The sequence below is a fragment of the Lepus europaeus genome, unplaced genomic scaffold, assembly GCF_033115175.1.
Source record: "Lepus europaeus isolate LE1 unplaced genomic scaffold, mLepTim1.pri SCAFFOLD_3_1, whole genome shotgun sequence".
Lineage (NCBI taxonomy): Eukaryota > Metazoa > Chordata > Mammalia > Lagomorpha > Leporidae > Lepus > Lepus europaeus.
Genome location: NW_026909276.1, coordinates 13798037 through 13870125, shown reverse-complemented (window position 1 = coordinate 13870125; position 72089 = coordinate 13798037). Strand labels below are relative to the sequence as shown.

At 41.5% G+C, this 72089-nt stretch overlaps 3 pseudogenes; all 3 read right to left on the bottom strand.

The window, feature by feature from the left end:
• Positions 1-25628: 25628 nt before the first annotated feature.
• On the bottom strand, positions 25629-36803 carry LOC133755230 (protein-L-isoaspartate O-methyltransferase domain-containing protein 1-like; annotated as a pseudogene).
• Positions 36804-48862: 12059 nt separating this feature from the next.
• Positions 48863-50037, bottom strand: LOC133755229 (BRISC complex subunit Abraxas 2-like; annotated as a pseudogene).
• A 17347-nt stretch (positions 50038-67384) lies between these two features.
• LOC133755276 (calcium release-activated calcium channel protein 1-like) lies at positions 67385-68507 on the bottom strand (annotated as a pseudogene).
• Positions 68508-72089: the final 3582 nt, after the last annotated feature.

The window sequence follows — 72089 nt, the reverse complement described above, 5'->3', positions numbered from 1 at the left end:
AATTTATTGGTCACTTAGGTTGTTTTGACATTTTTGTCATCATAAAGCCATTCAATAAATATTAATTGAGTATCTATGTGATAATACTAGGTGCTGGACATCATCTTAGCACTGTGATATAGCTCCCAGGGAAATAGTAAGGCCACATATTACCATGTTTCTACTTTTTCTATTATTCAAGCTTCTTCCTTAAGAGTCTGAATTGATGAATGAGTTCAAGTTGGGAAAAATGAAAATATTTCATTGATGAACAGTATCAAACTTCACTGATGAGCAATAAAGGTATTGGAAGCCATTGAAGGTGATGGCATCATATTCCATCACCAACTACTCCCTCCCTCATGATTTGGACATTTTAGTAGCTGACTTGTCATTCTATTAACTACCACTTCTGTCAATTCTTGGTTTTCTAAAATGTATGTGAAAGGTTGGAGGCAGAGAGAAACAGGCAACACTTGTGTCTGCAGAGGCTGACCTAGAGCATGCAAAAGGCCACAGCCCTAGGGAACAAGACATGCCTACACAAGAGATGGTTTAGGCTACCTGACCCTCAACCCTGACCCATGTAAAGCAAATAAAAGTATATGAACATTGAAAGGCAGGGCTCAGACCTGTGAATCTGCAGTCCCCTGCCCTCACATTTTTTCTACCTGAATGTGCCCCTGAGTAGATTTTTATCTGCCAACACACAGGGGTGGCTGGACCAACCTGGCAATCAGCAGAAATAATTCACTCCCTAAATGCCTGTAGCAGCCAAGGTTACTATGGGCTAAAGCCAATACCCTAGAGCCCAACCTGGGTCTCTTACATTGATGCAGGAATCCAAATGCTTGGCCCATCTTCTGTTGCCCTTCCCATCCCCAACCCGGGGAAGCATATTATCAGGAAACTGGATTGGAAGTGGAGTAGCTGGGAATCAAATCAGTACTCTAATATGGGATGGTAGCATTGCTCACAGAAGCTTGCTTTGCTGCAAAACAACACTGGCTACATCTGTTACTTTTAGATGAAGGCTATTATGAACAGCTTACACTAGCAGTTTGGAATGTTATAACTTCTCCATGAGAGCAGAGTTTACATGTAAATTATACAAACTCTTCTGCATAGGGTTTTTATGCTCTATCATATGTATTTATGCATCCAGTTGTTTCTGTAAGTGTAGATTTATAGATAGCTATTTTATATCTTGGGTATATTCCAATGATATTTCATTTACTTTCTTATGAACATATTCCAACTTTGGTCATCAGGAGGTTTTTCAATTGGTTTCTGTATTCTTGGCCATACTCACAACCATTTCTTTTCAGCACTTCATTACTTCTAGTGCTGCAAGATGTTCCTGGCTTACTTTGTATATTACTTGCCTCATCTTAACTCAGTCATTCATCTGAAGAGTTTGGGTGCCTTTAATTGGAGAATGGCATGAAAACTGAGGATCAGATTATGAGGTATGCATGCTGCTACAGAGAAGAAGTTACTTTTAGGCCCACTCAGCTAATAGCAGGAGTAACCATATTAAGTAACCTATGTGGATACATGTTATTGCCATTGTGTAGAAACAAACAAGACTCTCACTCAAACTTTGTTTGGATATTGAGAACAATGATTCCATGTGTGCACACACACACATAGACTATGAGAATTTGTTATGTATTATTTCACACAAAATGAATTTCTGTAGAGAGAAGAGTGGCTTCTCAGGAGGTTCAAACATATAACTTGAAATAGCAGGGAAAGGAGATTTGTTTCTGGTTTTGTAAGGGTTACAGTTTGGGCTGGGATGAAGGACCATGTGTTTGACTTGAATTTATACTGGTGCAAAGAAGGAACACTTGGGTTTTCTTAACAGCCTCCCTAGATGTAGAAAAGTAGTAGAAGTCACTTGGGTGAGACTTCAAAGATGCCCCAGTTAAAATAAAAAAAAAAAAAGGCCGGTGCCATGGCTCAACAGGCTAATCCTCTGCCTTGCGGCACCGGCACAGCGGGTTCTAGTCCCGGTTGGGGTGCCGGATTCTGTCCCAGTTGCCCCTCTTCCAGGCCAGCTCTCTGCTATGGCCAGGGAGTGCAGTGGAGGATGGCCCAAGTGCTTGGGCCCTGCACCCCATGGGAGACCAGGAGAAGCACCTGACTCCTGCCTTCGGATCAGCTCGGTGCGCCGGCTGCAGTGTGCTGGCCGTGGCGGCCATTGGAGGGTGAACCAATGGCAAAGGAAGACCTTTCTCTCTGTCTCTCACTGTCCACTCTGCCTGTCAAAAATAAATAAATAAAAATAAAAAAAAACAAAATACAGTTTCCTGTGGCCAGTAATTATACATAACTGTTAAAAAAAAAAACAACCAGAATCTTACTCTTCATTATAATACACATAGCAGTAAAGATTTTACATGCAGCATTTTAACTGTGATAGCCCAAATGACTCCATTTTGCTTTGTAAAAACTGTTGTCTTTGTGACTAGACTTATGCTTAAGAAACAAGTTATGCCTGCTTGAGGATTTTAGAATATAGTCTTGAGAAAGTCAGCTGAATTTGCCAAGTAAACAGCCTACCCCAGTCAGCAGGACCAGAGGCTGGGATTTGTGATGACAGACTCAAAGTTAACCTCTTTGACTCTGACCATCCTCCTTATTTTCTGGCCAGAGCCCAACATGCAGCAGGGCCTATCATTGATGCCCCTTAGTCCTGATTCCCCATTCTGGTCTCATCTGAAACAATCCTGCTACCCTGAGATGCTGCGATAGTTTTGGTGACAATCACATCCTCCTTCTCCCAACATTTCTGGCTTCTTGAATTAACCTACTTTTATGCTTCAGTTCTTGACTCTTAAATATTGGTTTGCAAGCAGAGAAAAACTTTACCTTGCTTTTGGTAACATATCTATATTAAGAAAACATGAATTTATACTATGTATTTAGTTCAATGTTACGTGCTTCATTCTTCCCTACTCATCGTCTCTACTCTCTCCTTAACAGTGAAAATCTTGATTCCCATCACATAATAATTCTGCTTCAGAATGTATGTACAGTGATTTAGAATTAACAAGTGCAGCCAACAGTGTAGCCATATCAACTGCAATATAAAATGTAGGCAAACTCCTTTTGTCTTTGGGTTTGAAAATGCCACTCTTTTCCTTCTTAAAATATTTATTTATCTATGTATTTGAAAGGCAAACTTATAGAGTGATAGGGAGACATAGAGAGATAGAAATCTCTCTCAGCTGGTTCACTCCTCAAACGGCCACAATGGCCAGGGCTGGGCCAGATTGAAGCCAGGATCCAGGAGTTTCATCCAGGTCTCACATGTGGGAGCTGGATCAGAAGTAGAGTGACCACAAAGGAGCTAGCACCCATATGGGTCTCTCGCTTTGCAAGCAATGGCTTAACCTGCTATACCACAATGCTGGCCCCAGTAACACTCTTTTCCAATATTTTAACATTAGAAGCTTATACCTTCAGGCTCTTTAGTAAAGTGCTTCATGCTTCTTCTATCCTTTTATTACAATTTATTAGTGATACTTCTATCCTTTTATTGTAATATGCAGATGTTCAGGCTTTGCTCTACTACTGTAGTAGGAATAGGTCCTCAAAAGGTTCATGTATATACATATTATTAAAAATTAATATTTCAAACAATTGTAACTTTAAAAAGCCATGTCTTCTATTAACTTTTTTTTACTCAGATTGTTAAATACTAGAGCATGACAATGTGCTTTGACATTTACTTTTTTTAAGAAATATTTTATTCATTTATTTGAGATTTAGAGTTACAGACAGTGAGAAGGGGAAACAGAGAGAAAGGTCTTCCATCTGCTGGTTCACTCCCCAAATGGATGCCATGGCCGGCGCTGCACCAATCTGAAGCCAGGAGTCAGGTGCTTCCTCCTGGTCTCCCATGCAGGTGCAGGGCCCAAGGACTTGGGCCATACTCCACTGCCTTCCCCAGGCCACAGCAGAGAGTTGGACTGGAAGTGGAGCAGCTGTGTTTTGAACTGGTGCCCATATAGGATGCTGGCGCTTCTGGCCAGGGCATTAACCCACTGCACCACAGTGCCAGCCCTTTGACATTTACTTTAACCTAGTTTTCTTTGTTGCCATTTCAATCTTCATGTACAAACACATAAAAAATTCAAAATAGGGATATTCAATTAGTGTGTAGATTGTTTTTATTGTGAAGTATAACTGCAACAAAATGAGATTTTATAATATATTTTGTCTCTAATATGAACATGAAAGAGTTGAAAATCTGTGTTGGGAAACACTCTCCACTATACTGTGAAACAAGAAATTTTAACAGCTAGCAGGATCGATTAGAGTGGATTGTGCCAAAAATACATATTCAAAAAAATCTCTAAATATGTATGTATATAATTGAAACTATGATTGTTTATCTTATCAATTATCATTGCACTATGGAAGAAAGAATTGGCAGCGTCAAAAACTCTTATTGGAGAGTTGGAAAGTTAAACACAAGCAACACAAACTTCTGACTTAAAGGAGGCTATAACAAACAATTCAGATATTCTTGTCCTATGTCTCTAAACATAATTTTTATTTGGGAATAAATAAATACAGTATATACATACATTGAAGATGATCAGAGAATTACAGAAAGCCATGTGCCCCGAGGGCCTGGTTTCCACCACTCAACCCCAATTGGTATGGCCTGGATACTCACACACCTGGGAGCTATTAACCTCCATTACAGAACTTCTAAGAAAACAGTCACCACGTACCAACGTGACAGTCACTGACAGACTGCATATACAACAGTGGTCATCAGAGGATGGGACTGTTACCGTCCATCATCTAGTGACATTGCAGTGCACGCCATGTCCAGGAGCATGCAGTTCACGCAAAACCATGGCCACCAGGCAGGACATGTCACAGAGGGAACTGAGGGCCCAGGGGAGTGTGCAGCCAACAACCAGGCGTTCCTTCTACAGGACACGTATTAAGATTTCCAGATGCCCTTGAGACTTGTCTGATCTGTTTCTAGCTTATTTCTACCAAGGTGGCCTCTCTAGGAGAGCTCTGACCAGCAGTAAAGTTAGATTCAGTGTGAGTCAAGGCAACTCAACCACATCTATGAAGTAGTAGAAGTTTACTACTTAGAGATGTCAGAAGAGGGCCCTATGCCCCCGGGTCAGTGGGAAGGGAAAAGCTCTCTGAGACAGTCAACTCCATGGAGTCCACGGGACAGGTGAAAGTGAAAGTAGGAGGGGGACAAGTGAGACCAGGAGGAAGGGGCGGGGCCGGGCGTGTGACGCAGCAGGTGCGATATCACCAAGCGGCAGAAGTAGCAACCACGAATTCTGGACGTTGGCGGAGGCTGAGTCCATGAAGAGTGGGAGGCTTCTGTGCAGTGAGGAAGCCTGGGGCTGCCGTGGGGGAGCCTGGGACTTCAGCAGAGGTGGCGGCCACGGCACTGGCCTGAGGAGCTCACTGGTGATTGAGTTTATCTTTGAGGCAGTGACAGATCCGGGGCCTACCTCAGTGGAGTGCACTCGCAGCACCTGCTGGCAGCAGGCCTCTTAGGGTCCCAGCAGCAGAGGGTCAGATGTGAAGAGGAGCAGAGACTGGAGTCGGCCAGGCCCTGGAGGACACGGGGCTGGAGCTGGACCTGAAAGTGATACCGAAGTTCAACAATGACGTGCTCCTCTCCGAGTTTCAGATGCTGCTCGGCATTGGCTTAACCTGGCCGCCTGTGCCTTCCTCCTGGACAGGAACAGCAGGTGAGCCAGTCTGGCCGGACCGATGCTGTCAGCAGCCTGGGGGCACCAAGGTTAAGGGAAAGGACCCCCAAGCCCTGGAGGCAGTGAGGTGGGCCTCTGTCCTGCAGCAGAGAGGGGCCGCAGGTATGGGGAGAAATCTGGGGTCCAAGGGCACCTAGAGGAGAATTAGGGGCCACAGAGACAGGAGGGGAAGAAGGGATATTGGGGACTGAGTTTCTCTGGGGTTCTGCAGGGAATCAGGGGGCCGAGAAGACTTGGCTGTGGCGGCATGGGAGGTAGACCTGGGGGGAAAGTCGTGTGCTGTTGACAAAGAGTAAAACCCCAGCACTTCTGGATTTGAAAGACTGAGAAAAAAGGTCAGGGTTTAGAGTTCAGGACCAAGGTTGACAGAACTGGAGGGAAACTCTGGTTGAGGGTTAGGTGCCTTGAAAGAGCTGGGAGAGGGGAGAACATGTAATTTGTGTGTGTCTCCATCCGAGGATAGATAGGAAAAGGGAAGAATATTATTGCTGAAAGCAGATGACTTTTGCAAGAGCTGTAGCAGGGATTCATGGGATATGTGAGATGGGGCCTGTGGAAAATCCTTAGGAAAAGTGGGGGAAAGGAGAATTTGGGAGGAGGGACCTTTCTGAAAGGACTGGAGCATGAGTGCAGTGTTAATTAGGAAACTTCAAAGAAAGGTCTCCAGGATATTGGGATTCAAGAAGGAGCTTACCTGAAAGAAAACTGGGTTGATAAGGAGTTTGAGAAAATGGAGAATTTGACTTAGGCTGAGAATGAAACATTTTTTGGCTTGTGATCACTTTGTAGGACTGAATTGAGGCAGAACACTCTGGCTCACTAAAGAAGTGTTTCTTGGCTTTGGAAGAGTTATCTGTTATTTGACAGCTTTTTTTTTCTTTTTTTTAATGCATAAACATATATTTTATTATTTTTATTTTTTTTCATTTATTAAACTTTTATTTAATGATATAAATTTCCAAAGTACAGCTTATGGGTTACAATGGCTTCCCCCCTCCCATAACTGCCAGGAGCAACATTATTGTACTTGAAAAAGTTTGTGGGAAGAAAAATTGTATATTTGTTTTGGTATAAAAATTTTTTGATAATCCATGCGTAACTTTGTCATGATACATATTTTCCATAAACATTTTACACATGGTAAGTTCATATTATCTAATATTCTGAAGCTTTTTATCATGTTAGAATTTATGCTCACTTGTGACTAGAGGAAATTTACTCAGGGTATGTTTGTCATGTCTTAACTGAGAAGTAGAGATAACCATAGTTATAGCCCCAGAAAGCTGTGATGAGGATCAAAAAGCTTAAGATGTAGATCCCTCAGCCAAGCACCTGGCATAAGCCTGCAAGAAGTGCTAGTAAGGACCACCCTTTTTACTATAGTCGTGCATTACCAGATTAACCCCTGAAAGAGGTAAATGTTCCTAAATGTAAATTCATGAACTCTTGACATCTTAAATTATATAAAAGGCACTGGACCTACAAGTAACTGTGCTTTCATCAATTATTGAAGTATGTCAGTTCAAAATTGTTTACTAAGCTTTTGTTAGAAATTAAGTTACTTAGAATAAGGAATAATTCTAACAAGTATATGGTAACCAAATTTAAGAGAAAAGGTTACAAAACTGTGATACACAGACATACTTTTAGTGAAGTTATGGAATATAAGAGATATGTTTTAAATAAAGGAAAAGGTAATATTTGCCCTAAAGTACAATGGTGTTTGGCACAGAGAAAGAGGAACAAAACAGGACAATCAGCTGAAGAAAATATAAAGTGTTGTAGATTTGTGGTAGATTGGCTGAGGTTATCATGGAATTGGCCACATGAGTTTCTGGAAATTGAGCATTAATTACAAAAGGCGCATTGACATGAAGATAGAATTTGGTCCTACATGTTAATGTTAAAACAACCAGGTTTTCTGTTAGGAAAAAAGTTGACAAGAAATTTTGATCTTTGATTTTTGAACTCTGCTCTTAGAGTTTTTCAACCCATATTTGATTGTAATTTTCCATGTTGCAACTTTTCTTTTTTTTACAGTTTGCATTTAGTTGGAAACTTCCTCAGTTTGTCAGTCAGCTCCTGTAGCTTAAAATTTTAGAGAGCAGGGTGATTTGATTCTGACCTCTAGCTTTTCTTGAGGTATTTAAATTGTTCTAAGTAGTAGGGTGAATATGAGTCTAATTCTATTCAAGAGTTTCTTCTTTGCTGTTTCAGTAACTGAGCTAGGAAATGAGAACTTCATGCGTAGCATATCTTGGGTTCTCTGTTTTTTTTTTTTAACTTATTTAATAAATATAGATTTCCAAAGTACAGCTTTTGGATTATAGTGGCTCCCCCCCCCATAAATACCCTCCCACCTGCAATCATCCCATCTCCCACTCCCTCTCCCATCCCATTCACATCAAGATTCAGTTTCAATTATCTTTATGTACAGAAGATCAGTTTAGTATATACTAAGTAAAGATTTCAACAATTTGCACTCACACAGAAACACAAAGTATAAAGTACTGTTTGAGTACTAGTTATACCATTAATTCACATAGTACAACATATTAAGGACAGAGATCCTACATGGGGAGTAAGTGCATAATGACTCCTATTGTTGATTTAACAATTGACACTCTTATTTATGACATCAGTAATCACCTGAGGCTCTTGTCATGAGCTGCCAAGGCTATGGATGCCGTTTAGTTCACCAACTCTGATCTTTTTTAGACAAGCTCATAGTTAAAGTGGAAGTTCTCTCCTCCCTTCAGAGAAAGTTACCTCCTTCTTTAATGGCCCATTCTTTCAACTGGGCTCTCACTCACAGAGATCTTTCATTTAGGTTTTTTTTTTTTTTTGACAGAGTGTCTTGGCTTTCCATGCCTAAAATACTCTCATGGGGCTTTTTAGCCAGATCCGAATGCCTTGAGGGCTGATTCTGAGGCCAGAGTGCTGTTTAGGACATCCGCCATTCTATGAGTCTGCTGTGTATTCTGCTTCCCGTGTTGGATCATTCTCTCCTTTTTAATTATATCAGATAGTATTAGCAGACACTAGTCTTGTTTATGTGATCCCTTTGACACTTAATCCTATCATTGTGATTAATTATGAACTAAAGCTGATCAATTTGGCTAGTGACATGGCATTGGTACATGTCACCTTGATGGGATTGAATTGGAATCCCCTAGCACGTTTCTAACTCTACCATTAGGGGTAAGTCCGATTGAGCATGTGCTGAACTGTACATCTCCTCCGTTTCTTATTCCCACTCTTATATTTAACAGGAATCACTTTTCAGTTAAATTTAAACACCTAAGAATAATTGTGTGTTAATTAAAGAGTTCAACCAATGGTATTAAGTAGAACAAAAAAAAATACTAAGAGTAATAAAGTAGTAAGTTGCTCCTCGACAATCAGTACAAGGGCGGATAAAAAAAATGTTTCTCATAGTATCAGTTTCACTTCAACAGGTTTCCTTTAGATGCTCAGTTAGTTGTCACTGATCAGGGAGAACATAAGATATTTGTCCCTTTGGGACTGGCTTATTTCACTCAGCATGATGTTTTCCAGATTCCTCCATTTTGTTGTAAATGACCGGATTTCAATGTTTTTTACTGCTGCATAGTATTCTTTAGAGTACATGTCCCATAATTTCTTTATCCAGTCTACCGGTGATGGACATTTAAATTGGTTCCAGGTCTTAGCTATTGTGAATTGAGCTGCAATAAAAATTGAGATGCAGACAGCTTGTTTACCAATTTAATTTCCTTTGGGTAAATTCCAAGGAGTGGGTTGTATGGTAGAGTTATATTCAGGTTTCTGAGCAATCTCGAAACTGACTTCCGTAATGGCTTTACCAGTTTGCATTCCACCAACAGTGGATTAGTGCCCCTTTTTCCCCACATCCTCTCCAGCATCCGTTGTTGGTAGATTTCTGTATGTGAGCCAATCTACCTGGGGTGAGGTGAAACCTCATTGTGGTTTTGATTTGCATTTCCCTGATTGCTAGTGATCCTGAACATTTTTTCATGTGTCTGTTGGCTATTTGGATTTCCTCTTTTGAAAAATGTCTATTGAGGTCCTTGGCCCATTTCTTAAGTGGGTTGTTTGTTTTGTTGTTGTGGAGTTTCTTGATCTCTTTATAGATTCTGGTTATTAATCCTTTATCTGTTGCATTGTTTGCAAATATTTTTCCCATTCTGTCGGTTGCCTCTTCACTTTCCTGTTACTTTTGCAGTACAGAAACTTCTCAAGTTCATGTAATCCCAATTGTTAATTTGGTTTTGACTGCATGTGCCTCCAGGGTCTTTTCCAAGAAGTCTTTGCTGCTGTCTATATCTTGCAGGGTTTTTCCAATGTTCTCTAATAATTTGATTGTATCAGGTCATAGATTTGGATCTTTTATCCATGTTTGAGTGGATTTTTGTGTAATGTGTAAGGCAGGGGTCTTGCTTCATGCTTCCTCACGTGGAAATCCAGTTTTCCAAGCACCGATTATTGAATAGACTGTCCTTGTTCCAGGAGCTGGTTTTAGATCCTTGATCAAATATAAGTTGGCTGTAGATGTTTGGATTCATTTCTGATGTATCTATTCTGTTCTATTGTCTAATCCATCTGTTTCTGTACCAGTACCATGCTATTTTAATTACAACTGCCCTGTAGTATGTCCTGAAATCTGGTATTGTGATGCCTCCGGCTTTGTTTTTGTTGTACAAGATTACTGTAGCTATTCGAGGTCTCCTGTGCTTCCATATGAATTTCAGCATCATTTTTTCCAGATCTGAGAAGAATGTCTTTGGTATTTTGATTGGTATTGCATTGAATGTATAAATTGCTTTTGATGATATTGATTCTTCCAATCCATGAGCATGGAAGATTTCTCCATTTTTTGGTATCCTCTTCTATTTCTTTCTTTAAGGTTTTGTAATTTTCATCATAGAGATCTTTTAAGTCCTTGGATAAGTTTATTCCAAGGTATTTGATTTTTTTTGTAGCTTGTGAATGGGACTGATCTTAGAAGTTCTTTCTCAGCCATGGCATTGCCTGTGTATACAAAGGCTGTTGATTTTTGTGCATTGATTTTATATCCTGCTACTTTGCCAAACTCCTCTATGAGTTCCAATAGTCTCTTAGTAGAGTTCTTTGGATCCCCTAAATAAAGAATCATATCATCTTCAAAGAGGGATAGTTTGAGTTCTTCCTTCCCAATTTGTATCCCTTTAATTTCTTTTTCTTGTCTAATGGCCCTGGCTCAAAATTCCAGTAATAATTTGAATAGCAGTGGTGAGAATGGGCATCCCTGTCTGGTACCAGATCTCAGAGGAAATGCTTCCAACTTTTCCCCATTCAATAGGATACTGGCCATGGGTTTTTCATAAATTGCTTTGATTGTATTGAGGAATGTTCATTCTATACCCAATTTGCTTAGAGTTTTCATCATGAAAAGGTGTTGCATTTTATCAAATGCTTTTCTGCATCTATTGAGATAATCATATTGTTTTTCTTATGCAGTTTGTTAACGTGGTGTATCATATTGATTTATTTGCAAACGTTGAACCATCCCTGCATACCAGGGATAAATTCCACTTGGTCTGGGTGGATGATCTTTCTGACGTGTTGTTGCATTCTATTGGTCAGAATTTTATTGAGGATTTTTGCATCTATGTTGATCTTGGAAATTTTTTTGTAATTCTCTTTTGATGCTGTATCTTTTTCACGTTTAGGAATTAAGGTGATCCTGGCTTCATAGAAAGAATTTGGGAGGATTCCCTCTTTTCTACTTGTTCTGAATAGTTTGAGAAGAATTGGAGTTAGTTCTTCTTTAAATGTCTGGTAGAATTCAGCAGTGAATCCATCCAATCCTGGGCTTTTCTTTGCTGGGAGGGCCTTTAATACTGATTCAATTTCTGTCTCAGTTATGAGTGTTTAGATTTTCTGTGTCTTCATGGTTCAATTTAGGTAGGTTGTATGTGTCCAGGAATCTATCCATTTCTGATAGATTACCCTGTTTGCTGGCAAGTCCTTGTAGTAATTTCTGATGACTCTTTTTATTTCTGTGGTGTCTGTTGTTACATTCCCTTTTTCATCTCTGATTTTATTGATTTGGGTCTTTTATTTTTTTAGTTAGTTGGGCCAATGGGGTGTCAATTTTCGTTTATTTAAAAAAAACAGCTCTTCATTTTGCTGATAGTTTGTAATGTGTTTTGGGATTCAATTCTGTTGATTCCTTTTCTAATTTTAATTATTTCTCTTCTCCTACTAGTTTTGGGTCTGGTTTGCTGCAGTTTTTCTAGATCTTTGAGAAGCATTGATAGCTCATCCACTTGGTGCCTTTCCAGTTTCTTGATGTAGGCCCCTATTGCTATAAAATTACCTCTTAACACTGCTTTTGCTGTATCCCAGAAGTTTTGATATATTGTGTTGTTATCCTCATTTACTTCCAGAAAGTTTTTGATTTCTCTTTTGATTTCTTCTATGACTCACTGTTCATTCAGGAGCATGTTGTTCAGTCTCCATTTGTTTGCATATGCTCTGGGGATTCCTGAGTTGCTAATTTCCAGCTTCATTCCACTGTGGTCTGAGAATATGCATGGTATGATTTCAGTTTTTTTGAATTTGCTGAGACTTGCTTTATGGCCTAGTATGTGGTCAATCCTAGAGTAGGTTCCATTTACTGCTGAGAAAAATGTGTATTCTTCAAGTGTAGGATGAAAAGTTCTGTAGATATCTGTTAGATCCATTTGGGCAATAGTGTCTATTAAATCTGCTGTTTCCTTGTTGATCTTCTGTCAGGTTGATCTGTCTATTGCTAAAAGTGGAGTATTGAAGTCCCCCACTACTATTGTATTGGAGTCTATGTCTCCCTTTTGAGTCCCTTAACATATATTTTAAATAAACTAGTGCCCTGTAATTAGGTGCATATACATTTATAATAGTTACATCTTCCTGTTGAATTGATCCCTTAATCATTATATAGTGACCCTCTTTATCTCTCTTAACAGTTTTTGAGTTAAAGTTTATTTTGTGTGATATTAATATGGTTATGCCAGCTCTTTTTTTGGTTTATGTTGGCATGGAATATCTTTTTTCCAACCTTTCACTTTCAGTCTGCATGCATCTTTGTTGGAAAGACATGTTTCTTGTAAGCAGAAAATATATGGGTTTTGTTTTTTAATCCATTCAGCCAGTCTGTATCTTTTAACTGGAGAGTAGAGGCCATTACATTCAATGTGACTATGGATAAGTAGTGACTTTGCCCTGCAATTTTTCAAAGATATTTCTAATATGTGCTTTGAACTTCCTGTGATCTTTTATTAATTATTTCTTTCTCCTACTGGTTTTGGGTTTGGTTTGCTGTGTGTTTTTTTTTTTAAATCCTTGAGATGCATTGATAGCTCATTTATTTTTTGTCTTCCCAATTTCTTTATGTAGGCACCATTTGCAATGCCACAATGCTGGCCCTGGAAATGGAATTTTGAAATCCATGTATACAACAAATTTTTGAATTTTGTATGAAATATTTATGCTATTAAAATTATAAATGGATTTCAAAACACATCTTTAATTCCATTCTTCCATGAATTATCCAAAGTACAATCATATATATGTATTATATTTTTTGCCATAATTTCAATATTGCATGCTGATCAGTGATTATAACATGCACAATATTTGTTTTGAGGAACAACAGATTTTTTTCTTAGTACTTGAAGGTTAACTAGTAGAATCTTATTTTATAAAACTTTTTACCATGTTTGATCTGTTCATTCACAGTAAGAACATTCCAAATTTATCTGTCATAGTATTGTTTTTGTAATATCAACTTGTTTTCATCAGATTAGTTCTTGTGAATATGAGACTGCTGTGAAAGTATATAAAAATCACAGCTATTTTATCTTATTTGTGGACTGTAACTTTATGAATAAGGTATCACTCTTTTTTATTAAAGATTTATTTTATTTGTTTGAAAGACAGAGTTACAGAGAGAGGTAGAGACATAGAGAGAGGTCTTCCATCTGCTGGTTCACTCCCTAGATGGCTGCAACTGCTGGAGCTGAGCTGATCCAAAGCTAGGAGCCAGGGACTTCTTCTGGGTCTCCCACATGGGCACAGGGGCCCAAGCACTTGGGCCATCTTCTACTGCTTTCCCAGGCCACAGCAGAGAGCTGGATCAGAAGAGGAGCAGCCGAAACTAGAATTGGCAACCATATGGGATGCCAGCACTTCAGGGCAGGGCTTTAAACTGCTGCACCACAGCGCCAGCCCCAGGTATCACTCTTTATACCTTTTGTCTCAGTTGAATTAAATTATATTTTATTTGAGATTTATAGCAATATAGTAGCATTTTTCTTTTTGTAGTGATCAGCTGACATAATGAATGACACAGTACTATTTGTACCAGGAAGTTCATGACTAACCGACCACTTCAGAGGGAACAAATGGTCATTGACATGCTCCACTCTGGGCAGGCAACTGTTCCACAGAGATTTGGGAAAAACTAGCCAAAATGTGCTAGACAACTCCTGATGTCATCTTTGTATTTGGTTTTAGAACCCATTTTGGCGGTGGCAAGACAATGGACTTTGTTATGATTCCTTGGATTATGTTAAAAAAATGAAATCAAACATTGACTTGCAAGACATAGCCTGTATGAGAAGAAAAAGATCTCAACACAACAGCAACAGGAGTGTTACAACACATTGAAGAAGTTCAGGGGAACTGCCAAATCCAATGTTAGTGCTGGCAAAAAGCTGAAGGAGTAAAGATTTTGTATTGACTTTATGGTGATTTTGTGAATTTTTCATAAGAATTAATAAACTGTACAACTTTAAAAAAATAAATGTATGGAGTGAACTGTGGGGTACTAGTGCTTTACTCAGTTAAATGATGCAGGAGAAACTACAAAGAAGAAATGATGACAGTCTACAGTGACTACTTTGTGCTGCAAATAATTGAGTGTGGGGCAATTATTAGCTCAATCTCAGGCACAGCCATGTTCTAGCTTTTCCTTTTCCTGCACTGTTTATTCTAGCAAATTGCACTTGGATGATGAAGTCCAACCAGTGGTTGGAATACTTTTTTTCTGTAACCCAATCATCCCCTCACAGCAGCTGTGCTTTAAAGAAAGTTTTCCAGGTTCTCTGCCAAGCATACCTTGAAGGATCTCATCAAATAATAAAACTTTTATACATTTCTTGTCAAAGTTGAGTCACTGATACCATTATTCTCATAAAAATATTACTAATCTTATCTTTGAATTTTATTTTGTATTTCTTCTTTTGGCACCACACTTTTTATTTGAATCTTCAAAGAATATAAAGACATGATGACATCTGATGCCAAACCATGCCAGTGATAATAAAGGAACAGCAAAACAATTAACAACAAAAAGAAAATTATTTAAAAAACAAATATTTCACATTTTGCAGTAGTGCTCTGGCAGCATTGGCAAGTATTTCTGGCCAACTTCTTCAAAAATGAGGGATTTGAACAACTCCCTGATCTGAGCAAAGGTACTACCACATTTGCCCCTGAGAGTTTACATTCTGAGTCACTACATGTCACACTGCTCCACTCAGCAGACTTTGTAAACTTGATCTTCATAAGTAACTGTATTGTGCATGATTACAATGAGAACAGACTAAAAACACAACAGATAATGGCAGAAAAGGAAACAAAGCATCCTGTTAGGCATCAGAAGATCACTGCTGGCCAGGTCCTTCATGTTATCAGCTTCAAGAAAAACTCTGATATTCATTTCTCAGCAAACCCAATATTCAGAAGCTTACCCAGCAGGCTCAAGTCAAAGGTTTTAGAGATAGTCTTCCCCATTTTGCCCTATTATTTTTATTTTTTGGTAAATATTTCAGACAAACCATGAAATCAAACTCTGCTTTATATAAAAACTGAATTTTTTTAGACTTTTATTTAATGAATATAAATTTCCAAAGTACAGCTTATGGATTACAATGGCTCCCCCATCCATAACTTCCCTCCCACCCGCAACCCTCCCCTTTCCCACTCCCTTTCCCCTTCCATTCACATCAAGATTCATTTTCAATTCTCTTTATATACAGAAGATCAGTTTAGTATATATTAAGTAAAGATTTCAACAATTTGCTCCCACATAGCAACACAAAGTGAAACATACTGTTGGAGTACTAGTTATAGCATTAAATCACAATGTACAGCACATTAAGGACAGAGATCCTACATGATTTTTTTAAAAAAAATTGATTAATTTTCTATGCAATTTCCAATTTAACACCAAGTTTTTTTATTTCATTTTCAATTATCTTTATATAAAGAAGATTGATTTAGTATATACTAAGTAAAGATTTCATCAGTTTGCACGCACACAGAAACACAAGGTGTAATAATACTGTTTCAGTACTAGTTATAGCATTACTTCACATTGGACAACACATTAAGGACAGATCCCATATGAGACGTAAGTACACAGTGACTCCTGTTGTTGATTTAACAATTTGACACTCTTGTTTATGGCATCAGTAATCTCCCTAGACTCAAGTCATGAGTTGCCAAGGCTATGGAAGCCTTTAGGGTTAGCCAACATCAATCTTATTTCAACAGGGTCATAGTCAAAGTGGAAGTTCTCTCCTCCCTTCAGAGAAAGGTACCTCCTTCTTTGATGGCCCTGTTCTTTCCACTGGGATCTCACTCATAGAGATCTTTCATTTAGGTCTTTTTTTTTTTTCAAAGTGTCTTGGCTTTCCATGCCTGAAATACTCTCATGGGCTCTTGAGCCAGATCCAAATGCCTTAAGGGCTGATTCTGAGGCCAGAGTGCTATTTAGGACATCTGCCATTCTATGAGTCTGCTGTGTCTCCCACTAAATAAACTGAATATTTTTAATAGTAAAACATGTATCTTTAAATTTCTGTTTATAAAGACATATAGTAACAGTACTACAGAAGATTGGATTTAGTCCCTCCACCCACACAAAGATATATTAAGGCAAAGGCTCCAGGAAAGGCATGTCCATCCTGAATGTGGGCTGGAGATCGAGGTGAACACATCTGCTCCTCATGGAGTCAACAGAAGGGTTTCTCCCACACATTCACTTAGCCTCCTGAATCCCAAAGAAGACTGTTTCAGCCATGTTGATGAACAGACCTGTGTCCACCATGCCTGGGATCATTTTGATAGCCATGTTCACTTGTTATGTTTGTGTACACAAACTTCCAGTCCAGGATAAAGTTCCTATTATCTGTCACCATAGGACCTGCCTGTGGACAGCCATTCTTAGTTGAACCTCAACCCAAACTTCTAGGTCACTGCTAGCCTCACATTTATAAATTGTTGAGGTTTAAAGTTATTTTACAGCCATATGCAATTCTACAAATTACATGTCTGATAAGATTATTATATATAGCAATAAACATGTACTATTATAGAACAGTGATATAAACTTGTAGACAAATACATATGAAGGTGTTAAATCTCCCATCTAAGACTACAAAAGTTATCAGTCATTAATTTACATTAAAATATTATTTATGCACACAAAAATCAGAACATTTACAAGTAAAAATTTCTGTTTTATAATAATTTGAGAAATTTAGCACATCTACAACCACTTTCTAATCAAAATTTTATTTTCATTGACTCAATATTTGTTATTTACAGATTTAAAATAACATTTGATGGCAAAATGTTTATTCTGTGTAAAATAAATTGGTACAATACAGTTCTGGCTCAGAAGCTGACAGAAAAATCAATCAGATTGATGATAGAACAGCCTGGTAAGTGTTGTCAAAAAGATCTGCCCAGGGAATCACTGGTACAATGGAGAGAACAAAGGGGTCAATCCACTGAACTCTGGGCAAGGAATCCCTGGTTACATCCTAGCTCAAGGAAGTCACCAAACCATGTTTTAACTGAGTTCATCTGTACACATTGGAACAATGAAATATCGCTCATCATACAATGTCCTTGGGAAAAGCATTCATATCCGCTTCACACTCACTCTGCACCAGGTACTGTATTAAGGGTTCAGAGAAACAAAGCACATCCTATAGGGTTCCAGTGTGGTTTGAGGGTAAAAGGGCTGAGGATTGTTGGATGTATCATCACTTAGCACTGACCTCTCTATCAATACATAATTTCCTAAAAGGATCAAAGATTTTAAAAGTTCCTCAGCTGCATTTCAGAAGGTGAAACATCCAAAGTTTTGCTATCTTTTGTCATGGATGTTTGGAATGAGATCAGTGTGCATCAGAATTACCTGTGATGCTAAGAAGTGCACATGCACTGCCTCACCCAATGCTTACTGCTTTAGAAACCTCTAGGAGCCTGGCAGTTCTGAAGTAACTCCCTAGTCAAACTCTTTCACTTCAAAGACTGCTAACAAAAACTTGGATCATTCTTAACAGGAACACACACATTGCCATACCACTTGTATTTTTTTTTACCATAAAACAATAAGTGTCACAAACCTTTTTAAAGTTCTCATTAAAAAGACTTCTAATCAAAACACAAGAGCAACAACAAATGGCCCACAGCAGTGCTGACTTCAGCTGACACTATGCATAATCTGTGTGCATGCATACATGTGTATCTTCTTCCAGGGAAACAAGAGTTGGGCAAGCAAATAAAGGTTATGAATCCTTGACAATATTTTCAATATTAAACAACTAGTTTTTAAAAGAAAATCTGAACACTGTTACAAATGGGGTAAATTGATACAGCTGTTTGCCTGAACAGACATGTCCAAGGGGTTAGATCACAACCATGTTTTCACTTATTACACCTGTAACATGGGCACATTTCTCATCTGGGTCAGTTGCAGCACCTCAGTAAAATGGAAGTAACAGGACTTCATTCCCAGCTAGTATTGCATGAAAGAAATCAGAAACTTATAAGTAACACAAAAACATTATCTACTTAAAATCTAGTACAGGTGCAGTCTCAAAACCCCCTATTCATATGTAAGTTTTACATTACATCTGGAAGAATTACTTAATATTAAAAACTTAATTCTTTTGAGTAAACAAGCACAATGGAGTGCTGTTTTTAAGGATTCATGATACAAATATTGTGTTACCTTAGGCACCTTGCATATAAATTAGGGAAAACAATCTTACCAGAAAATGATTTGACAGTAACATCTGTTGACTCTCTTCAGTCTCAGGATATATGGTTCACCCTGAAGTTACACAAATCTAGCTTTTTCCCCTACTCTGCAAGGTTAGAAAAAGCAGGAAGAGAAAACAGGTGTGTTTCAAGCATTTCCTATCAAACAGAAATATTATAAGCTTATGGACAGGTTGGGTGGGGAAAGCTGGTAAAAAGCTCCAATGGGAAGTGTTGAAGGAAAAAAAGTTAGTTCATCCATCTTGGAGTCAGTATTTGTTCCTAATGTGGAGGAAAATACAGAGGGGAAATAATCTATTGGTATAGATTCTGTGACATACAAAGCATGAGGATGAAGGCAGGTGCGGCCTGCATGTCTAAGATCAAAACCTGCTGCACCTTTCCAGACAAGAGACAATCATAATGAAGAGGGCAGAGATGTATAAGGAATACCTGTAACACAATCTCGGGTCTTCGAAGATGAAATAAAAACCAGCAGCCAGGAAATGGGGCCAGCCCAGCATTGTGGTATAGTGGGTAAAGCCCCTGCAGTGCCAGCATTCCATATGGGCCCCAGTTCAAGACCCAGCTGCTCCACTTCTGATCCAGCTCTCTGCTATGGCCTGGGAAAGCATAGAAGATGGCCCAGGTCCTTGGGCTGCTGCACCCATATGGGAGACCTGGAAGAAGCTCCTGGCTCCTGGTTTCATGTTGGTGAAGCTCAGGCTGTTTTGCCCAACTGGGGAGTGAATCAGCAGATGGAAGACCTCTCTCTCTCTCTCTCTCTCTCTCTCTCTCTCTGCCTCTCCTTCTCTCTGTGTGTAACTCTTTCAAACAATATAAATAAATCTAAAAAAAAAAACAAAACAAAAAAAAAAAAAACCTCGGCATTCAGGAACTAACAAAAAGTCCCCATACCTACCCAGGACGGCAGCCACTGCCGATCCGATCTCAGGCGTTCTGTTCTGTGGCAAGGCTGCACAAATCAGCACGCGGGCGAGGGTCCCCGCTTCTTTTCTCAAGGCTTCCTTAGCGCTTGAGAAATCCATGTGACGGGAGGCCCAGTAGAGGCTCCTGGCGCCCAGCAGTCCCTCCTCGCTGCCCTCGGCTCAGAGCTTGGATCACAGCCACAGTGTCTGCTAGGCTTTATGACTCTCCGAGGCCTCGGGTTGCGTCACTTCCAGCCCAGGCGTACCAGGGGCCACACCGTCCGAACCCCGGCCCACACTCAGGGGCCCAGATGGACCAAGTCACTCCCATGAGCCAATGGTGTGCTCACCCGCCCTTCTCCGGGGCGACACTGAGCCGGGAAGAGGAACGTTGGCCTCTTCCCTGTTACAGGGGCAGCGATGGCACCAGGGTCAGAGACGCTGACAGTTAACACGCCTCCGTCCCTGTGACTATGGCAGCACTCCGGGGCCACCCTCCTCTCCAGTATCTTCCCTGCACCTGCCTACTACAAGAGCGGGTCCTCGCTGCTTGCTGCTTCCCAGTCATGGACCCTGTCTGAAGGCCGCTTTGGCGCCAAGTAGAAGACAGTGGGCGAGCCTGACACGGAGCCCAGGTAGAGGCTGAACCCGCGCCTTTTTTTTGTGCTATGGGGGCGGCCATGGCAGTGCTGGGTGCTGCACAGTGGGCCGGGCCACTCTCCTCACCACCCGGAGCCTGGGGGAGTGAGGGGCGCCCTCACCGGCAGTGACTGTGTCCTCCTCAGATGCCACCATTCCCTATGCCAGCCCCTCTAGCGTAGCCATTTTTTCTTCTCCGAGGAGACTGTTCGGCTGGGTCGGGCTCCCCTCCTGCTTCTCCACTTTCTCCTTTTGGGCCTCTCCATATTCGCTCTTTCAGTCGCTCCCCAGCTTCTTGCCCCACCAGTTCTTCCTGGCCCAACAGCCACATTGTCTGAAGGGGAGCTTGAAGATAAAGTGTTTGTAACTTCTAATTAGAAGTCTTACAAAAAAAAAATCACTGTAAGTTAAACCAATGATTATTTGTTGTCCTTGTCATTGGTAGCCTTTTTTAGATCATTAGCAAATGTATAATATTATATTATTGATTGTTTTCTATTAGTGTGCATTTTGAATGAACAATAATCGTTTAAACACATTTGACCCAGTAAGAGGGGATAGTTAAGGATAAATAACTTCTGGCACCTTCAATGATAACAAGAAGTAAGAGACATGAAATAAGCCTTCAGCACTCTCTGCTGGTGGGTCCTGGCCCCGCAGCCTGGGAGGAAGTGGGAATACAGACAAGATTTAGTTGCTCCTGTTTCACTCTCAGCTGTGGAGACAAAAGCATATCTGAGGTGTTTCACTCTCCTCACTTTTCTTCTTGTCACCGGTATATTTGCTCAAACCCTGCAGAAGGGACAAGATTTGTCTCCCAGGGACATGCTGCTGTATGGTTTAACCCTCAGTGACCTGGATCAACACCCAGAGAGGCTGCCTGACTCAGGGAAAGATCGTGGCAGGCTATGCCAGTCACTTCATTGTGATCGCTGATTTCAGGGAAGATTCAGAGTGTCAGGGATTAGTGGCATAAGGGAATCCCCATCGAGGTCATCCCAATAATTCCATGGTCTACTTTCTTACCTTAACTAGATTTGATCCTGTTTGGAATTTAAGGTCAAGAATATAGGGCATAGGCACATAATGTGATTTATATGAGAATATGTTATTTTCAAATAAAAATTCTTATGATGTTAAAAACTTAAAAATATTTTTGTGGAGCTGTCATTGTGACATAGTGGATAAAGCTACTACCTGAAATGCCAGAATCTCATATGGGCACTGGTTCATGTCCCAGCTATTATGCTTCCAATACAGCTCCCTGTTACTGACCTGGGAAAAGCAACAGAAGATGGCTGATTTGGCCATGACCCACCCATGTGGGAGACCTAGATGAAGCTCTTAGCTCTTGACTTCAGCCTGGCCTAGTGCTGGCCATAGTGTCTATCTAGGGAGTTAACCAGCAAATGGAAGAACTACCGCTTTGTCTCTCCCTCACTCTCTAACTTTCAAAACAAATAAATCTTTAAATATATATATATATGTGTGTGTGTATGTATGTGTGTGCCTATACATATATATATATATATATATATATATATATATAGTCAGCCTCATTTTCATATCTAAAATGCAAATATCAGAACTTGGAATTATGGTTGAATTGTTTAAAACATTAATTTCTTCATCACAAGATCACTGTCTTTGTTTTACAAAGTCAGTAACTCTTCTTACTCTTTGGTCTCTTTTTTAACTACATGTTTGATCCTCACCAAAATGTAGCACACTGACATAATTCCAGATTGTTTGAGAAGTTTCTGTGTACTCTGCCCATTATGATCATTTTCTTCATCTTTACATCAGATTACCTTGGCATATACTAGCCTTTTGCTCTTTAGAACCAAAATTAAAGTTTCTGTTTAATCCCACACAATGTGCTCATGAGATTTTCTTCCTAATTACCTCTGGTTACTAAAGTCTAGGTGTCCAGTTAATAGAGGAACATTAGGAAGAAAGATCATTCCTAAGTGTTAGAATGAGCAGCACAACCACAACTCTAATGGGAAGTTAACAGTCATTGATGAAATTCCAGCAGAGTAATCTGATTTGGTTTCACATACTTTTTTCTTCTTTCCATTTATTAATTTTATTAATTTTATTAATATTATTAATTTTTATAGATTTTATTTATTTACTTAACAGGTAGAGTTACAGACAGTGCGAGGGAGAGACACAGAGAGAGGTCTTCCATCCACCGGTTAATTCAATGGCAGGAGCTGGGCTAATCAGAAGCCAGGAACCAGGAGCTTCTTCCTGGTCTCTCACACAGGTACAGGGGCATAAGCACTTGGACCATTTGCTGCTTTCCCAGGACATAGCAGAGAGCTGGATTGGAAGAGGAGCAACTGGGACTAGAACTGCCATCCATATGGGATGCCAGCACTACAGGTGGAGAATTAACCTACTGCACCACAGTGCCAGTCCCTTTTAATTTATTTTTTAAGGTAAACAGAATTCATATAACAAATTTGGGCATGCAGGGATACTTCCTACCCATGCTGTCACCCTTCCTCCTCCTTCCTTATGCTATAATTTTCATAATCCATTTTCATAATCTATTACACTCATAAGATTAACCCTAAACTAAGTAAAGAATTCAACAAAGAGTAAGCAGGAAATAGCACTGTTCCTCAAAAGCAGAGACAAGGCTGTAAACAAATATTGAATATCAAAATGTCATTTTTGCTCATATAAAAACTTTTTGTGTATACTATTAGTTACCATAGATCAGGGAAATAATATGGTATTTGTCTTTCTGAGACTGGCATATATCACTAAATATAATGGTTTTCAGTTGCATCCATTTTATTGCAAAATACAGGATTTCTTTTTTCCAGCTGAATAGTATTCCATAGTGTGTGTGTATCACATTTCCTATATCCAGTCATTGGTTGATGGACATCTGTCTTCCACAACGTCTGTACTAGTTTACAACCCCAACAATAGTGGTTAGGGTACCCTTTTCCACACATCCTCATCAGCATTAATTTTTTTATTGATTTCTGTGTGGGGTGAGGTGAAACCTCATTTTGGTATTTATTTGCATTTTCCTGATGGCAAGTGATCCTGAGTATTTTTTCATGTGCTGACCATTTGAATTTCCTCATGTGAAAAACATCTGTTCAAGTTCTTTGCCTGTTTCTTAAGCATATAAATCTGATTTGAATTGCAGTTATTTTATTTTCTGTATGAAAACTTATCTTATAAGGAAATCAAATGCTCTGTAGACCTATTTACCTTACTTTTGTTGCAATTACTATTTCTGAGTTACTGTAAATATATTCCAGGCAATATATGAGTGCAATAATAATGCAACATATGAAGTAATTTGTCTTTTAAAAAAACACGTTTCATGAAATTTTATAGCCCTGCAACTTTTGCTTTTTAATCTGTTGCCAAAAGACCTGTGTGTGTGTGTGGGGGTGTGGATGGGTGGGGATATCTGCTTTCTCAGAGGTTTTTAAGAGCACAGCAAGTGAATATTAGAAAGTATATACTTGGGGCCGGTGCCATGGCTCACTAGGATAATCCTCTGCCTGCGGCACTGGCATTCCATATGGGTGCCAGGTTCTAGTACCGGTTGTTCCTCTTCCAGTCCAGCTCTCTGCTGTGGCCTGGGAAGGCAGTGGAGGATGGCCCAAGTGTGTAGGAGACCAGGAGGAAGCACCTGGATCCTGGCTTCAGATCAGTGTAGTTCCGGCTGTGGCAGCCATTTGAGGAGTGAACCAACGGAAGGAAGATCTTTTTCTCTAACTCTATCTGTTAAAAAAAAAGTATACACTTAATACAACCCTCAGTTTTTATTGCTCCTTTATATTTTCAGTATTTAAAGTTAGTGAGGTTATCTTGACTCTGGCGATTTTCAAGGTCTATTAAGGATCATTTTTCTATAGTTCAGTGTAAAAAGTATTTGGTTTGGCCGGCGCCATGGCTCAATAGGCTAATCCTCCACCTAGCGGTGCTGGCACACCAGGTTCTAGTCCCGGTCGGGGAGCCGGATTCTGTCCCGGTTGCCCCTCTTCCAGGCCAGCTCTCTGCTGTGGCCAGGGAGTGCAGTGGAGGATGGCCCAAGTACTTGGGCCCTGCACCCCATGGGAGACCAGGATGAGCACCTGGCTCCTGCCATCAGACCAGCGCAGCGCGCCGGCCGCGGTGGCCATTGGAGGGTGAACCAATGGCAAAAGGAAGACCTTTCTCTCACTGTCTCTCTCTCTCTCACTGTCCACTCTGCCTGTCAAAAATAAAAAAAAATAAATAAAATAAAAAAAAGTATTTGGTTTAAGAGCTCCAGCATTGTGGGTGACTCTTATACAGCAGCATTTTCCCAAGGTTTAAAAAAAATAGATTTTATAAAAGGGATTCTTTTTAATGTCTCAGTACATTATTTTTGTTACTAACAGAAACAAGTTATACTTTTTCCTCCCTAAAATTCACTCTGATGAAAGAAATAGTTATTTTAACTCCTAACAAATGCTGCATGCTCAAGTCTACAGGAATTATCAGTAGGCATTTTTTATTCTCAATCTGTTTTTTGTCTGTAAAACATGTCAATCAAGCTTTTTTTTTTTTGACAGGCAGAGTGGACAGTGAGAGAGAGAGATAGAGAGAAAGGTCTTCCTTTTCCATTGGTTCACCCCCCAATGGCCGCTGTAGTTCAAAGCACTGCACTGATCCGAAGCCAGGAGCCAGGTGCTTCTCCTGGTCTCCCATGCGGGTGCAGGGCCCAAGCACTTGGGCCATCCTCCACTGCACTCCCAGGCCACAGCAGAGAGCTGGACTGGAAGAGGAGCAACCGGGACAGAGTCCGGTACCCCAACCAGGACTAGAATCTGGGGTGCCGGTGCCACAGGGGGAAGATTAGCCTTGTGAGCCATGGTGCCGGCCCTTTTTTTTTTCTTTTTAAGAAATATTTTAAAATTTATTTGACAGGTAGAGTTATAGACAGTGAGAGAGACAGAGAGAAAAGTCTTCCTTCCATTGGTTCACTCCCTAAATGGTTGCCACGGCTGGCGGGCTGTAGCAATCCGAAACCAGGAGCCAGGTGCTTCCTCCTGGTCTCCTTAACACTTGGGCCATCCTCCACTGCACTCCTGGGCCACAGCTGGACTGAAGAGGAGCAACCGGGACAGAATCCTGTGCCCCGACTAGAACCGGGTGTGCCGGCACTGCAGGCAGAGGATTAGCCTACTGAGCCGCGGTGCCAGCCAATTAAGCTTTTAAAGACTCAGGGAGGGCAGCTGATGATTTTCTTTCTCCATGAATTCTGAGGCAGCTCTTCTGGCTTCATAGCTTCACTGTGATCTTTCTCCTCTTCTTTGGGATCTTCCATTTTCTCATCCTCCTCACTAAGAGGCTGAGGCATAAGCTGATTACCTACAAGGACGTGCCTGTTAATTCTGTTTCACTCTCTTTCTTTTCCTTTTGGGTGGAACCTTTTGGCCTGCATTTCATTGTTTATGAAATTTCTAAGTGGGCTGTGAATATAAATACAAGCCAAGTCCTGCAGGTTCCTGACAGCACAGGGGGGAGTCCCACAGAAGCAGGCTTGCCATAACCATTCTTACTTGGCTGCACAAGTGGAGCAAATGAAACAGCAAGGATATTTTTACTTTCCCAAGTGTTTTGTCCCGGTCACATAATCTGTGTTAACTGATCTTCTATAGGCATGACTAGCATGCCTCCCACATTCAGTAAAATTTTCACATAGTTTTCATGGCCTTTTTGGACCCTAGCACCACAATAAATTCGATCATACTGATAACTGTAAGACATTTCTAGAGGTAGTTACCAACTACAAATGCAGGTTCACAGAACTCAAATTTATCAAAGCTATTATTTTTGACAAAGCTCTCCAGTTTTTCCTTGGCGTATTCTACTACATCTGAATGAAGCTCAATCCCATGATTTATTCTAAAAGGACCTGTGGCACAGCGGTTCAGCCCAGCTCACTGTAGCAATGTGCAGGGCCAGGCTCTTAATAATTGGTGAGCTTCCTGGAAGCCAGCTGCTGCCACAATACCGCCAACTTTTAAAAATGTATTATTTTAAAATTGTGTTCACTGGGGCTGGCATTTGGCATAGCAGATAAAGCTGCTGCCTGCAGTGCTGGCTTCCCATATGGGCTCCAGTTCATGTCCTGGCTGGTCCACTTCTGATCCAGCTGTCGGCTGTGGCCTGGGAAAGCAGTCAAAGATTGCTCAAGTGCTTGGGCCCCTGCACTAGTGCAGGAGACATGGAAGAAGCTCCTGACTCCTGGCTTTGGATTGGCGCAGCTGCAGCAGCTGCAGCCATTTGGGGAATGAACCAGCAGATGGAAGACCTCTCTTTCTTGCCTCTGCATTTCAAATAAAATAAATCTTTTCAAAAAAGTATTCATGCCAGTGCCATGGCTCACTAGGCTAATACTCTGCCTGCAGTGCCAGACCCTGGGTTCTAGTCCTGGTTGGGGGCTGGATTCTGTCCCGGTTGCTCCTCTTCCAGTCTAGCTCTCTGCTGCGGCCCAGGAAGGCAGTGGAGTATGACCCAAGTGCTTGGGACCTGCACCTGCATGGGAGACCAGGAGGAAGCACCTGACTCCTGGCTTCGGATCGCTGCAGTATGCTGGCCATAGCAGCCATTTGGGGGTGAACCAACAGAAGGAAGACCTTTCTCTCTGTCTCTCTCTCTCACTGTCTAACTCTGCCTGTCAAAAAAATATTCATTTATTTATTTATTTTTTGAAATGGTAGAATTGTAGAGATGGAGGGAGGGAGAGAAGGAGAGGGGGAGAGGGAGAGAGGAAGAGAGGGGGAGAGAGGGAGAGGGAGAGAGAGGGAGAGAGGGAGAGAGGGGGACAGAGAGAGAAGAGAATGAATCTTCTGTTTACTTCCATTCCCAAGTGCCCTAAATAGCTTCAGCTTGGCCAGGCCAAAGCCAGGAGGCAGAAACTCAATCCAGGTCTCCTGTGTCTGTGGGAGGAACCCATCTAGTTGAGCCACTATCTGCTTCCTCACAAGTGAATTATCAGGAAGGTGGATTGCTGTGTACACTCTAAGTGTCAGATTAACCTGATGTGCTATGATTACAATTATTTTGTGGATAAAAATAAGTGATAACAAAATGAGCCAGGCATTACTAGCAAGAATTGAATGTGTATAATTAACAGGCAACTATTAGTATGTCCCCAATAGGTATTTATTTAAATTATAATACCTTTTCTTAATTTCTCTAGCTTTCTGACTGCCATCTATTTATTAATTTAAAGGGAAAATTTTAAGAAATGTCTTGAAAATTGCTTTCTCTACACGTTTGCTTATTGTAGGAAAAAACTACAATAATGAAGTCATATTGAAGTAAAAATAATACTGCTGTTTTGATTAAATTAATTATAATCAGCTGTCTCTTTTTTAAATTTTTTTATTTCATAAATGTGGATTTACAAAGTGCAACTTTTGTATTGTTGTGGCTTCCCCCCCAACCTCCCTCCCTCCCGTGGCCCTCCCCTCTCCCTCTCCCATCCCACCCTTTATCGAGTTTCATTTTCAATTACCTTCATATACTGAAGATCAACTTAGTATATATACTAAGCAAGGATTTCAACAGGCTGCATTCACACAACCGCACAAGGTATAGGGTATTGTTCGATTAGTAGTGTTTTAAAGTTTCATAGTAAAACACATTAAGGACAGAGATCCTACATGGGGAGCATGTACCCAGTGAATCCCATTGTTGATTTAACAATTGGCACTCTTATTTGTGATGTCAGCAATCACCCGAGACTCTTGCTATGAGCTGTCTAGGCTATGGAAGTCCCTTGAGTTCACCGACTCTGAACTTGTTTAGTCAAGGCCGTGTCACAGTGGAGGTTCCTTCCTCCCTTCAGAGAAAGGCGCCTCTCTCCTTGATGGCCTGTTCCTTCTGCTGGGGTCTTGTTCACCAGGGTCTTTCATTTAGATTGTTTTTTGCTATGGTGTCATGGCTTTCCATGACTATGAGACTCTCATGGACCTTTTAGCCAGATCTGAATGTCCCAAGGGTTGATTCTGAGGCAGGAGTGCTGTTTTGGGCATTTGCCATTCTATGAGTCTGCTGTGTGTCCTGCTTCCCCAGCTGTCTCTTTTAATAGAAAAGAGGAACAACAAGCATCGTTTTAGACTCTAAAAATAGTATCGTCTACAATATATCTATATGATTTGGTAAATCTTTCACAGTTATGCTCCTGAAGTAATGCTAGGATTGTGTTGAAGCTGAGGGGGACAGACACTGGGAAGTCTTTTCCCTAATACCAGAGGGGCTTCATGCATCATTTGTGGGAGACTAAATTACCATAATGGACAACCTGGGTAAGAGATAAGGAGGGTGATTGATAATGATTATAAATAAATAACTAAATAAAATATTGTTTCCATTCAGTTAAGAATAAACCTGATTGAGTATAATAGATAATTGAACTCATGGGCTTTTCTAAATCATTTGTATTTTTCTAACAAGCTCCCCAAATTATATGATCTGGGGATAATACAGTAGTCTGAGAGTGTAACATTAACATGATCATGACCATGTGGCTTATAGTCTCCATACTCTTATCTCATGGCTACATATATGACCAACACACTGTGTTCTAGGAAGGGATAAAGAAAATGATTTTGCAGGTAAAACTTCCTCCTTTATAATCAACATTCCAACAAAATTATCTCAATGACTTCCACTTTCATCTTAGTTACCAAGAAAATACATCACAACAGATAGTTTTGCTCATGTATTGTGAATTACAGTAGCAGCTATTAAGCAAGATAAGCTAAACAGATTTTATGCAAGTCTTCTTGATACACATGAAAAAATATAGCAAAATGTTCAAAGTTAGCTCTTTGTTCTTTATTCAAAAATAAAATTAAAAAGGCAAAAATGAATTGAAAAATAACAATACAATTTTAATACATTTGAAGGTTTTACATGGAAAATTAACATTAAAAGCATAGGGCCTAAAAATCTGATTATGGGTGGAAAATAAATTATTCAAAAACAGACAAACTGAAACAAAGCAGAAGATCAAAATAAATATTGAAAATAAAAATGATTATCCTATAGTGTGCATATTTTTAGGTAAAATTCATTTTCCTGGCCGGTACCATGGCTCAACAGGCTAATCCTCCGCCTAGCGGCGCCGGCACACCGGGTTCTAGTCCCGGTCGGGGCACCAGATTCTGTCCCGGTTGCCCCTCTTCCAGTCCAGCTCTCTGCTATGGCCCAGGAGTGCAGTGGAGGATGGCCCAAGTCCTTGGGGCTGTACCCCATGGGAGACCAGGAGAAGCACCTGGCTCCTGGCTTCGGATCAGCATGGTGCGCTGGCCGCAGTGTGCTGGCTGCAGCGGCCATTGGAGGGTGAACCAACGGCAAAGGAAGACCTTTCTCTTTGTCTCTCTCTCACTGTCCACTCTGCCTGTCAAAAAAAAAATCATTTTCCTAATATACAGAGATGGTGAATTTGGGAGGTTGACAAGGAGTGTGGTGTGATGGGGTTGATAAGATGCTCTAACTTTAATGAGTTAGACATTTTAATTTGAGACATCAACCTAGTGAAAAACAATCTTCCTTGTTGTTCAGTTACGTGTGTATTCACCCTTAAAGGCAGTGTATGGTATCATTTCAATTTCCACTCTTTCAGAGACATTCCTCCCATCAAATAAATGAGTCTATCTTTATTGTCTGTTTCAGAATCAATAGCAGTAATAAAGTTACTGGTTTCCATTGTGTTACTGTGTCCAAATGATATATATTGATTATAATTCTATAAAAGCGCTTTTGTAACATTTTTAAATGTCATGCAGTGTTACATTCTAGATACCATATTTATTGTTCAAAACATATATTTCCTCTATTTATTTTTCCTGTACTTGGAGTATGAGGTCTCTGCCTGGCCCCTTCCATGGATGGGAGGGAGCAAAATGCTGTCGTGGCAGTAGGGACTGTAGCAAGCCATGTATATGGAGGGAAATGGGCTTAACATTAGCTGTGAGTGAAGAGGATGGGACACCTTCTATGGCAGATATTGATGTTTCTGTGTCTACCCCAAGTGGCCCATGGTGTCTGTCCTTCCCTCCAGGCCACCTGTTCCAGCTCTTAGTGTGCGGTGGGAGAGGAACCTGCAGGCCTGAGAGACAGCATAACAGCAGAAAGCAAGGCCTAAGGGTGGAGGCCTTCTGACAGGTGGGATGGGTTGTACATTCAAATGTGAAGGAAAGTCTGGTTGAGAGGGCCTCCCAGGGCTTGCCTTCAATCTTCCCTGGCTACTCATCAGGGCTACCCCTCACCACTGAGCCTCTGAGTCTAAGGAGAGAAGGGCTTGCTGGCTGAGCCCACCTGGCTGTTTTTTTTTTTTTTCAGGAAGTCTGTCAACTGACACTGGTTCATTTCCAAAAATATATAATTTACTAAAAAGCAGCTTGCCAAACCCATGGTAACCAAGGTGTGGTAGTTGAAATGGAGTTTCCAGCCAGCTGGGCTCATTAGCAGCTGCTCCTCTCCTCCCATCCCACCCAGGTGCAGTTGTCAGGCCAACAGGGCTGTGACTGCAGATGTCAAATCAAGGTCAGGATGATGGTTCCCCTGATGTGATCTTATGTAAAATATGACAATGACATGTGCTGAGGTCCAGGACATGGGCAGCAACTGCTATCCATATGGTATAGAAAGTTCCAAGTTCACAAAGCTGATATGTTCCTGAAAGCATTCCTCTAGCCTTGGCAAATGGTGGTGATTGGAGCAGGTACCAGATCTGGTAACAGTGTGACAGGGGATCTGTCATACCCAGGCATAGCCACATGGTCTTTATGGAGCCAATAAGAGCAACACCAAGCCATCATGCCAATGAGCTTTGACAAATGGACATAACTGTCCTTTATCAAAATCCTTCTCTTATTGACATGTTATTATTAATACCCATTCAGGTTACATTTGGACAATTCCACTTAAAGGAGAATCTACTTGCTATGTCATTGTGTTCAATTTTTTTTAATAAATCAAGCCCAGACATTTGTTTATAAAAATCTATTTGGAGGAAGGATGATGGTATAAACCATTTACATTAGTTTTATCTTGACAAGTAAAGCATTATCCATAATGTAAGATTTGTTACTTATTCAATTAAAGACTGATAATGGGCCCACCTATACCTCTTCTGCATTCAATCATTTTTGTCAATTATAAGATATTATAAGATATCCCATAATCCTGCAGGTCAAGCCATTGTTGAGCACACCCATCATATGCTTAAAACTCTTCTTCAAAAACAAAAGAAAAGGGGGAAACACCCCTGGGGAGATTAATCATAAAATGGCCATTCTTTTATTTACACTTAATCATTTAACTTATTTTTCAAAATTCAATTCTACTTCTCTTGATTCTAAAACCCTAGCACAACAGCATTCCCATCCAGCTCATGAAGAACCATGACTGTTAGTTTATAAGTAGCCCCCCCATCCTAACTCAAAGGGCTCTAAACCACTCAAAACATCGGGAAGAGGGTTTGTTTCTGTTTTATGCCTTTACAGGTCCTGTGTGGATTCCAGCCCACTGTGTCTGACCTACAGACACCATGAGTTGGCACCAGCAGTTACAGGATACAATTCCTCCTTTACAACTAAAGAAGACAAAAAATCAGTGCCACTGTTTCACCCTCTTTCAAAGAATCAAAAACAAAGCCACTTCATTGCAAGTCCCCCAAGACAAATCGACCACCTGGGGAGATATGAAGTCATTGATTGCTGATTGCTTCTGCACAACAGAAACACATTCTAGAAACTCCTGAGACTTTATTTACCACTATTTTTGCTCAACTTACATACAGTTCTACTTTGATCTTGTTAATCATTATGTTATGCTTTTCCCTCCCTGTTGGCTCTTACTGTTTAACAACTGTTACTCCTGAAGTAAAGATACCTGTAGGAAACCCTGTGTTGTTATCCTGTTTTTGGAATTGTTATCACCCATCTTCCTAGAAGAGCTTGCCTATTTAAAAAAAAAACTGCTAAGGCCATCGCTGCATTTAGAGTTAATTCAAATTCATGAAGGTGTTTTACAAAATTATGCTTCAACAGATAGACCAGTCTAAGTTTAAAAGTGATAATATAAATAACATCAAGTACCTGGTTAAAAAAAATAGAATTAAAAAGGAAGGAAGGACCAACATGGGAAGCAGTCCACACAGCAGACTCCTAGAATGACTTTTGCAGTAAATAACATTCTGACCTCAGAATCAACCCTCAAGGCTTCCTGGTCAGGCTGAAAGGCCTGCAAGAGCATTTCAGGCATGGAAAGACAAAACTCTGACAAAAAAAATCCTACATGGAGATCTCTGTGAGACCTCAGAGGAAAGAAAAGGTCATCAAAGGAGACACTGTTCTCTGAAGGAAGAAGAGAACATCCTCTTCGCTTATGGCTGTGTCCAAATACCAATGGTGTCTATGGTCACAAAAGGCTTCCATAGCCCTGGCAGCCCATGACAAGGGCATCAGATGATCACTGACATCATAAAAAGAGTGTTAATTGTTAAAGGAAAAACAGTAATCACTGTGCACTTGCTCCCCAGGTAGGACCTCTGTCCCTATTGAATTGTAATATAAGAATCAACTGCAAATTCTCTCCCTAAACTGTACCCTACATGTTGTGTGTTGGCATGGGGGCAAGTTGTTGAAATCTATGATTAGCATAGAGTTGGTCCTCTGTATATAAAGTCCTACTAAAAATGATCCATAATGAGGAAGGAGATGGGAGAGGGAATGGGAGGTGGGATGGGAGGGGGATGGAGGGTTAGGGGGAAAGAACCACTGTTCTATTAAAGTTGTATCTATGTAAAAATGAATTCATTAAATTAAAAAATTGTGCTGCTATTGATTATTTACCACTTAAACATCAAATTGGATGACAATAATTTCCAGGATTATGTTGTTTCAACATCACAGATAATTCTAATTTAATTCAAAAGGAAATTGATAACATCAAAAATGAAATTTCTCATTTAAATATTAAACCTGAATGGTGGCAATTGGGATTCTGGCTGCATTGGCTGCTGCACTTTGTGGTACCAGTTATTATGGTCCTCATCCTGTGTTTGATACATGCATCATCTCATGCATACCTAATCTAGATCTATGCTTAAAATAAAGAAAAGGGGGAAGTAAAGGATGCTGCCTAAGTGTCTCTCAGGAGAGCACACTCCCCTGAAGTTAGAGGTATAGTCAGTTTCTGATATCCACCAAAAGAGGCTGGGGAATGGGCACACTTACCCTCAAAGGAATGTGGCAGCAGAGACAGCAGGGGGCTAATGGACATTAATTGGTACCTGGGATGTTTTCCAGAATTTGTAGACTTCCAAGTATTTGAATGGACCTGTCTTTGAAGATTTACACCACTGCTCTGTTCTCTGTCATGGATCACCAGACTGGATTCCTTTTCCACCTAAAGTTGTACACCAACTGTGCCTATGTGCTTGCTAGCTTCTAGACTTGCTGGTATCCTCTAATAAAAAGTGCTGGCCAGAGCAATCTGGGGAGCACTCTGTATGTGAAAATGTCTGTGTTCTGTCTCATTCATTTTTGAAACCCCACACCTTAGATGTATTGAAAGTTTGTTTATTTGGTACCTTTCCAAATTTTTGATGTAGGCATTCAATTGTTATAAACTTCCCTCTTACACTACTTTGGCTGTATTCTATAAGTTTTGATGTGTTGTGTTATCTTCATTCATTTCCAGAACTTTTTTTTAATTTCTATTTCTTCTATGACCCACTATTCATTCAGGCACATGTTCTTCAGTCTCCATGTGTTTGCATATGTTTTATAAATTCTTGAGTTGTTAATTTCCTGTTTAATTCCATTATGGTCAGAGAAGATGCATGGCATGATTCAGATTTTTAAGATTTCTAAGACTTGCTTTATGGCCTAGCATATGTTCTATAATATAGAATGTTCCATACAATGATGAAAATAATGTGTCTTACAACTGTGGAATGAAAAGCTCTGTCAATATCATTTAGGTTTACTTAATCCATAATATCAATTAGCTCTGTTGTTTCTTTGTTGATTTTCTGTCTAGTTGATCTGTCCATTGAGGAAAATCAGTGTTGATGTCTCTCATTACTATTGTATTGGAATCTATGTCTCCCATTAGATCTGTTAATATTTCTTGTAAATAACCAGATGCCCTGGCATTGGATTTTAAACATTTATTATTGTATCATCTTATGTTGAATTGATCACTTAATCTCCACATAGTGCCCTTCTTTGAATCTTTTAACAATAGTTTGGTTAAAGTCTATGTTGTCTGATATTAGGATGACTACACTTGTTCTTTTTTGTTGTTGTTGTTAATTTATTTGACAGGTAGAGTTATAGACAGTGAGAGAGACAGAGAGAAAGGTCTTCCTTCCATTGGTTCACTCTCCAAATGGCCACTGGCACTGCACCAATAAGAAGCCAGGAGCCAGGTGCCTTCTCTTGGTCTCCCAAGTGGGTGCAGGGGCCCAAGCACTTGGGCCATCCTCTAGTGCCCCCTTGGGCCACAGCAGAGAGCTGGACTGGAAGAGGAGCAACCAGGACTAGAACCCAGTGCCCATATGGGATGCCAGCACCACAGGCAGAGGATTAACCAAGTGAGCCATGGCACCAGCCCCTTTTTTGCTTTCCATTAGTGTGGAATAACTTTTCCCATTCTTTCACTTTCAATTTGCATTTCTCCTTGCTGTTGAGGTGTGTTTCTTGTAGGCAGCAAATAGACAGGTCTCGGTTTTCAATCCATTCAACAAGTCTGTATCTTTTAACTGGAGAGTTCAGGCCATTTACATCAAGGTTATGATCAATAAGTAATGGCTTGGCCCTGGCATTTTTTTCTATATATATTCATATTGTTTGCTTTATATTTCTTTTGTACTTTTACTGCCTTCACATTCTTTCATAATGAAGTCTAACTTTCTGTGTTTCTGTGTGTAGCACATTCTTAAGGAACTTTTGTAAGGGTAAGCGAGTGGTGACACTCAATTTCTGTTTGTTATGGAAGCTCTTTACATCACCTTAATTCATAAATGATAGCTTTACATGGTACAGTATGCGGGGTTAACTGTTTTTTCAAAGACTTGTATTATGTCTCTCCATCCTCTCCTAGCCTGCAGAGTTTTTGATGAGAATTCAGATGTGAGTGGAGTTGTAGACCCTGTGAGAGCAATTTGGTATTTTATGCTCATTTTAGAATCTTTTCTTTGTGTTTTATTGTTGAAAATTTGATTGTAATGTGTTGTGATGAAGACTTTTCTTGTCATGGCTATAAGGAGTTCTGTGTGCCTCGTGTACTTTGACTTCTCTTTTTTTTTCCAAATTAGGGAAGTTTTCTGTAATTATTTCACTGAATATGTTTTCTAATCCATTTTCTCTTTCCACACCTTCAGGAACTCCTAAGACCCATATGCTGGGTCCTTTGATAGTATCCCAACAGTCTCCAATACTGTTTTAAATTTTTCTAATTTCTTCTTTTTTTGTTGTTCTTACTGAAAAATTCCCAGTGATTGTGTTCTAGCTCAGATATTCTTTCTTCTGCCTCAACCAGTCTGTTGTTAGGACTTTCCACTGCCTTTTTATTTGACATATTTAACTCTTCATTTCTAATAATTTATTTTGGTTTCTCTAAAAATCTCAACTTTATGGAACAAGTTTTCTTTCATGTCATTTATGAATTTCTTTCATTTTTGAATTTTTTCTCATTGCTTCTTTTTTTTTAACAGGCAGAGTGGACAGTGAGAGAGAGAGACAGAGAGAAAGGTCTTCCTTTTTGCCGTTGGTTCACCCTCCAATGGCCATTGTGGCCGGCACATCTCGCTGATCCAAAGCCAGGAGCCAGGTGCTTATCCTGGTCTCCCATGCGGGTACAGGGCCCAAGGACTTGGGCCATCCTCCACTGTCTTCCCGGGCCATAGCAGAGAGCTGGCCTGGAAGAGGAGCAACTGGGATAGAATCCAGCGCCCTGACCGGGACTAGAACCCGGTGTGCTGGTGCCGCAAGGTGGAAGATTATCCTGTTAAACCATGGCACCGGCCTTCTCATTGCTTCTTAATCCTTTGATTAATTTTTTGAATTACATTTCAGGTATTTCATCAACCTCTTCATCTTCAAAGTCTAATATTGAAGTGTTTGCATTCCTTTGGTGGAATTATGTTGTTTTCTTTTTTCTTTATCTTGAATTTCTGCATTTATTTTTAGGCATTTGTGGAGACATTTATTGGATTTTTCCTCTGATGGATTATTTTTGAACTATGCTTCTGTGGCTTAGCGGAGCATCTGCTCTTTTAGTGACTACCCAGATGCTTGAGCTGAGTGTGTCCTGGGGGCTCTAGTCTATGCTCCAGGATGGAGTGAGTATCCAGGGTCACACCCATTTTGGACATGGTATGTCTTCTTAATTGCCAACAGAAAGGAGGGGATGACCACCTATGTTGGCATCATCACACCTTTCCCTCTGCTCTTCTAAGGTGTCCAATGCCTGAGTGTTAGGCCGCAGTGGGTGTAACTTTCACCTATGCTGGTATATGAATTGCACAAAGGATGAGCACAGATCCTGCTGCAATGTCCCACCTTAATTAGGGAGCTCAGAGTGTGTGGAGCTATAAACAGTAATTACCCAGAAAACCAGCAACACTCTGTACTCTCTCAGTCGCAGGGTTCCCATAGTGTTATCCCACAAGGCACAATCACAGTCATGTTGTACATAGGATCCACTCTGCCCCACTAGCCTGGCCCCATTCACAGAGAGGCAGAGATGTTCCCAGAGCCAGCTGCATGTGAGTATACTGCATAGACGGTTTGAACCTCGTGCCAGCAATACATTGAGAAGCTGGGGGCACCTCACAGTTGTACATGGGTGCCCAGCCCCCATCAAACTAGCAGACTCAAAGACAGTGGGAAACATGGATTTTTCCCTCTGGTAAAATCCCTGGATCCCACATGTGCACAATACACACTGGCTGCAGCCTTAATCATTTCAAAATCACCCCTTCTTACCACCAGTTACTGGGCACATACAAGAGTCTCTTCAACTGTTGCTAATGTCAGCATGGCACCTTATCTGCCCCCATTGCATGGAGCTGCCAAGATGGCATCTGTCCTTGCTAGTTTCTGGGCAAGTGCACAAGAGCTGCTATAGCTGCTAAGTACTTATGTACAAAATGGCACCCACCCTCTTTCAGTTGGTTTCCAGGCACTGTTGTGTGTGTGAGGGAGACAGGTGGGTAGAAAGAATTATGCCCCTTTTTTTCCTGGGTGAGCATGCACCCTGTTCCCCTCAGGTCTCCAGGCCAGATTCAAAGTGTAGTCTACTAGGCTCTCATTCCGACTATATCACCAGTGTTACAGGGTGCTGCAGTCTGATCACACCTCACCCTCCAAAGCTGGTACTTTCTCCAGCTCTTGGCTTCTGGGGTTATGTGGTGTGTCTGTGCACATTGCTGCACATCTGCACCTTCCATACAGATCCACAATATCTCTCCTCCTTCCACAGAATCTTCACTGCAGTTTTCCCTCCAACTCACTCCTGAAAATGCACTTTCTTCACCTTTTTTTTATTATTTTCTTCTAGCCTAGTGTAGTATGATCTTTCTCTATTCTGCTACCTTGGAATCCCTGGCAAAATAAATTTTGATTTGAAGTGTATAATTATTTATATGTTTGTCATGACTATATTTGAAATGAAGTTTAAAACTTGAAAAAAAATAAATTTTGGGGGCCAGCGCTGTGGCACAGTGGGTTAATGCCCTGGCCTGCAGTGCCAGCACCCCATATGGGTGCCAGTTTGAGACCAGCTCTCTGCTATGGAGTGGGAAAGCAGTAGAAGATGGCCCAAGTCCTTGGACCCCTGCACCCAAGTGGGAGACCCAAAAGAAGCTCCTGGATCCTGGCTTCGGATCAGCATAGCACCAGCTGTTGCGGCCAACTGGGGAGTGAACCAGTGGACGGAAGATCTCTCTCTCTCTCTCTCTCTCTCTCTCTCTCACTCTTTCTCTCTCTCTCTCCTCCCCTCTCTCTGTGTAACTCTGTCTTTCAAATAAATATATAAATTTTGGTAAATAAATGTTGGTAAACATTCTTCCAGTGTGAGAATAAGTGAAATCATGATATGCAGTATTGAAGCAAAGAATAAAAACATATAATAAAGCTCTTTTTGTAAGAAAAAAAGATGTTGATCAAGATATGTAGCATAATGTTAAAGATTGAAAAAGTCAATTATGACATGAAAATGATATTATATGCTTCCACAAAATCAAATTTAAAAATTAATTCTCAAGGTTGGTGTTGTGGTGTAGCAGATAAAAGCCAGTGCCTGCAGTGCCAGCATCCCACATTGGTGCTAGTTCAAGTCTCAGCTGCTCTACTTCCAATCCAGCTCTCTGCTATGGCCTAGGAAAGCAAAAAATGGCCCAAGTCCTTGGGCCACTGCACCTGTGTGGGAATACCTGGATGAAGCTCCTGGCTCCTGGCATCAAATCATCCCAGCTCCGGCCATTGCAGCCAATTGGGGAGTGAACCAATGCACTGAATCTCTCTCTCTCTCTCTCTCTCTCTCTCTCTCTCTCTCTGCTTCTCCTTTTTTCTCTGTATAACACTGACTTTCAAATATATAAATAAATCTTTAAAAAAGAAAATTGGCTGGCACCACGGCTCACTAGGCTAATCCTCCACCTATGGTGCCCACACACCGGGTTCTAGTCCCGGTCAGGGTGCCAGATTCTATCCCGGTTGCCCCTCTTCCAGTCCAGCTCTCTGCTGTGGCCTGAGAGTGCAGTGGAGGATGGCCCAAGTGCTTGGACCCTGCACCCGCATGAGAGACCAGGAGAAGCACCTGGCTTCTGGCTTTGGATCAGCATGGTGCGCCAGCCACAGTGCACTGGCCACAGTGTACTGGCCACAGCGGCCATTGGAGGGTTAACCAACAGTAAAGGAAGACCTTTCTCCCTCTCTCTCTCTCTCTCTGTCCACTCTGCCTGTCAAAAAAAAAAGAAAGAAAGAAAATTAATTCTCAAAGTTATTAATGTTACTCCAGTGTATATTCAGTATATCAGACTAAAATGATAATGTTGGGAATTTGCCCACTATGGTATTCAAAATGTATGGTATTTCAATGTACTGTATGTATCCAATTAGACCATTCTGCACTTTTTATTTGATAAAGCTGGCAATCCTATTTGCTTGAAATAACAGCACCTGGTGCCATGAAATTTAAAAATAATTATTTTAGGTGTGAATTTTGTACTGGAGGTCTGGTGGACAGTGCTGCTGATCTGGGCCAGCTCTGGCTAATCTTGCCTGGTCTTCTATAACATCCCAGTATGCTATTATAGGATGGCCTTATATTTTTATGTCAATTTGCTCACCATTGAGTGGATGTTTGGCACAGATGTTAAATCACTATTTGGTGTTCCTTCATCTGATACATGAATGCCTGGGTTTACATCCCAACTACTTCTGGTTTGTGCTGCTGTACACTCTGGGATGCAGCAAATGATAACTCAAGTGAATGGCTCCTTGCTCCTTTCATGAGAGGTACTCATTGAATTCCTCTCTCATGATTTATCTGACTTAGCACTTGTTATTGTGGACATTTGGAGAAATGAACGACTATTTCTCTGTATCTGTATGTGCCTTTCAAGAAAATAAAAATTTAAAACAAATAAATTCAAGTTTGTTTGATATTTGTGTATTTGAGGCAATTTTATCTTGATGCTCACTATGAGGCTTGAGAACAAATGGGAAAAATTACTTCAGGTTGGAAATAAGCACATGCATATTAGCATTTTTATTGAATTCTTAACAGTGTCTATGTTTTATGGAACCATTAGTTCAAGTGATAGAAACTTACATATCCGAAGTCATGTCAACACATCTAGTCATTAAACTATTACGACTCATAAGTTATTGTGCACCCCATATCTGCTAAAATACAGCTTTTCTTATTTTTTATGATCTTTGAACCATTACTTGTCAATATTGTCCACTATAATTGCTGGAATTTAGCCCCTCTTGATGGTTACCTCAGCTAGATCTGAGTTTCCCAGGAATCTTTCTGATTCTTGTCTTTTCTCCTTTACAACACTGAGTTGGGACACAGAACCCTAAGACATTGCCACCTCAGTGCCCACAGTTTCCCTCATGAGTATAGAGTTGGCCTTCAAACTGTCCTGGATGGTTTTCAGGATGACCACAGTCTGTCTCAGATAGGAAGTTGCATTGCTCTCCCAGCCAACTAAACTGTTATAGTTGACTTTCTAACTTCCCACAAAACACCTCAGAGCAAGTTTTACAATTAGCAAGAACTTACTGAAGATTTTGAGATAAGTAGGAACATAACATAGGCACATCCCTGCATATCCATCAAGGAAAAAAACCAAAGCTGCCCCACAAGCCTACATCAAGTTAGAAGACACCTCCATCTTATATTGTAATGATTCCATTGACTACACCAGGAACACCAGACTTTGGAAATCTGCATAATTTGACTGTAGTCTCAGATAGGAAGAACAGTTTCATGTTTGTTTGCATCTTAAGCACACTTACAAGGCCTACCCTGAAATTCTTATTTTCTGGATCGTATTTTTTCCAAGATGGTGGCTCCCCTTGGTCCTTCTTTAAGAGATTTTAGCCTGACCCCCTGAGACTCAGGGACCCACTGGCTCCTTTCTGACCATTGGCCACAATTAAGGAATAGATGTCTTTAACCGTGGGACACAACCTATATAATGGTGCAGAAAAAGGCAAGCTCAATCAGGCACAGAGTGAGACCTCAGAATGGCCCTCCCCTTGTGCAGAAGAGGCCTCAGCACTGCATAAACCACAACTACCTCACATCCAGCTCCATCCCTGCCAGTTACCCTGGATCACTCACTGGGTCAGTCAGCTCTAATCTAATGTTCACCAGGATGAGCACTGTGATGGCAGCCAGAAACAGGGTCCCAACCCTACGGAGACCTGTCTTATCTCAAGGCAGGTGTTTCTAAAAATGGTCTCACAACTAGGATGAGATGCAGACCAATGACTCACTGCAGGACCCCCAACCCATCTATGACTAGGCAGCAGCTCGCATCCTTCTCCTCCCTAGGCCCCACCTGCTTCCCTCCTTTGTAATGCTGCAACCAACAAGGAGACTCAGGTGAATGACCAGAGGCACTTGGAGTCTAGGGGCAGCAGGGCAGCCTGTCTGTCCTGAGGGATCCCAGGGCCCTGTGACCACAGGCACAGAACAAGGTTGGATTCTTCCTCCTTTGTGGAGTATCCAGGTCTGTAACTGCTCATCCTTGGCCATGGTGTCTGCTCACCCTTTTGCCTACTACACCTTCAGGGCCCACATCTGCTAGAAGCTACAAGACAAAAACATGTACATAAAACAATACTGGATAACTGCAGGGATCTACCCCTCACAGAGCTCTTGTCCATTTCATCAAAGGAAGATTCAGGTCCACAGACAGATGTATGACACCTGGAGTCTAGTTTCCAGAAAGGTGACTTCTTTGAAGTGCAGGGACAGAGGGAGCATCAGACTTAGGGTCTTTGTCCAACTTCTTTGACACACAGGAAGACTGCTCCTCACACAGATTGGGTTATGAGTATCCTCCAGCAGCCACATTTTCCATCATAAAGGGCCATTCCCATCACATTATAGGTCATGAAGTCTCTGAGTCTGGTGCACCCACAGCTCTGAGATCACTGTTGACTATAATGGCTCCCTAGGGATTTATGTCCCTCCACAGATCCATATCAAAGGGAAATTTGCACCCATCCCACAGGGTCAGAAACAACTATATTCATATGCAGTATACAGTGGACACCACTGGGAGTATAGCAAATATCACCTTCCTCATTAGCCAGGAGAAGTCAGGGCCACATACCTTGTAGGGACTGTCCCCAACTCAGCAGGAAATGAAGAAAGCAGGTCCCAGCCACCTGTGTTCTCCTGTGATGAATGAGCTTCCTAAATTAAAAAAAAAAAACAAACAACTCCAAGTCAGTAAGCCTCTAACTGCAGTAGAACATAGAGGGGTGCTAGGCAACAGTGACATCATGGAACCAGCCCTGTCACAATGGTACACTCCACAGATACTAGGGCCAAAGTCAGCCTCCTCAACACACTGAATAACCAAAATCTCCAGGGATAGATCTTGGGGTCTCTCTAGGAAACGGGCAAAAAGTAAGATCTGCGGTAGGTATTCCATGTGACCAGCTATACCAGTGCCTTCTACACTTGCTATACAAGGTCCCAGGTTCCTGCAAGCCTCTACCTCAAACCCATCCTCCATCCCCCAATGCAATTATATTTTGTAACAGCTTTTTAAGCCCTTTTAATTTTGAATCAAAATTTTTGCAGTGAGGCCCCACACAAACCTACTACATCTTCCTAAGGTTCCCATACTCTGCTTCCATTCCTTCAATAAAAACTGAGTAATACAATGGTAAAACCTCCTCTACATAAGAGTCTTCACACCAGCCCTGCTGATCCAATCTGATGCCTTCTGCTCTAGTACTGCCCCATCTCTCTTGTGCTGTCAACATTGGGCTCCAGGGAGTCCTCCTGGAATGGTGGAAAGGGGAGAGTGTAACTGAGCACAGCCTGCCTGGGATCTTGAGCTGTACAATCTGTATGAAGAACAGGGACACTTTTCTTGATGCAGGTGAGGGGTTAAGGGGTGGATCACTCTTACTTTTCCTGACACTCATGTGCCCAACACTAAGGCTGATGTTGAGAGTACCTAGGATATCTGCACACTGGGAGGACCCTGACTCAGAGTGGCAGACATCCCTGTCACAAAGAGCAGCCCCATCTCTCCAAGTCCTACTCTCCTCCTGTTCTCTTCTGGCCCTGCAGAGGCAGCAAGAGACTGGTCAGTTTTCTGTAGGTTGACAAACTAGCTCCTGCTGTACTCCAGTTGTTTCTTGCTTTCCCCACCCTGGACTGCATTCCCCTGTGTAGTTCATGGTTGTGCCACTGTGCATGTGGATAAAATAAGTCCATGAGTATCCTGTGGGTGTGTATGTTCTACCACTCTAGCAGGGCCTTGCTGATTCATGCTCAATGTACAAAACTCATTGTCACTGTCACCTCTTGAATGAGACTTCCATCAGAGTTGCAGCAGGTGCCTCCCGGTTTTCCCAGCATACTCCAGGGGCCATCATGGGGAGGTACGTGGGAGTTGGCAGTCTGAAGCCCTATTAGGAAACACACCTGTTACTAGGGGGATCTAGGTAGTATGGTAGGAACAGAAAAATAAGTCACAAAATTCTACTCATATGTGAAATATAATAAAGCTTATCTCAGAAGTCAGGGTATTTGGATAGTTACCAGAGTCTGAAGTGACTATGGTGAGAGAGGATAGGGAAATGTAAATGGTACAAGTGATAGTAAAATCCTACACTACACATTGGGGATGAAAGTTCTGTTGTTGCATTGCACAGTAGAGTGACAATACATAATGATAATGCTTATTTTATTTTAAGTAAATGTCAAATGTTTATTTAGATACTATGCTCCTAAATCTGTATTTATGAAATAAATGAAATTTGTTTACCATAAGAAATTTTAAAACAAATGAAAATTAATAGAAATAATTTAGGGTATTTTCACCATAAGATATGATATATTTGGGGATGATGCTGTGGCATAGCAGGTAAAGCCACTGCCTGCAGTACTAGCATCCATATGGGTGCCAGTTTAAGTCCCAGCTGTCCCACTTCTGATCCAGCTCTCTGCTATTCCTTGGGAAAGCAGTAGATGATGCCCTAAGTCCATGGGCCCCTGTATCCACATGGAAGATTCAGAAGAAGTTCCAGGCTTTTGGCTTTGGATTGGCCCAGCTCTGGCCAATTTGGCCATTTGGGGAATGAACCAGCAGTGGAAAACTTTCTTTCTCTCTCTCTATCTCTCTCTGTAAATATGACTTTCAAATAAATAAGTAAATCTTTAAAAAAAAAGAAATAATATGTTTGAGGAGATAGATTTGTTTACCCTGATTTGAATTTATGCAATGTATGCATGTTTCAAAATAGCACATGCTGTCCCATAAATAGATACACAATTTTTATGTTTATTCATAGATATTATACATTTTTATCACAATTTAAAATTAAAAATAAATAATTTGAAAACAACCCCATATTTGCACAACCAAATACATAGAGATCACAGCAGAATAAAAATGAAATATAAAACAGATTACAATAGAAAAATAGTTTGAAAATAAGGACACATTAATATTTGGAATTTAAATGATTTTTTCTCAAAAGATTTTTGAATGATAACAAGAGAATATTTGGAAAATATCAAATAAACTGAATGTACTAGAAGAAACCCCAGCAAGGAAGGTGAGCATGCAAAATTCAATGAAATATGTTTTAAGAACAAACAAATTAAATGAAATAAAACTATTTACAAAACCATTAAAAATATAAATTACTTGGGAACAAATAACAAATATTATGTAATACCCCATGCTATGAAAAACAAAATATTCATGATAGTATATAAAGAAGATCCAAATGAAGTGGAAAGTCATAATACCTGCATTGACTATAAAACTCAATGTCGGTGTGGTCATTGTCATGCAGTGGGTTAAGTTGCCATTTGGGGTGCTAATGTCCCATATTAGTCTACTTCTGATCAAATCCCACCTCCACATCTGATATAACTCTCTACTACTGTGTCTGGGGGACAGAAATGATATACTGAGTGCTTGGGCCCCTGCCACTCATGTGGCAGACCTAGATAGATTATTGTGTTTTTGAGTTTTGATTTGTTTTTATCTTTGTTTTGTTTTTGGCTTCACATAGCTCTATTACAAGTATTTGGAGATTAAAATTACAGATAGAAGATTCATTTCTATTTTTCCCTCTGTCACCCTGACTTTCAGACAAATAAAGCTAAGAAAATTCAGTAATTCAAGACATGAATTTCCCCAAATTTATTTTAAAATATGAAGAAATGCCATTACAATTCCAACAACTCTGTGTGTGTGTGTCCTCATGAAAAATCACCTTCTAATTGAAAAACATACTTTAAAATGAAAAGGACATAAAAGAGTAAAGCTAATTTTAAGAAAGATCAAATATTGTGATTTTCAACTACCTCATACCAAGAGTTAAAATGGGAGAATGACATTTTGGCATAGTGCATAAAGCTGCTGCCTGTGGTGCTGACATCCCATAAGGGTGCCAGTTCATGTTCTGGCTACTCCACTTCCAATCCAGCTCTCTGCTAATGCACTTAGGATAGCTGTGGAATATGGCCCAAGTGCTTGGGCCTCTGCATCCACATGAGAGACCCAGAAGAACCTCCTGACCCCTGGCTTCAGCCTGGCCCAGCCCTGGCTGTTGTGGCCATTTGGGGAGTAAATCAGCATGTGGAAGATCTCTCTCTCTCTCTCTCTCTCTCTCTCTCTCCTGTGTGTTTGTGGAGGGTGTCTCCTTCTCTCTCTGGAACTCTGTTTTTCAAATATATGATTACTAGAGTCCAAAAACTGACCTGATTTCATTTGATGATATTTAACTAATGCACTCATGTAATCAAAGTGTTAAAGGTTAGTTAAAGCTTCAGTGACCCAGCTCCAGCCTTTGCGGCCATTTGGGGAATGAACCAGCAGATGGGAGATTTCTCTGTCTCTGCCTCTGTCTCTGCTTCTCTGTAATTCTGCCTTCCAAAAAAATAAATAAACCTTTTTTTTTTGACAGGCAGAGTGGACAGTGAGAGATAGACAGAGAGAAAGGTCTTCCTTTTTGCCGCTGGTTCACCCTCCAATGGCTGCCACGGTAGGTGCGCTGTGGCCGGTGCACCGTGCTGATCTGATGGCAGGAGCCAGGTGCTTATCCTGGTCTCCCATGGGGTGCAGGGCCCAAGGACTTTGGGCCATCCTCCACTGCACTCCCAGGCCACAGCAGAGAGCTGGCCTGGAAGAGGGGCAACTGGGACAGGATCGGTGCCCCAACCGGGACTAGAACCTGGTGTGCCGGCGCCGCAAGGTGGAGGATTAGCCTAGTGAGCCGTGGTGCCAGCCAATAAATCTTTTTAAAAAGAGAGGAATGGAGAGGGAGATACAGTGACAGAAGAACATCTTCCCTATGCTGCTTCATTCCCCAAATGATTGTAACAGCCTCACAGTGCCTAATTAAAAATCATAGCCCTGGTCTCATTCCAAGCTCCTGTATGGATAGTAGGATCCAAAGTGCAGCCAAAAGTTGCAAGCAGGCATTCGGATATGAATGTAAGTATCCCAAGGAGCATCTTACTTGCTACATGAAATGCCCACAGCCAAGCCAAACTTTTTTAAATCAGACATATGAAGAACTCTAATAATTCAATAATAATAAAACAGTAAGTCCTAGGATACATGAAAAATACTTCAAAAGATGTTTTAAAGGAGCTTTGTGTATGCCTACTAGTGTCAAGAAAAGAAACTCAACATAAGTCCTATTAATGGAAGTTCAAATTAAAACACTTTCACATATCACTAAATACCAGCATTAAATTAAATACCACCACTAAATTTAAGAACACTGAGGATACCAAACATTGGTGAGGATGTGGAATCACTGAACCTTTCATATATTGCTGTTCAGAATATAAATGGAACATTTGGTGGCTTGACAAATTTACACAATTAAAACACGTATTACATGAGTTATCAACTGCACTTCTATGTATTTTCCCAAGAGAAAAGAAAAAAAAACACACACACACACCAATACATAATATTTTTTTTAAATTGATTAATTTTCTATGCCATTTCCAATTTAACACCAGGTTTTTTTTTTCATTTCCAATTATCTTTATATACAGAAGATCGATTTTGTATATAATTAGTAAAGATTTCATCAGTTTGCATCCACACAGAAACACAAAGTGTAAAGATACTATGAAACAATTTTTTTTAAACTTTTATTTAATGAATATAAATTTCCAAAGTACAGCTTATGGGTTACAATGGCTTCCCCCCTCCCATAACTTCCCTCCCACCCGCAACCCTCCCCTTTCCCGCTCCCTTTCCCCTTCCATTCACATAAAGATTCATTTTCAATTCTCTTTATATACAGAAGATCAGTTTAGTACATATTAGGTAAATATTTCAACAGTTTGCCCATATAGCAACATAAAGTGAAAAAACTACCATTGTATACTAACTGATAGAATCAAAAAGGGAGAGAAAGATCCAACATGGGAAGCGGGATACACAGCAGACTCATAGAAACAATTATTTTTAATAAAGAGTCCAGAACTGACTATAAATGTGTTACTACTCTACATTTGTCACTATGATGTACTGAATAAAAAATAATTAATGTATATTATCATGTACTTATTTGGATGGTTGATTACTGGTCATTAATATTTAATTTTAGAGAAAAAAATTTCAAGTGACAATATTCATCAGTAGAAAAAAGTTGAAACAAAGCACTTTCTTAATCTCACAAAGTCATGTGGCTAGGAGAAGGCATATCTGATTTACTCTAATCAGCCTTCCTAAAATTTACAAATTTTTTTCTGGCAACAGTGAATTTGGCTTGTCATATAAAGCTCTTTGAAGGCTCTTGTTAAACTTGTTCCTCTTTGAAAAAGTAAATTTTACTGTGTGATACTGCAGGAGGTAAATTTTTGATGTATAGGAAATTTGAAAACCAATTACGCTTAGTCTCTAATTTCTGATTTACTTTATAGAACAGAAATTACACAGATAAATTTCACTTTGTCTAATTTTTTAAAATAGTTACTTATTTATTTGACAAGCAGACATAGACAGACAAGAGGAGAGACCAAGAGAGAGGTCTTCCATTTGCTAGTTCACTCCCCAAATGGACACAATGGTCAGAGCTGGGCCAATCTAAAGCCAGGAGCTTCTTCACACATGGGTACAGGGGTCCAAGTACTTGCACTGTCTACCACTGCTTCCTCAGGTCATTAGCCCAGAGCTGGATTGGAAGTGGAGCAGCTGAGGTATGAACTGGCACCTGTATGGGATACCAGTGCCACAGGCAGAGGCTTAATGACTATGGCACAGCACCGGCCCCCACTTTACCTAAATTTACAGCAAACCCATGAGTTGCACCAGAATGTAATTTTCTTTTCTTTCTCCTTCCTTCCTTCCTTCCTTCCTTCTTTCCTTCCTTCCTTCCTTCCTTCCTTCCTTCCTTCCTTCCTTCCTTCCTTCCTTCCTTCCTTCCACATTGCATCCAAGGACATGGACCAGGGAGAGAGGCTTATGATTACTGTGTGCAAGAACTCTCCTGTTGGGGGTCAAAGCATTTGACAAGGAAGCTCTCCTAGATTAAGTCCGCAAGCGCCTCTCTCAATAACAAGCAAGAGAAGGTGTGCTAACTGGAGAGCATCTTTGGTTTAATTAACTCCAGGAGGTCTGAGTGTTGCTGGGGTCCTTATTGGGATATATCATGGGTCAAAATCATTTGAATGTGACTATTTACCACTAGAGGGCTCTGTAGGGTCAATTACATTTTTACAATCATTGACATCTGATTCCCCACTGTTGTCCCCAGCTGCTCTGCTGGGGAAGAAAATCTGCTCCATTTGTGGGATACTTAAGTCCAGCAGTGGAGGAAGCATAACTGAAAGAGCCCACAGCTGAGGTCAAGGCATAAAGACACTTGCTTCCATGTGAGAATGACTGAGAATACTGTCTTGGTTAGGTAAAAGTCATCATGAAGAGGATCAAGGACCTCTGTGTCTCCAAGTGTATTTCTACCTCCCAGCTGTGAACCCAGAATAGGGCATCCAACAAATAAACAATGATTCCATATTTCCATGTGGTGCTTCTCTGCTTAACATTGCCTGCTGAAATCTTTTTGTTCCTATGTATTTTTACCCAGCATAGTTTGTCTTAATTTTCTCACTTCTGCCTGACAATGTCCAACAATTTGCACACTGTGCTCTTTACCTGCACACCCTGCCAGTACTTTTTCTTGATGTGCATTATAAACCTGATAAATTGCCCTAATGACTTTTATTACTCCATCATTGTAAAAATGCCAGTATTGTGTTCTTTAATAAGTTTGGCATAACACTGAAAGGTGGGAGCCTTTTCCATTGAAGCCACTGTATTTTTGCTCACTAGTGTTACCTAGATTAGGAGTAGTGATATCCTCTGATTATACCTTCAATTTGAACTAAATTCTAAAACATGAATAAAATTACTGATAATGAAGATGAAGCTGAAGAGAAGGAAACCAAGATTGGGCACTCTGATGGTGTGAGTGAGCTGTTTATGGGTGATCTGTTCTTTATATAAAACCTACTGCTGCGGGTTTGCCAAGTTACGTACCACTCAATAACCTTCTTTCACGTATCTTTAAGAATTCTGTCCCAAATCTCTTCTCTTAATTTCACTTTCACAGAAAATGAAGTTTTGAATAAACCTGTTAGTTATGGATTTCAATTACTTGCAGAAGTTCTGTCTTGCTAATGTGCCAGTCACTGATGCTAAAAGTTGCTTCTTGTCTTCTCTCTCTCAGCAACAATATTTCATGACCCACATTGCTGCTAGTGATATAGAAACTTATAGTGTTGAAGGTGTAGTCCAAAATGGAGGCTGTAATGATGAAATTCTCTGAGTGCATTAGTTTAATATCAGGCATCTTAAATAATCACTTATTACATTTTTGTGTTGCTATTGACTAACAGTATCATGTTATCCTTTGTCTGTTCAGCTGAGCTATACTGCAATCTTCTTTATGGACATGATCATTTCTTTTTACCCAGAGATTAGTATTCATTACACATTTCCTCTGAGTTAGGCCACTCTCAAGGAATGAGGTTGTGTTGGTTTATAATTTAGTTATAAACTGTGGAATTCTCTGTGTGTTCTCTGTGGAAGTTAAAGTTTAAAAGAGATAATTTATCATAACCACCTCAAAGGTCCTTTGGTACATCTTTCTGAATCACTTAGAGATGAGAACTCCTTTGAAAGAAGAAATGAAGTAGCTGACACATGGAGCCACTACCTATAATGCAGCATCTCATGCAAGCATTGGATTGAGTCCCAGCTGCTCCATTATGACCCATCTCCCTGTTACTGCATCTATTTGGGGAATGAACTAGCAGATGGAAGATCTCTATCTCTCCCTGCAACCTTCTCTCTCTATCTCTGCCTTTAAAATACTGTAAATCTTATTTTAAAAAAACTTAGGGTCTAGCACTGTGGCATAGTGGGCTAAGCCTCTGCCTGTAGTGCCAGTTCAAGTTCCAGCTGTTCTTCTTCCAATACAGCTCTCTGCTTTGGTATGGGAAAGCAGTCAAAGATGGCCCAAATGCCTGGGATCCTGTATCCATGTGGGGGAGAAGAGTGAAGCCCCAGGCTTCTAGCTCCTGGCTTCAGATTGACCCAGCTCAATCTGTTGTGGCTATTTAGAAGTAAACCAGTGGATAGATCTTTCTCTATTTCTCCCTGTGTCTGTAACTCTACCTTTCAAATGAAATGATAAAATCTTTTTTATTAAAAAAAAAGTTTAGCCTCACATTTGGAACTTTTAGTAATTTTGGATGGGTTGAGAGGAAATTTGTAAAGTTTGTGGTACAACTGGGAGCCTTCTGAGTCCTAGCATGTAAGAAGAGAATAGCGAGCAGACAGCTGGTAGACAAGACCTAATAGAGTACTACCCATAGCATTGTCTTTTTAAAGACCACAGTAAGTCCTATGGTCCCTGTTCAAAGGTCAGTGGGAAACCATCCACACAGTTGAAAGAGGAGTGTGACTTGATGAGATTTTGGTTTGTAAAATGGCCTTTTAATTAAGTACTAAAGAACATCTCCAGAGAAAACATTGAAGGATACAGTTGAATTGTAAATCTTCATTAATAATAACAAGATTTGAAGAAAGAAATGGCAGCTTTAAGGGAAATGCAGTTCAGGGAAGGGAGATAAGAATTAGTGAATATTTTATCCTAGGATGGTACTTACACCAACTGTACATATTGGGACCCTAATTTGGTGTGTTGAAGAGGATTCCACTAGGATCTGGAATAACTTGAGCATCAGAACACATAATTTCAGACTATAATACCTTTAACAAGATAAGAATCTATGAACTCACAATGATATAGCACGTAATGACACAATAACTAGGACAGAAGAGTGAGCCCTTAGCTTTGATGCTAGATCAAAATATAAATGAAGAAACAATATTGGGAATTAAAACACCAGCATTTCATAAAGTGCTGATAATTAAAAATAATGAATATCAAAGGTACTGGATGAAAATTTTATAGGAAATAGGATACTGTCATAATATTAGAATATTTTTAATAAAAGTCCACACATTCCAAAAAGAAATAAAAATGTATATATAGCACAGTATATGCAAATGCTGTAGTGCAGCAAGTTTTGCCACTGCCTGCCACACCAGCATTCCACCTGAGAGTGCTGTTGTGCTGCTTCAAGTCCCAGCTTCTCTGCTTTTGATCAGGCATATTGTGAATGCACCTGGGAAGGCTTCAGAACATGGCCCAAGTCCTTGGGCCCTGCCACCCATGTGGAAGACCAGGAAACAGTCATTCATCCTAGCTTCAGCTTGACAAAGAACTTATGCTTGTAACTCTTTTGGAAATGAACCAGCATAGATATATAGAGATAGAAAAGAGAGAGAGAGAGAGATGATAGAGATGATAGAGATAGAGATAGAGATAGAGATAGAGATAGAGATAGAGATAGAGATGAGAGAGATAGAGATGAGAGAGATATTGAGATCCAGCTCTCTGTTATGGCCTGGGAAAACAGCAGAAGATGGCCCAAGTGCTTGGACCTCTGCACCTGCATGGGAGACCTGGAAGAAACTCCTGGCTTCTGGCTTTGGATTGATACAGCTCTGACTGTTGTAGCCAATTCAGGAGTGAATCAGCAGATGGAAGACCTGTCTCTCTCTCTCTCTCTCTCTCTCTCTCTCTCTCTCTGCCTTTCTTTCTCGCTTTGTGTAACTGACTTTCAAATAAATAAATAAATCATTTTAAAAGATATAGATGTAGATATAGATATAGTTCCCTCTCTCATTGTCATTCTGCCTTCAAAATAAATAAATAAATCCTTAAAAGGTTGCATATGAATCAATCTGGCAGAAATTCACTAAATACCAAGTTGATAGCATGCATCATGGAATGGATGGAAGACTGAGGAGAGCCCAGCAGCAGACCAGGGAGCTTCTGATGAGAATACAGGGCGCACATTTTCTCAGAAAGGAACACTGGATAGACCCAGCTTGAGTCATCTCTGCTCTTGATACTTATTAAGAGTTTTCATATTAGAAAAGAGTCAAGGAGAATCCTAGAAAAATAACATTGACTCACAATGGGAGAAAAGATATTTTAACATAGTTGGAAAAAATGTAATAGTTCTGTGGATTGGGTTATAGTGAGGAATTTATTTTGGTTCCCTAAATTGGGGTTCATATGCTTTTTATCATGGGACCACCCTATACTTAGCAGAAACATCTTGGATCAGGGGCAAAAGTGCTAAAAGGATAATGACTGGGCATTCTCAATGAATGGGACTCACTCATGGTATTTCTGTAAGTTTGAAATAATTTCAAAATTACTCTTTTTTTAAAACTTTTATTTAATGAATATAAATTTCCAATCTACAGCTTATGGATTACAATGGCTTCCCCCTCCCATAACTTCCCTCCCACCCGCAACCCTCCCCTCTCCCGCTCCCTCTCCCCTTCCATTCACATCAAGATTCATTTTCAATTCTCCTTATATACAGAAGATCATTTTAGTATATATTAAGTAAAGATTTCAACAGTTTGCACCCACATAGAAACACAAAGTGAAACATACTGTTTGAGTACTAGTTATAGCATTAAATCACAATGTATGGCACATTAAGGACAGAGATCCCACATGAGTAGCAAGTGCACAGTGACTCCTGTTGTTGACCCAACAAATTGATACTCTAGTTTATGGCACCAGTAACCACCCTAGGCTGTCGTCATGAGTTGCCAAGGCTATGGAAGCCTTCCAAGTTTGCTGACTCTGCTCATATTTAGACAAGGTCATAAAAGACAGGGTGAGGATAATAACCAATGTTCCTAAGAGTGGCATTAACCAGGTCTGACCAATTATACAGCATTAAGTGGGGAAGAGGACCATCAATACAAAATTAACTACTCTTAAAATGATCAGCAGAGAGCTGATCTCTATTCCACAGCTCCAGACCCTGGACACTTTTTTGAAGGTTGAGTAACTGATTTTGGCAATGACAGAAAGTTTCTTTTAAAATGACTTTGATGGGGCTGGTGCTGTATCATAACAGTTAAAGCTGCTGCCTGGAGTGCCAGCATCCCATAAGGGTGCTGGTTCAAGTGTCAGCTGCCTCACTTCCAATCCAGCTCTCTGCTATGGCCTGGAAAAGCAGTAGAGGATGGCCCAATTCCTTGGGCCCCTGCACCCACTTCAGAGACTCAGAAGAAACACCTGGCTCCTGGCTATGGATTGGTGCAGCGCCGGCCTTGATGGCCATTTGAGGAGTGAACCAATGGAAGGAAGATATCTCTCTCTCTCTCTCTCTCTCTCTCTCTCTCACACACACACACACACACACACACACAGTCTATAACTCTACCTGTCCAAAAAAAAAAAAAGAGTGTCCCTCTTTCTAAAGGAGATAAAGCAGCCCAGCTTTATGTTTCCACTGCACCGGGTACAGGGAATTCCACATCTTAATGACTCACCAGGATCTTGAAGAGATGAGCAATGTTTCTGTACCCTTGCCAGGTGTGGTGAGCCACCCCTTGCATGTTGTGCCAAGGGTCCTTGTTCAGGCACCAGATGTTGGGGTGTGCAAGTGAAAGGAGAGACAGGACATGGGAACTGTTCCTCTGAAAAGTGCTGCCAGACTAAACCGGTGTGTTTTCTTTATTGATAAGGATTAGAACCATATATTGTACAGCTCATGCATGTGCTCATCTAACTCTAAGGTTTCTCTGAAACATGTTTAGGAAGACATATTAGATAAGCATGTCTAGGGAAGCAGCTGCATGTCTTTGGGAAGCCAACATTCCCACAAGGCTCAATGCTCTTCTTGTTAGTGGGCCATAAACGGTACTTAGTCCCTGAAGCCACACACTGTGTACTAGGAAGAAAATGTCTTCTCCAAGAGTGCTTTGGCAGAAATCTTATTCTCCACAGTCACATTTTACCGTCTTTACAAACCAGCCTGGGAACAACCAGGTTGGCCAGATCTGAGTCCACTGTGTGTGTGTGAATGAACGTGACTTTGCTTCATATCTAAATACTGTCCTTCTATTTTGGATTATATATGTGTTTTGTAATTGTGCTTTGATTCATAGTAACTCATCTTTTTATGGAATTGATTAGCATTGAATACAAACTGAAAATAAATAAACAAAATGTTGAAAGAGGAAAAAAAGAATTTATCCAAATGTTCTAATGCATCCCAGAAAATATTTTTAAGTATAAAATGGTGACCACAAATGAATAACTCCCTCTTGCTCTTCTATCCAACCCTCTCATTTATTCCTCACTCAATGCTGCTCAACTTCTCCATGTACCTCTAACACTGATTGAGCTCACTGCAGAAGTGTCTGTCTCCCCACTGCACTGTGAACTTCTGCCTTCACTTAGCTCCATCTCCTGTGTTCACCACTCACTTAAATTCACTGCAATCACTCCAATGGTTAATGAGAGAATTATTCCCTTAGCAACTCCATGAAATAGAAGAGAAAAATCAAGTCTTTCATTTTGCTTCTCTGTAGGAAAATCCTTCATGGAGAAAGAAATGTTAATGTAAATGTTGGAAAATATATTATTTTATTAATTTATTTATTTTTATTTTATTTTATTTTTTTTGCCAGACAGATTTAGAAAGTGAGGGAGAGAGAGAGAGAGAGAGAGAGAGAGAGTTATAGACAGTGAGAGAGACAGAGAGAAAGGTCTTCCTTCTGTTGGCTCATACCCCAAATGGCCGCTACGGCCACTGCGCTGTGCCCGTCCGAAGCCAGGAGCCAGGTGCTTCCTCCTGGTCTCCCATGCAGGTGCAGGGGCCAAGCACTTGGGCCATCCTCCACTGCCCTCCTGGGCCACAGCAGAGAGCTGGACTGGAAGAGGAGCAACTGGGACAGAATCTGGTACCCCAACTGAGACTAGAACCTGAGGTGCCAGTGCCGCAGATGGAGGATTAGTCTAATGAGCCATGGCACCAGCCGGAAAGACATTATTGATTATTCTCTGGCCTGCTATACCTGGACAAGAGTCCTACCAAAATAAAATTGGAGCAACTGACACTGTGGCATAGGGGGTTAATGCCCGGCCTGAAACACCAGCATTCCATATGGGTGCCAGTTCAAGACCTGGCTGCTCCACTTGTGATCCAGCTCTCTGCTATGGCCTGGGAAAGCAGTAGAAGATGGCCCAAGTCCTTGGGTCCCTGTACCTGCGTGGGAGACCTGGAAAAAGCTCCTGGCTCCTGGCTTCATATCGGCACAATTCCAGCCATTGCAGCTAATTGAGGGGTGAACCATCAGATGGAAGACCTCTCTCTCTCTGCCTCTCCTCTCTGTGTAACTCTGACTTCCAAATAAATCAATAAATCTTAAAAAATAAAATAAAACTGGAACTAATGTTGGATGCATTTAGAAGTCTCAGGCCAAGATGGGAGGCTGACCATTTTCTTATAAAGGAAGATCCATTCATAGGATTCAATTGCAATTGCATTGTCATAAATTCAACAGAGACTGGTGTATCTTCCTGCATTGTCACCTAAATACATGGTGGTAACTAAGGAGACCAAGCTGGGGAGAGAAAAGAGATATGCCATTGCAGTCTTTCCCAACATTCCTAGATGACTCTAATCATGAATCTCCATGCATTTGGGAACAGCCTGCCACCAGACCTATTCACAAGCACCTGAAGAGTGACCAAAGACCAACAGGGGAGCCCTTTGCTTATCCAGGGTCAGGTAGAAGAGGGCTTGAGTACTGTATCTCACAAGGGCAGCTGTCACTCTAAGGTAAGTGACATATACATGTGTCTACATACACACACCAGATTTCTTTTTTTTAAATTTTTTATTTCATAAATGTGAATTTACAAAGTGCAACTTTTGTATTGTTGTGGCTTCTCCCCCAACCTCCCTCCCTCCCGTGGCCCTCCCCTCTCCCTCTCCCATCCCACCCTTTATCGAGTTTCATTTTCAATTACCTTCATATACTGAAGATCAACTTAGTATATATACTAAGCAAGGATTTCAACAGGCTGCATTCACACAACCGCACAAGGTATAGGGTATTGTTCAACTAGTAGTTGAGAAGGCAGGAAGGGGTTAAAACGGAGTTGCTTGAGCTAACTGCATATTGTTCTGCTTTTGTATAAAATAGCTGGGCTTGCAAAATGCTTTTTTTTAAGATAACTAAACTTTAGCTGACCTTGTGAGCATGTGATGATTGCGTTAATGCTTTCATGAGATAATCGAGCATGTGATAATTATTTTAAGTTTTTGGTCACGATGACCCCGTGTTTGTGCTTGCTCAAGGTTTTTGTCCATTACCCTGAAAAATTTATCTTGTGACAATTTGTCATGCTGTGGTTTATCTTGTGATTTTCGTAATGCTGTGGAGATATGCTAATGTTGTGGTTTTCAGCCTTAAATACCCTGTGCAATTGATGATCGGGGCCTCTCTTCTTGCATAGAGACGGCCCATCTGCGCAGATGTAATAAACTTCCTCATGCACTTGCAGCGATTGGACTGGAATTTGTGTTTCTGGGGTCGGTAAAAGTGTGAGATACCTTTCGGGGGTCTTACATTCTTGGGGGCTCGTCCGGGATTCGAGACCCCAGACCCACGCTCCATTTTCCAATCGGAGGTAAGTTTTTGCTGTTTTAAGTGTTTTTGTGTGTTCTGTTGATTTTTTTATTTTTTCCCGGGGCGCTTGACGTACCGGAGGTTTATGTTGTACGGGCGCTAGGCGTCCGGGCGCTAGGCGCCGAAAGAGTTAAGCCAGTAGTAGGAAAGGACAGACATGTCCACGACCCCTGGCTCGGGCCCTGGGGGACGCTCCAGTGGTGGTGTTTCGGGGGAGGCTGGCTAGGCCGCTCTCCCACCAGGTAAAAGGTTTTCTTCCCCGGGAGAAGAGGGCTGGTGGCAGCAGCCACTCCCGTCGGAAGTTTTGGTTTCAGTTTTGTCTCGGTCTTCTTCCCCGGGAGAAGGGCTGGTGGCAGCAGCCGCTCCCGTCGGTGGTTTCAGCTTTGTGGGGAAGTTTTGGTTTCTTCTTCCCCGGGAGAGGGCTGGTGGCAGCAGCCGCTCCCGTCGGTGGTTTCAGTTTTGTGGGGAAGCTTTGGTTTCGGTGTAAGTTTTTCTTTCCCGGGAGAGGGCTGGTGGCAGCAGCTGCTCCCGTCAGAAGTTTTGGTTTTGTTGCGCGCAGGTCTCGTCTTATTAGGGCGTGCAGGTCTTGTTCCATTGTTGTGTGCAGTGTTTTTGTGAGTTTTGTAATTGTTATTTGTGTTTTAATATACTTTCCTTATTTGCCTTTCCCCTTCAATATGGGACAGGAATTAACTACACCTTTGAGTCTTACTTTATGAGTTTTAATTGGGAAAACTGCAACGCGAAGTTGCTTATGTTGTTTATCTGTTTTCAGTGTTTGAGTGATTACCCAACTGATCAGAAGTGTACTAATTGTTGGCCAAACCGCTTGACTCTGACAGCTTAAATTCTAAACTGAGTCTTCCAACTTTGGGCTTCCAGTCGGATCCCTGGAACTCTCAAAGGATGAGACTCTAAAATTTGGTAAAGTAACTGCTGCTTGAGTCAATTCAGAAATTCAGATTATGTAAAATATATTAAAATGTTGTAAATGGTGTCAGACCTATGCTGTATTTATGTTTTTGCTTTTCAGCTAGAGTGGTCTTATAAAAATAAGAGTAAATTCTGTGTATACAAGCCTTTATGTTGTTAACATTGGTTTAGAGAATTAAGTTAATGCTAAAGCCCTTTGGTTTGCTTGGTAGCTCACTTATTCGGGTTTTATATGTCTTTGATATGCTTTAGACATGTTTCTCTTAACGATGAAGATCTTTTCAAAGTTGTGTCCATGTTTGCTGTCCAGAAGGAGTTATTCTTATGTTACTTAAAGGCATGGAAATGTAATTTTGACTTTTAATTCAGATAATGGTGTGGTATTCATTAATAACTCAGTGTCTTAAGCCATCTAGGCATCAATGCTAAGCAAAATGTAAAAAAAAATGTATTGTACTTTTCACATCTTAAATTCGATAAGAGAGACTGTTTGAGTTTGTTAACATGTATTCTCATAGATTGTCTATACATAACAATTCAAGACTATGTAAAAGTAACTACAGGTATAAAGTTTCAGAAGATGTGAGCAAGTCATAAAAAGTTTTAAAAGGTTTACAACTTTAAAATTGTTTACAGAGTTTTCTTTAAGTTGAGTGCTAATGCCAAAATTGCATTGACCTAAAGTTAAAGCCTGATCTTCTGTTACAACAATGAGGTTTTTTTTAAAAAAAATGTACACTAATGTTAGTAAATACCTAAAAATGGTCTAAGTCTTAAAATCTGTTTTTGCAAAAATTGTAATGTCTATTTTAACAGTGTCTGCTGAATCAGTTATTTTGCCATTTCTAGAGTTAGGTCCTATGAGCTCTTTTTGACTCTGTGGTTATCATTTCAGGATGTTAAGGAATTCTATCTTGACCAGATACTCTAAGTTCTCTTGGCACCTTTAACAGACTTTCTAAAAATCCAAGTTCTAAATTATCCGAACTTTTGACACCCCCAGAGGGCCCCTGGAGATGTCAAAAAGAGATCTCTCATCTTGCAGAAATAATAACCAATCGGCTGTTGAAATTAAAAGTGGTGCCAAGATGTAAAATGATGCTAAACTTCAGCTATAGACATGTTTCTTTCTAGCTGCTCCAGTCTCTGGCTCAGAAGCCAGATCCTTTAAAGAGGGACCGATAAAGTCTCCGTCCAGCTAAACAACCAGGAGTTGCTAGTTCAAATGTATCGCTAGTTCAAATGTGGATCAAACGGGAGGTCTAGCCAAAAGGGAAACAAATAGTTAAGATTGTACAAACCTACAAAAATGTAACAATTACAGATAGTAATAGGCTACTATCATTATGGCTAAATGGTTACCACATTGGTGCCCTTTTTGGAAACCAGAAGAAAAATGGAGAAGGAAAAATCCGATAAAACAGAGGAGGATGAAGCAGAGGAGGGAGGACCCCCGGCCCGTTCTAACTGGCCGTCCTCCTCCTCCATATAACTGGGATCACAAGCCCTGACAGGACTTGCAGGGCCTGTTTTGCTAACATTAATTTTACTACACTTAAATGGAACTTTGTAAAAGACTCAGTCTCTACTGCCAGACTCTCCTGAGGAGCTTAGCTGAAGGGGTTAAAGTTTTTTAGTTAAAAAAGGGGAAGTTTAAAATGGGCTAAGAAAAAGGAACTAACTAGGATCCTGGCCACCACAGTTAAAAGAAAGCAGAAGTAAGGGAGAATCAGGATAGGCAGGGAGCCCGGAGACTGGCAAAAGCACAGAAAAGTGCCCAAAAGGACAAGTCTGCCTAAGGTCCGGCTAACAACGGGAATCCAGTGGTGCACGTCTGCTACACGGGACTGAACTGACCGAAAACGGCCTCTGCAAGCCAGCGAGAGGAAAGACGACAGCAGCGGAGTGGTGAGGCTGGGCGACAGCGGCCCCTCCCTCGCTGGGATACGTGTGGTCCGTCACACGGCTGGGGATAGTGTTGGGAATGCAGGCCCTGTCCAGGTTCCCGTGGATAATGCTCCATCACCTCCTGCGGTGTCCGGGACGGGCCCACGTGAGCCGACATATCCCCCTAGCTTCCGGAGTACAACGGGGACAACAGTGGGAGGCGGCCGAACGAGGTCAGTGGTCTGGGTTTCTATCTCCAACCCCCCCCCCGAGAACTTGCTCGGCGGGCAGAGCTGATCGCTATGGACCAAGCACTCCGTGCAGCCAAGAAAAAGGAGTGGGTGAAAATTCACAAGAACAGCAGGTACGCTTTCGCCACTACCCATGAGGAACTCAGAACAGACAAAGGCTTTTCTGACAAAGCGCCAATGTTTCCCTGATTTGGACTACCAAAGGTACTGGGGTCAGACACCGGGCCGGCTTTCGTCTCCAGGGTAAGTCAGATGGTGGCACAGGTGTTAAAAATAGAAAGCTGCATTGTGTTTATAGGGTAAGTCAGATGGTGGTAGCGGTAGCCAAGGTACTGGGGATATAGTTAGGTAAAACGTATAATTAATGGTGGAGACTGGCACTGGAGACTGGGTCAAATTGCTGCTACACATTTTTATACTGCTACATATCCTTTATATGCTGCTACCCTTTTGCAACTTCCCTATTCTGCCAGGCTCTGCTTAGATGTCTGCCTTTTAGGGCTTTAAAGGGCTTCCTGAAGAAGCAGTCCCTGGCTCTGCTCTCCGAGCAGCAGAAGATGAGTGACTGCAAGTTTGCCTATGTACACATGCTGGCTTAGGACTATTTGCTGTATATCCTGAAGATGCCGCAGCCTGGACAGGGATTGAGCAAGACGTCCAGAGTGCTGCAGAACATCACCTTTTCCATCCAGCAAGAAGTGGAAGAGGCTCTGCTTTATACATAATTCTGGTTAAAAGATTTTTCTGGAAGTTACCAAACAGATTTGTGTAATATTGTCATTGCTAAAGAAGAAGTATTGCTGACCCTTAGTAATATTATTTTTAATTTTTACCCTGCATAATGAATAGGCTTCTTTAGTTTATTAAAAGTAAAATTGTTTATCACCCACGCCTTGGTCCTGACCCAGCAGTGCCAAAGTTTAACATAAAAGAAAAGAGTGTTGTTGGTAAAAAGGGCTAAAGAAAAAAAAGAGCTTTTTATATAAGGAAAGGACATGGTTTGTAAGAATGACTTTATCCGGATGGCTAGTTTACTCTAGACTGAAATGAAAATGGTAAAATGTTTAAAGTAAGTCGAAGAGGGTATGTGAAAGTCACGAAAAGTATTTGGGTCAATTCAGCTGAACAGGCACCAGGTATCAACCCAAATTTGTATGACTTCTTCAGGGATGTGTTTTCTGTTTTTGTCTCTGTTGTATTTTCTGTTTTTAAATTCTAATGCCTTTTTGTAACTTTTTATTCTGCGGGGCATACTTCCCCTACCCTGCAGACTTGCTTTTGTGCTCATAAGATTGGCTGTAAGACACAGAGATGTGCTTGCAATACTTTTATTTTGTCTTACCCCGGTGATGGGCAGCCCACATATTTCAATAATAATCAAGTGGGAGGAAGAAACACCTAGGACATCTCCGGCCTGTTTTCTGATCAGACTGCCCTATGAAACAAAGGACCGGGCGGAAGCGTATACTTAATTCCCTCTTAATTCTAATTGTTAAAGTAATTCCTAAAATTTTAGGATTAAAATTTGACAAGAAGAAAAGGGGGGAATGAGAAGGCAGGAAGGGGTTAAAACGGAGTTGCTTGAGCTAACTGCATATTGTTCTGCTTTTGTATAAAATAGCTGGGCTTGCAAAATGCTTTTTTTTAAGATAACTAAACTTTAGCTGACCTTGTGAGCATGTGATGATTGCGTTAATGCTTTCATGAGATAATCGAGCATGTGATAATTATTTTAAGTTTTTGGTCACGATGACCCCGTGTTTGTGCTTGCTCAAGGTTTTTGTCCATTACCCTGAAAAATTTATCTTGTGACAATTTGTCATGCTGTGGTTTATCTTGTGATTTTCGTAATGCTGTGGAGATATGCTAATGTTGTGGTTTTCAGCCTTAAATACCCTGTGCAATTGATGATCGGGGCCTCTCTTCTTGCATAGAGACGGCCCATCTGCGCAGATGTAATAAACTTCCTCATGCACTTGCAGCGATTGGACTGGAATTTGTGTTTCTGGGGTCGGTAAAAGTGTGAGATACCTTTCGGGGGTCTTACAGTAGTATTTTAAAGTTTCATAGTAAAACACATTAAGGACAGAGATCCTACGTGGGGAGCATGTACCCAGTGACTCCCGTTGTTGATTTAACAATTGGCACTCTTATTTATGATGTCATCAATCACCCGAGACTCTTGCTATGAGCTGTCTAGGCTATGAAAGTTCCTTGAGTTCACCGACTCTGAACTTGTTAGGTCAAGGCCGTGTCACAGTGGAGGTTCCTTCCTCCCTTCAGAGAAAGGCACCTCTCTCCTTGATGGCCTGTTCCTTCTGCTGGGGTCTTGTTCACCAGGGTCTTTCATTTAGATTGTTTTTTTGCCACCGTGTCATGGCTTTCCATGCCTGTGAGACTCTCATGGACCTTTTAGCCAGATCCGAATGTCCCAAGGGTTGATTCTGAGGCAGGAGTGCTGTTTTGGGCATTTGCCATTCTATGAGTCTGCTGTGTGTCCTGCTTCCCCTGCAGGATCATTCTCTCCCTTTTAATTCTATCCTTCATTATTTGCTTACACTGATCTTATTTGTGAAATCTCTTTGACACATACCCTATCTTTTTGATCGGTTGTGTATTTATACTTATCACTTTACCAAGTGCGCTGGCATTGGTACCTGCCTCCTTGGTAAGATTGATTTGAAATCCCCTGGCACATTTCTAGTTCCACCATTGGAGGTAAGTCCGAGTGAGCATGTGCCAACCTATATATCTCCTTCTTCTCTTATTCCCACTCCTATGTTTAACATAGATCACTTTTCTGTTAATTTTAAATGCCTAAGAATGATTGTGCATTGATTACAGAGTTCAACCAGTGGTCTTATGTGGAACAAACAGAGCAACAACAACAACAACCACAACAACAAAAATACTAAAAGGAATAAAATAGTAAGTTGTTCCTCAACAGTCTAGACAATGGCTGATCCTGTCATTTTCTCTCATAGTGTCCATTTCACTTAGCAGCAACAACAAAAAAAAGATTTCTAAGATTTTTTTCATCTAAAAATTCTATTTCTACTGAATACCATACCCTTCCCACCATTCATAACTACCCTTCTAATTTATGCTTCTTGTATTCTATTTTTTTAAAGATTTATTTATTTTATTTGAAAGTCAGAGTTACACAGAGAGAAGAGAGGCAGAGAGAGAGAGTTCTTCCATCTGAGGGTTCACCCCCCAATTGGTTGCAATGACCAGGACTGTGCCAGTTCAAAGCCAAAAGCCAGGAGCTTCCTCCAGGCCTCCCACATGGGTGCAGGGGCACAAGGACTTGTGCCATCTTCTACTGTTTTCCCAGGCCATAGCAGAGAACTGCATCAAAAGAGGAGCAGCTGATGGCTGGCACCGTGGCTCAATAGGCTAATCCTCTGCCTGTGGCACTGGCACACTGGATTCTAGTCCCGGTCAGAGCACCAGATTCTGTCCCCGGTTGCTCCTCTTCCAGTCCTGCTCTCTGCTGTGGCCCTAGAGTGCAGTGGAGGATGGCCCAAGTGCTTGGTCCCTGCAGCCACATGGGAGACCAGGAGAAGCACCTGGCTCCTGGCTTTGGATCGGTGTGGTGCGCCGGCCACAGCACACTGGCCACAGTGGCCACTGGGGGATGAACCAACGGAAAAAAGGAAGACCTTTCTCTCTGTCTCTCTCTCTCACTGTCCACTCTGCCTATCAAAAAAAAAAAAAAGAGGAGCAGCCGGGACTAGAACTGGCACCTGAATGGGATGCTGGCACTTCAGGCCAGGGCGTTAACCCACTGAGCCACAGCACTGGCCTCTCATATTCTACTTTTTTAAAAAAAGATTTACTTAATTGAAAGACAGAGTTACAGAGATAGGTAGAGCCAGAGAGCGATCTTCCATCCACTGGTTCACTCCCCAAATGACCACAATGACCAGAGCTGAGCCAGTCTGAAGCCAGGAGCCACAAGGTTCTTCCAGATCTCCCACGCAGGTGCAGGGGCCCAAGGACTTGGGCCATCTTCTACTGCTTTCCCAGGCCATAACAGAGAGCTGGGTCAGAAGTGGAGTAGCCAGGATTCGAAGAGGCACCCATATGACATTGCCAACACTGCAGGTGGGGCTTTAAACCACTGCACTACAGCACTGGCCTCTCTGACTACTTTAAATACTTCATATGTTGGAATCTGACAGTATTTGTCCTTGGAGACTGATGTTTGTGGTTAATTTCACTTAGAAAAATAACCTTACTGTTCATCCATGTCACAGGATTTTCTTTTCTCTGTGCCTGGATAACTTTCCACTGTGAGTGCAGGCCACACTACAAGTCTTGGCTACAGTGAATTATGCTGTGGCAAACAGTGCTAATACTTTATTTATATTGAACTTTCAATACCTTTAGATATATAATCAGAACTGAGATTATCAGATCATATAAAAATTTTATTTTCAATGTAATGAAGAACATTCTACCATTTTCTGTGGTGGTTGCATCATTTTACATTACCACCGACACTGTACATGTAGCTGAAAATCTTTATATCTTCATCAGATTATGCACCTGGGGGTTTTTTGTTTGTTTGTTTTTAAAGAACAGGAGCAGGAGGTTGTATTGGCCATTACCAGACCATGGTTATAAAGATCCCTCTCCACTTGCACTCAAGGTGAATCAGCATTGGGCTTCATTGTCAATGTGGTGAAATTGCCCATCACCCAGGGAGAAGTGTATGACTCTGTTAAGTACATTTTCAACTTCCTGCAGTGGTTCTAAAGCCAGGTCTGGAGGTATCATAACCCCATCTGGCTATCAATAGTTTCTGTTCCAGGTAACTTTCTGTTAACAAGGTCAAGCACAGATTTCTGTCTGAACATTTCTCTAGCTTAGGATTCACATAAAAGATGAGTGCCAGCACAACATTTCTCTTCCCATTCTGCCTGCCATGACCTAGAGTGTAGACCTAACAGGCTGACCCAGATTTTAACTCTTCCAATAAATTGTTCCTAGATGGGATAGGACAGCCTACATGAGGCTCCCAAAAATACCCACAAAAGGGGAAGTAGTGTTGCAATGCTCAAGTGGGATCAGAGTGGTGACCTTGCCTAGAGTTTCCTTCTTAGGGACAACCCATGTCACCATGGGATCCTTCCTGCCCAAATGCCCAAGGTATCAATAGCAAGAGCTGAGCCAATATCTCAGTTATAAAGTATTCACATCCAGGGTTTCTTGAGGCTGGGCCCCTGGAAAGTCAGGACAGAGCAGCAGAACAGATGGCTTTTCCCAGTGGGGCTTCAGCAAAGAAAGCTTAGACACCCTGAGTTCGAGGTTCTATTGTAGACTTTCATCAAGAAATTGATTTCATTTCTTGGGATCCTCTTTCATGGGATTCCTCAGCAGAAAAGACCTCTCCAAAGTCTCATCCTCCATCTGCCTTAGGCCATGTCCATAATCACACACATGTATGCCACATAGCCCAATCTGAAAACCCCAGGGAGTGCCTGGGTACAATCAGGACCCAGCTTTGCAGAGGCAATCTGAGTTCCAAGAGGGTTCCCTCTACCCTCTCAGTTATGTGACCCTGAAATATCACCATACCTCCTAAAGACTCTGTAGCCTGAGCAATGGCAGTTACTGGGAGTTGTTGGTGGTGGAATTGTAAAAACGTTCATTCAATGTGTAGAGAGTTTCAGTCTCATAAGGAAAAACAGTTCTGAATATTGGGCCCACAGCAATGTGCATATATTCAACACTACTCAACCATACCTTAGAAATGCTTAAGATGATAAAATTCATCAGCTATATTTTTTTTGTCAGGACTACAATTACAGTACATTTTAAAAGTGGTCAAATAGGGGCTAGACCTGTGGCACAACAGGTTAAAGCCCTGGCCTGTAATGTCAGCATCCAACAAGGGTGCTGGTTCAAGTCCTGGGGGCTCCACTTCCCATCCAACTCTCTGCTAATATGCCTGGGAAAGCAGAGGAAGATGGTCCAAATACTTGGGCCCCTGCACCCACATGGGGGACCTGGAAGAAACTCCTGGCTCCTGGATTCAGATTGGCTCAGTTCAGCCCATTGTGGACATTTGGGGAGTGAACCAGCAGATGAAGATCTCTGTCTCTACCTGTCTTTCTCTAACTCTGCCTTTCAAATAAACAACACAGATCTTTAAAAAAAAAGTTGATGTGAAAAGAAGTAGCCAAATACACATCTCATAAAAGTTAATATGTTATGTTTTCTCAGAAGTGCAGTTAATACTAATTTTGTACAGTATCTTATATTTGCCCATTTTCATTACAATAACATTCCTGATTCCATTTTGCCGAGTTGCTATGTCATTTTTTTTGAAATAGGAATCAGATGCCATCCTCTCTCACTGAAGACACTGATGACAGAGTGCAGAAGCCATGTTCAAGGTGGGTGTGGCCTGGGTTTCCTCCCTCCTGGCTGTGTTTGAGGGAGACATAATTTGGTCACCCCTGGGCATCTTACACTAAGTGGAAGCAGGTGTGCCTTGTGCTGAACAGAGAGACAGTGTGTCCACAGCCAGGGCTAAATCCTGGGGCCTGTGCATTCCCTCATAAAATGTGCACACTTGAGCCCCAACTCCTCATGCACCAACAATGCCACAGCAGGAAGAACAAGCATGACCCTTGCCCCTGCAGCAGGAGCTAGTTCTAACCTCACTTACCACTTGCACTGACAGGTGGGATGGATCACTCCCTGAAGAAATTATTGGATGATGCTCTCAGTAGAAGACATGGATTTTTGCCAGGGGAAAGCATCAGAGTTTGAGGATCATGCAAGTCCAATCCCATTTCTACATAACAAAATGTTTTTTCTATTGTGTTTCTTTGGAGTAGAAGTTTTCTATTTGTTTTTTTTTTTAATTCACCATTTCTTTTTTCCCTTGTGAGTATATTTATGTGTCCACACTTGCACACGCTCACTGCACAACAGGGAGGGAAGTCAAGACGGAAAGGACAGGAAGCATCCAGGAGGCACTGGCATGGGGGAGGAGAAGGGACAAAGAGGGTGTCTGTCCCCACCCGGGCCCCCACCACCTCCTAACCAGGAGGTTGACCTGGAGCTGCAAGAACAGGAAGTGCTTACTCTGACTTGGAGGAAAGTTTCAAAGTGCAGTAATCTCCTTTACAAAAAGCCTCTTCCCTCCGCACTCTGCCCCTCGATGAAGCCCAGCTCCCTGCACAGGCTGTCCTTGAGGCTTTGGCAGGACAAGGTCATGGGGAAGGGCTCTGGACCACAAGGGCTTAGGCATAGTGGCTGCTGGGCATCAGGGAGTGGTCCCCTCTGTGGTCCATCTGGTCCTGCAAGTGGGCAAACTCAGCCAGCTCACTGAGCTCCTGGAACTGTCTGTCTTGTGGCTGACCAGTGAGTGGTAAAAGTGGACAGCAAAGACGATGAAGACCAGGCCAAAGGGCACCATGATGGTGGTGGATGCAATGGCTGCTGCCTGGCCCAGGGTGATGCCACTCTCGCTGCTGTTGTTGGAGGCCGCACCACCAGCTGGGGGCTTGCTGGTAGGGCTTGGCTGCCCCCGGCTGCTTCTTGAGGGGCAAGAACTTGACCCAGCAGAGCAGCACGACCTCGGCCAGGAAAAGCAGCGTGCTGATGACGGTGGAGAAGGCCCAGGCCAGCTCGATGTGGCGATGCATGCGCTCGTGGAGCGACTCCTTCACGGAGTTGAGGTTGTCGACGTTGCTGACAGCCTCTATGTTGGGCAGGATGCAGGTGCTGATCATGAGTGCAAACAGGTGCACGGCCACCAGCACCGTGGTGCAGGCACTGAAGGTGATGAGCAGCCCCGGTGGATAGTCCTGCTCAGTGTCCAGCTGCACCTCCACCATGGCCACCATGGCTAAGCCAGACAGCAGAGCCGAGGTCCGGCTGGAGGCTTTGGGCTTGGCACTGCTCAAGTAGAGCTTACGCCAGGACAGCGCCTGCATCGAGTGTTCGTTAAGGCTCATCACCTCGGAGTAACCCTGGCCGATCAAGTCCGGGTAGCTGACTGCTGGCAGCAGCGGCGGTGGGGACCCTGGGGACTCCCCATCCCCACTGCGGTGGTTCCGGCAGCTGCCGCTAGTGGTACTGCCGCTGCTGAGGGGAAGCTCCGGATTGTTGCTGCTCTGGGGCAGGCGGGCTCCGGATGCATGGAGCACGCTGTAAAGGCGTGGGCCGGCTCGGGAGCCTGGAAGGCAGTGGCCCCCGCCCCCCACGAGGGCCCGGCCCTTATTCACCATTTTCTACATCTTGAAAATTTATTGATTCTTCTTCATCGTTCTATGTGTTTTTTGAATTCCTTATTTTGTTCCCATATTATTATTGATATTCTTGAGTGTTCCTCTGTGTACTTTTCCAGGTTGAACAACATGTATACCCAACCTCAGAACACTAGAAAATATAAGCAAATGTTGAGAACTCTGAAGGGATAAACAGCAATAGAACAAACGTAGCACATCAATACTTCACTTTCAAGAGTGGTAGATTTGAACAACATTGTAAATCAACTTTTCCTAACAGTTACACAGAGAGCATTCTACCTGACAGCAGCAGAACATGTGTTCTTAACAGCTGTCAAAAATTCTCCAGGTGGGATCATCAGTTAATTCAGAAAATATGCATCAACAATTTTTAGAAAATTGGATTCATATCATTGTCTTTCATAACTCTAATAGAATAAAAATAAAAATCAATTCCAGAAAAATGGGAAAAGTCACACATATGTGGATGTCAATCTACACTGTGTCAAATAGCCATTGGCTTGAAGAGAAAATCAAAAAGGAAATCAGAAAATATTTTGAGCTGGGATCCATAGCCACAATCACAATCCTCAAGTCCAGGCTTGGTACAAAGAGAAACCAGGTGGACATGGAAGGTCACCAGTAAAAAAGCTCTCTGAACATTGAGAACCATGGGGATCTTTAAACAGAGCAGACAGAAATCTTCTTACTGCCCACAACAAATTAAGGAGACCAGGATGCTGATGCTTATGACCGAGTTCAAAGGCAGATTGCAAATTCATATATATTTTATATACAATATAAACATTTCGTAGTCGTCTAGGCTTTATTTTATAAACGGACTGATTATACATGAGCTCCTTCATTAACATTTAGTAAATAGTTCAGTTTGTTCATTCAACAAATGATCTTCACATGTCAAGCATTAGACACTATTCTAAGTATTTGGGATGGAGCAGCAAAAGACACACAATCAGGAATGCTGCTTTTTAATAGGTCACACACTAGATATGAGAAAATGAATGAAAACTCACACTGATGCTGCCATAAGTGCTATAAAAATGTCAGTGTGGACAGAGAAAGAACTGGGATATAAAGAAGCTGCTTTGAGTACTCTGAACAACAATCAATCCATTTCCTCCTAAAGTGTAATATCCCCCAGAATCTTGATCCTGAAGGGAGATATTTTAGAGATTTATTTATTTTGTTGAAAGGCAGAGTGAAAGGAAAGATGATACACACACATAGGTGGTAGCTTTGGGATCTGCAAGGGGGCAAGGCCTACACTTCTGGGAATGGAGAATCCCTACCCACACTTTCAAGGAAGAAAAGTCCTTGTCAAGGTCCCTGCTGGTGCCTAAAGGTCAACCAATGAAGATCAGACCCCCCTCAACCTTTAACCCCCATGCCCTGAATCTATAAAAAGAGCCCTCTCAATCTCTGATGTGCAACTTCCCTGGCCCCCACTCTGTTGCTCTGTTGGGGCCTTGGAACCTCTCCTGGGAGCGGAACCCCAATAAAAGCCTGTGAATTAATCAATTCATCTTTCTGGGAAGATTTGTTATGTGCCAGACACCTTTCAATAGGGGAGGAATAGAGAGAGAGAGAGAGAGAGAGAGAGAGAGAGAGAGAGAGATTTCCATTCACTGGTTCCCTCCCCTAAATGGCTGCAACAGTTGGGCCTGGGCCAGACTGAAGCCAGGAGTCAGGAACCCCATCTGAGTATTTCATGTGGGTGGCAAGGAGTCAAGCAATCAGGACATTATCTGCTAATTCCTAGGCACAGGTTAGGAGATTGGATCAGAAAGAACACTGCTAGGATTCAAGTTGACACTCTGATAGGAGATGCAGGCATCATAAGTAATAATTTAATGTGCCATACTGCAATGCCAGTCCCAGCAAATGAGTTTTATGTTCATATTCTTGATGTTTCCTATTCCATATTTGCATTGGAACCTGTGATCTAAACTGCAGTGGAAGGTGAAGGAAAGTCTATTTTCCTGAGAACAAATGTAGGTTTCAGTCAGATTTGTTCTTGGAGGATATTTAACCCATATCAGGTTGTTTCTTTGCACTGGAACCTGTGAACTAAACTGCAGTGGAAGTTGGAGAGGTCCCCTGCTGAGAGGCCTGGACTGGCTCCGTGGTCAACTCTGGCAGTAGGCTGATAAGGACTCCAGCCAAGGTGGTGTAGCAACATCTCAGCTGGAGTTTTGATCCCATAGTCACCTTGTGTCACTTAGCAAGGGGGCTAGTGAGCTGGCACTTCAGCTCCAAGTGTGAGGAGATCCAGAGGTTCACAAGCACTGGGCCCATGCACACATACACACTCACACACAGACAGTGGGGTTACAGCTCAGGGACAGCTCTGCAAGTTAGCTTGTGCCGCTACCTGCTCCATGCAGAGTAGCGGACTGCCTCTTCAGCTCCAGGTGTGTGGAGATGCAGAGGTTCACACACACCAGGCCATGATCCCTGAGAGGATGGAGAGTGGTGAAAGGGCTCCCCTTTTTATCCTCATTTTCTGGCAGTCCTCCAGCTTGCCATCCTCTGATTTGTCCAATCAATGCTGTTTCCTCCTCGTGTTATGCCCAGTTCAGTTGTCCCCAAAGACCACCAAGGAGCCGATACCACTGTAAAGCACATGAGAGTTTTATTACAGGTCTGGGCCTAGACTCTCAGTCAACACCAACCCAGCAGGTCTGAATTGAGAGCCCTGACCCTTCAGTTAACAGGGTTTTTATAGGGTTTTCAGAGACATTCTATACATCATGGTACCATTTAGCCAATCATCTCATCCCATGGGAAATTCAAAGGACATCTCCTAGAATTGATTAGTGCATTCAGTGGCGGGAACGGACCTGCTAAAGGTGGTTGGATGGCTTTGGGGTTGATGCCTTTTGAATTGATTGGCTGAAGCATAGAGTCTGAGCTGCTGGGGTGTACGTGCCGAACTGCAGGGTCTCGGGAAGCTATCAGTCACCTTATCTGCCCTGAGAAGACACCAGGAACTCTAGGTATTTCTCTGTTGTCTGTTATTGGCTGTTGTTAGGAGAGTTTATTGCAAGGGGAGTTCATTTATTTACTTTTAGGAGCTTCTGGCTCAGAGTTCAGGGCCTGGTCAAGCTCAAGTTACAAGATGGAGGCCTAATTAAAAATAGTTACACCTTGATCCAGCTCAGGTCTCATACTTGCTTGCAGTTAGTTGAACAGCCCAGTCAGTACTGTTCCTGTCTTACTTATGTTTGAACAGTCCAGTCAGTGTGGGTAGCACACTGTTATCTGACCAGAGATGTCTTCTTGGTATGATTAGGAGTGTCTCCCTAACAGCCGTTAGGCATTGCCTCAGCTCCTAACTTATAACTCCATTTTACTTTTATTTTGTGGCTAGTGGTAACTTTTCAGTGTTTTACTGTGGAGTTTCCACAGTTCATCTCCTTTTCAGGTAGGTGATCCATGACTCTTTTTTTTTTTTTTTTGACATGCAGAGTGGA